The sequence below is a fragment of the Cervus elaphus genome, chromosome 10, assembly GCF_910594005.1.
Source record: "Cervus elaphus chromosome 10, mCerEla1.1, whole genome shotgun sequence".
Lineage (NCBI taxonomy): Eukaryota > Metazoa > Chordata > Mammalia > Artiodactyla > Cervidae > Cervus > Cervus elaphus.
This window is the reverse complement of record NC_057824.1, coordinates 46,874,911-46,926,329: the sequence shown is the minus strand read 5'-3', so window position 1 is coordinate 46,926,329 and position 51,419 is coordinate 46,874,911. Positions and strand designations below refer to the sequence as shown.

General features: G+C 49.7%; 2 protein-coding genes and 1 non-coding gene across 7 annotated transcripts; all 3 read left to right on the top strand.

The window, feature by feature from the left end:
- The first annotated feature begins 7,611 nt into the window (after positions 1-7,611).
- Positions 7,612-30,042, top strand: EIF4H (eukaryotic translation initiation factor 4H). Its single transcript, XM_043914949.1, has 6 exons — positions 7,612-7,774; positions 21,069-21,256; positions 23,340-23,404; positions 23,483-23,579; positions 27,909-28,046; positions 28,130-30,042. Exons 1-6 carry the CDS (start codon positions 7,716-7,718, stop codon positions 28,267-28,269), a joined length of 687 nt encoding a protein of 228 aa, XP_043770884.1. The 5' UTR covers positions 7,612-7,715; the 3' UTR covers positions 28,270-30,042.
- Positions 22,105-22,227, top strand: LOC122702359. The gene has a single exon (XR_006343227.1). It is a non-coding gene; the product is annotated as a small nucleolar RNA SNORA32 (small nucleolar RNA).
- A 5,386-nt stretch (positions 30,043-35,428) lies between the features above and the next one.
- LAT2 (linker for activation of T cells family member 2) lies at positions 35,429-50,901 on the top strand. Of its 5 annotated transcripts, none has more exons than XM_043914945.1 (14): positions 35,436-35,645; positions 37,981-38,054; positions 39,768-39,893; positions 40,379-40,418; positions 44,113-44,156; positions 44,339-44,390; positions 44,617-44,654; positions 44,927-44,962; positions 45,044-45,074; positions 45,645-45,700; positions 46,884-46,946; positions 47,186-47,257; positions 47,737-47,854; positions 50,158-50,901. In XM_043914945.1, the coding sequence occupies exons 3-13, from the start codon at positions 39,800-39,802 to the stop codon at positions 47,835-47,837; spliced, it is 627 nt and encodes a 208-aa protein (XP_043770880.1). In that variant the 5' UTR covers positions 35,436-35,645; positions 37,981-38,054; positions 39,768-39,799; the 3' UTR covers positions 47,838-47,854; positions 50,158-50,901. The 5 variants fall into 5 exon arrangements, with proteins under 5 accessions (XP_043770883.1, XP_043770880.1, XP_043770881.1 ...); XM_043914946.1 differs by having other exon boundaries at positions 35,438-35,645; positions 50,200-50,901; XM_043914944.1 differs by having other exon boundaries at positions 35,450-35,645; positions 50,128-50,901.
- Positions 50,902-51,419: the final 518 nt, after the last annotated feature.

The window sequence follows — 51,419 nt, the reverse complement described above, 5'->3', positions numbered from 1 at the left end:
ACAAAAGAGGTCACCCAGGCTCTTGACTATCACCTAAGTTGCCATGAAACTGAAAGTCACTCAGTCATGTCCAACTCTTTGCAACTCTATGGACTATACAGTCCATGGAATTCTCCAGGCCAGAATACTGGAGTGGGTAGCCTTTCCCCTTGTTAGGTAGTTAGAATAGGGAAAAAGGAGTCCAAAATGGCAGTGGCTAAAAGACAAGGAAGGGAAAAGCCCGCGAAAATAGAACATAGAAATAGATCAGAGGAAGGTCAAAGGAAGGTCTCTCTCTCTCTCTCTCTCTCTCTCTCTCTTTCCACCCCCCTGCAAGATGGGGTGCTCTTCTCTTTGAGTCTTTGGATCGACGTGCCCTCACACCTCGAAGATGGATTTTCCTGCTATCTTCTAAATAAAATAGAGCTGTAACACTGATTTCTCTAAGAGCTATAACATGGTCCATTCGAGACCTGAGAGCTATAACATGGTCTGTCCAAGACCTGAGAGCTGTGACCCGCCGAGGGGGCTTTAATGTCCGTCACTCCAAATCTTTGTTGTGACGAGACAAAGAACCGAGGAGCATACACTCTGCCTGACACCTCCTCCAGGGAAATCTTCCAACCCAGGGATTGAACCCAGGTCTCCCACATTGCAGGTGGATTCTTTACCACCTTGAGAAGGTGTCCTGATCCTTCTAAACACTCCAAATAGACATAAATAGGTGGGGCCTAATACAGATAATACAGACCCCTGAGGCACCGCCCAGGCCCTGTCCTCCAGGTGGACTGGCCCATTTCATCAAGCACACAGGGGTCCAAATCCACAGGATGGAATCCAGGCCAATCCAGGCCTGGTGCTTCCCAGGTGACCTTTATCAAGGTCCTCAGAGACCAGCATGGAGGCTGGAATGCGGGTTATCCATGCCCTGGGGTTAGTCTGACTTAAGATGCTCCTTCCTTTCAAAGGCTGCACTGTCCAGAATGGGAGCCACCAGCCACATGTGCTATTTAAACTTCAATGTTGTTTGGTTAAAATTAAACAGAATTTTAAAATGAGTTCCACAGTCCCATTAACTACCTTTCAAATGCTCAGTACCTCTTCAAGGTGGACAGAACAGAAATTATTTGAAATGCTCAGCTGAGGTCCCAGGAAAGAGAAATCCCAGATGCCAGAAACAAGAGGGGGCTGCCCTGCCCAACAAACAGAGGACAGCTTGCCCTGCTTCTGGGGTGAGGATGGGGGGAACAGCAGGGGCTTGTGCTCAAGTGCATGTGGGGAAAAAAAAATAATAATAAAAAAATAAATAAATAAAAAAATAAAAGAAATCAAGTGCATGTGGGGATAGGAGACAGCCTTGGGAGCATGCCTAAGCTCAGGGCAGGTCCTGAGAGCTCTGTCTAAAGCTGGACCTTTAAAAAAGGGTGAACTTGAGAAAAAAATGCCCATCTAGGGGGCTTCCCCGGTGGCTCAGTGGTAAAGAAATCTGCCTGCCAATGCAGGAAACATGGGTTCGATCCCTGGTCTGGGAAGATCCCACATGCCACGCAACAGCTAAGCTCATGCACCACAACTGCTAAGCCTGTGCTTCAGAGCCCATGCCCAGCAACAGAGAGAAGCCACCACCGTAAGAAGCCCACACACCACAACTAGTAGCCTTCTGCTCGCCAAAAATCTGAGAAAAAGCCCATGCAGCCACGAAGACCCAGCACACCCCCAAAATAAATAAATGAATAAAATTATTTTAACAAATGCTCACCTACAAGGAGGTGACAAACAAGCTTGTCTGTTGCAGCCTGAGAATCAGAACTCCTCCCAACCCAGCGCTGCACTAACCAGACAGGAATGGTTCAGAAAACTCCCAACTCGAAACAAAGACGTAAGTACTGAACAAAGCCTGAGGATACTTCTGGGGGTAAAACGAAAAGGGGGGAAAAAGAGCTTGGAAGTTGTGTTCCCAAGATCCAGGCTGCAACAGATTCTATTGCAGGGAAAAAAAAAGCAGCAGCCACTCTAAGGATGAGCTCACAGTGAGAAATGTCAAACCCCCCGGGGACACGATTCACTGGGGTGGAAACTCAGAAGACACAACAAACAGACCAGAGGCCCCAGGTCTCCAGAATACAGGACAACAATCTGAAAGAGAAGACAAAATAAGTCTGTTAAAGGTGATCACAGAGCAGCTGCCGGACTTCCCTGGAGGCCCAATGGTTAAGACTCTGCACCGCCACTGCCAGGGAGGGGGGCGTGGGTTTGATCCCAGGTCAGAGAACTAAGATCCCGAGTGCCAAAAAAGGGGGTAAAAAACAAAGAGTGGTTGCCTTTAGGGGTAAGGAGTGGACATGAGGGAGGCTTCTAGGGGTAATGGAATATTCTGTGTCCTGATCCAAGTGCCGGTTACCTGTTATTTGTTCAATTTTTGAATATTTAGTGACATGCATACATAGGATTTCTGTACTTTTTCAGATGTATAATTCAATGGCATCACTGACTCAATGGACATGAGTTTGAGCAAGCTAGGGGAGTTGGTGACGGACAGCGAAACCTGGCGTCCGTCCATGGGGTCGGAAAGAGTTGGACACGACTGAGTGACTGAACTGATGTTATAATTCAATACAATAATTTAACAAATGATTAAAGGAAAAATATTAGGAATTAGAAAGCTAAAGAATAAGACGTTATCGGGGTGGAAACAGAGGCAGGGTGGTTTTGTTTTGTTTTGTTTGGCTGCACCTTGCGGCTTATGGGAACTTAGCTTCTCAACAAGGGATTGAACCCATGTCCTCAGCAGTGAAAGCGTGGAGTCCTAACCACTGGGCCAAGGAGACAGGTTTTAAGAAGAATCAAACAGAGCTTTTAAAGATAAAAATGCACTCAACGAAACAAAATTTTAAAAGGGAAATTAGTAACGTAACAAGTTAAATGAATCCGAAATGAAGATGACTGACCTGGGAGACATATCTGACAAATAGATTGTGCTCAGCACACACAGGAAGGTAAAATGGTGGAAAACATGCAACAGACGTTAGGAGACAGAGAAGAAAGAATAACAAATTTGCACAAGTCTAAGAAGTTCTATAAGGAGAAACAAAAAATGGGGGAAAGACAATATTTAAAGAGAGAATGATCACTAATTTTCCAGAATTGGTAAAAGAGTCGATGTTAAAGATTCAAGCAGCAGAAACCCTACTCCTGCTCAAAACAGTAAGTCCACATTTATTTACTTCTTAGCAGCCTGTCCAGCATGTGGGTCTTAGCTCCCCGACCAGGATCCATCCTAGGCCCTGGCAGCGAAAGCGCCGAGTCTTAATCACTGGACCAGCAGCGAATTTCCAAAATTAAAATTTTTTTGTGCTTCAAACAGCACCATAAAGTGAAAAAAAGACCCATAAAACTATGAGATGGCTGTAATAAAAAAGACAGAGTTAAAAAAAAAAAAAGATAACAAGTTCTAAGGAGGATGGGGAGACACTGGGACCCTTAAGTACTGCTGGTGGGAATGTGAAATGGTGCAGTCACTTTGGAAAATAGTCCAAAGAAAGCTCCTCAAATCGTGAAACAGAGTTAACCACACCCAAGAGAAGGGAAAACATGTTTCTACACAAAAACTTGTACACAAATGTTCATGCGACCTTATTCATAATGGCCCAAAATGGAAAGAACCCAAATGTCCACCGACTGATGAATGGATAAATAACACACAGCATGCCCACACAATGGAATTTTATTTCACAATAAAAAGGAATGAAGTACTGCGCATGGATGTCCGACAATGGTACAGCATGGATGAAGCTTGAAAGTACTATGCTGAATGAAAGAAGCCAGTCACAAAGGACCAGATTTGATTCCATTTAAATGGAACGTCCAGGGGAGGGAGGCTCAAGAGGGAGGTGATACATGGATAATTACGGCTGACTTGCCTTGTTGTATGGCAGAAGCCAACACAACTCTGTAAAGCAATTCTCCTCCAATTAAAAGACAAGTTAAAAAAAAAACAGCAATAATAAGTGGAACTTCCAGAATGGACAAATATACAGACAGCAGATTAGCTGGTCTCTGACTCTGGGGTAAGATATGGGGAGTTAAGGCTAAGGAGAGCAGTGTTTCTTCTGGGGGTTGCAAACGTTCTGAAATTGATTGTGTTGATGGTTGCACAATTCTGTGATTGTACTACAAACCACCAAATCACACAGCTTAAGTGGGTGAACGGCAAGGTATACAAATGATATCTCAATAAAATTATTAAAAATAATACTAATAAAGCACATGAATGGTGCCATTATTGAATTACAGGGTCTTTTTGTCTACAGAGCACCAGCAGTGGCTGAGGAATCTCTCTACAAGGCTACCCCAGTGGAGGAAATGGGAGGATGAAGGGTCTTAGTCAAACTCCAAATATTTTCATCCGATACTCAGTTTTCATAGAAGCAACCAGTATTTATTGAACTTCCTCTGCGAGTCAGGCCCTGCTTTCAGGTGTTCTGCCAGCAAAACAAACTCCCCACCCTCAGGGAAGATGGACTTTAGATAAGAAAATGATAAACAGGTAAGAAGTCAGGTTTCTAGAAAGGCTGGGAAAAAGAACTAGCAGGGCAGTAAAGAGATAACTGGTATTGGGTTGGCCAGAAAGTTGGTTCAAGCTTTTCTGTACCATCTTATGGGAAAACCCAAATGAATGTTTTGGCCAAGCCAATATTTTACATACAACAAGTTAGGAAGCCTCCTATGAGCAGAGGCCTGAAGGAAGCAGTGGTGGGTGCTGTGTGGGTATCAGGGGGCAGGAAAAGCAAAGTCTTGAGTGGGAAGGTGATCAGGGTGTTAGAAGAACAAGAGAGAAAACAGGGTGGTTGGGTGGATGAGTGATGGGAGAGACAGGGAGGAGGGGTTGGGAGGGTGAGAAGACAGAAAGGCCTCTGGCTCCTTCCCAGAAGATGGAAGGGTCCAGAGTACCCTGACTTAGGTTTTAGAAGAAACACTATGACCGCTTTGTGGAAAATGGACCAAAGGGCCAGAGTCGAAGCATCCTTCTTCTCCAAATAGTTCCACCTCTTATTCAACAGATTTGAGATCTTTCTGAACAGTTTTTTTGTTTCTTTGCTGCAAAGTCTGCACATTTTTAGTGCCACTAAGCTATGGTTTTGGTTAAAAAGAAAACATATTCAGTATTTTTTATTTTCATCATGTATAGATGGTGGCATCATTTTTTCTCATGTTCAGATTCACTTGTTTGGAAAGTCTTTGACCTAAGAGTAACACTCAGGCTTGTAACAGAAGCTTGGCAGTAGCTCAATTCAGCCGCTTATTGAGATTCACATGGGTGGATCTGCATAGATTTATACAGTATCAATATGTCTTTTCACATCAATTGGCTCAGTCATTGATCTTAGTCTCAACATAAAAATGATTCACATTTGAGATTATTTGAGATAAGTTAACAGCATTTCACCAAGAAAACACCAAAGTTTCAGAACTTAAAAATAGCTGAATATTAAGACTATTGTTCTTTTACAGGCAAAGAATTGACAGATTAAAACCACTTCTGGAGATCACATAGCTAGTAGTTTAAATGGTGTGGCCAGGATTTAAACCCAGGCAGTTTAAAATGCAACCCACAAGGGACTTCCCTGGTGGTCCAGGGGTTAAGACTCGAGCTTCCAGTGCAGGGAGCACTGTTCAATCCCTGGTCGGGAAACTACGACCCCACACACACTGTGCAGCCAAAAAATAAATAAGTAAAATGCAACCCATTAACTTCACCACTACACTTCTCAGAAAGAGGCATCTGAATTGGGCCTGCTAGCAGGTTGCACCTCCCCACTCCCAGGATTAAAGGGAACTGGCAAAGGCTGGGATATCCATTCTGGGGAAGGAGTTAGGGAACAAATGAGGATCCCAGCTCATGAGGACAACCTCAGGAGAGGCTCGGCATCTTGTTTTACCATGAGGCAGTCCGTGCATTTACGGAAATTCCTAGGGTTGGCCTCAATCCTCCGGATCCTGTGTGGGGTGGAAGCTGTGTGGCTGGAGATCAAGGGAGGGGAAATGGCCTTGAGACAGTAAGGTCTTGGAAGATAGTGAGGATCAGGAGTGTGGCTAATCAGGAGATTAGCAGTGGGTGTTGGCTAAGAAGAGAAAGGGCGATTAAGCCTGGGGGGAGTGGGTGGCCCATGAATGGTCCTGGTGGTGGGAAAGCCCCAGCCATAGGCCTTCCTAGAAGTCCTCCCTCCTTTTACTTCATTCATGATGAATCACACCCTTCTCCCTCACACAGGGCCCTGTGGGAGATGACAACTCTTTCAAAAAAGGCTCCTGGCCTTTAGAATCTCACCTTGAGGTGGTTGTGGGTATAAAAAACTTTTCATTTAATCTTTCCAATCTGAGGAGGTGGCTGGTAAGATACCACCTTAGGATAAAATGATGATAAAACTGAGACCTTAAAGAAGCTAAGTGACTTGCTTGAGATCACACAGCTAGTAAGAGGCAGAGCCCGGGTTACTTGAGTTAAAAGCTGCTCTGTCAATGCTAGCACTGGGGAAAAGTAACAGAAAATGCTTAAATATATCAATAACGGACATGGAAGTGTTAATTGCTCAGTCTTTTCCCCACTCTTTGGGACCCCTGGAGACTAGTCCGCCAGGTTCCTCTGTGCATGGAATTCTCCAGGCAAAAATACTGGCGTAGGCAGCCATTCCCTTCTCCAGGGGATCGTCCCAGTCCAGGGATCCAACCCGGGTCTCCTGCATTGCAGGCAAATTCTTTACCATCAGAGCTATCACTGCAAAAACTCTATGAGGTTTTCAACTTTTCCTAGACGTGGAAGGGTTTAAGAGCATCCGCTATTACCTCAATCTCAATCACAAACCTGAGAAATTACCAGCATAATGAATTTCCATTGCCTCTCCATTCTGTGCTATTGCTAGAGGGAATTCACTCAGAATAGAATTCTTTTCCAAAAGCAAGATGCAACAACTCTCTGGTTCAAGGACAAGCTACACTTCAATCACAACCTTCCCCAAGACTGATACCTAGGTGGCAACTAGAGTCTCGGCGGCAGGACTCAAAAGGTCATCCCCATTGCCTCGCACCCTCAGATTCTGACCCCAATCTCCACCTTCCAGGCCCTTTGCCCCTGTGCGTTCTCAACAGAATGCTCAGTTCAGGGCGGGGGCTCCATCCTGGGGGAGGCAGCCCTTACTTTGGTGTTAGCGAGCGACACCCTGGCCGGGTAGATGTCGGAGTGGGGCCAAGAGGAGGAGAGCTCTGGGGTCCCTGCCAGGTCTGGAGTTCGGAAAGCTTAGACCACAGAGGGCACCGCCGGCCCGGCGCAGATTCCAAGGACAGCCCGGAGAGGAGCCCTCGCTGCGCGGCGCAGCAGCCACCAGAGAGGTTCGGGAGCTCAGGCCAGGCTCACGTCCACTGGCGGGGCGGGGCGGGGCGGGAGGCGGCCGCGGGTGAAGCCCCTGTGCGGGAGGCTAGCACACAATGGGCCGGAGCGCACTGTCGGGCGCGCAGTCAACGCGCGGCCGCACCACGTGGGCCGCAAAGCGCGCCGGGGCCACCAGAGGCCCGTCGGCCCAGGCCGGGCGCGGCGCGGCGTACGTGCGCGCACGCGCGCGTGCGTGCGTGCGATTTGCGATCAGGCGGCGCGGCGGACAGCCCCGGCGACGGGGCGGGGGGAGTTATATTGCGGGGTCCTTCCTCGCTCACCCTGGTTCCTCTCGGAGCGGAGACGGCAAATGGCGGACTTCGATACCTACGACGATCGGGCCTACAGCAGCTTCGGCGGCGGCAGAGGGTAAGGCGGGCGTGCGCGGGCCCCTGCCGAGCGCGGGAGGCGGGCGGGAGTCGGAGGTGGCGGGAGTGGGGGGTGGCCCCTGGGCGGCAGCCTTCCCGCGCTCACACCAGGGGCGGCGAGCCGTAGGGGCCAGCCTGGGCCGGCGGAGGCCTCGTAGAGGCGCCTAGAGGACCGGGGCCTGGAAATGGCGCGCTCCGGGAGGGTGCGGCGGCGGTTAGGCTCCCAGGGGCTTGCTCGCGGGACAGACTTCTCCTTGTGTCTTCGCCGCCGCCCGCGACGTGTCTTTCCTCTTAGTCGGCCGCGGGGCAGGGCTGCCGCGGCGCTGAGGGCCCGGGACGACGGGCTCCCGCTTCCAGCCCCATCCCCCAGGACGGCAGGACCAGCGCGGGGCTCTGCTGCAGAGCGGGGGTGGGGGCCCACTGCCTGCCCGGCTCCAGCCCCGGTCCCAGCCGCGGCTTCCTGTTGTCAGCCCGCGCTGCAAGTGTGCTGGGCCCATTTGGCCATGAGACCAGCGGGTTGGGTCGGGTCGGAAGGCCGAGAGAGAGGTGATTCCCTTCCGTTTTCGGGTGAGGCTGGGATTTGGCAGCTGGAGCCTAAGAAGACCAACCAAAACAAACACACACACCGTAGCGTTTTCCTTTTATCCTTCCTTAGATCAGAGTGACTTACTGACAAGTGCTACGTGCTTACTGGCAGATAAATGCTATGATCTGGAGAAGGAATCGAATTTAGCTTCGTTCTGATTCTGGCCATACACAGACTCTATGTGCACCTTGTTTAAAAGAAAAATCCTTGTCTAGTGAATTAAAAGCTTCTGGTGTTCAATTACACGGACCCGCTTTGCATTTTTTATTTTTTTTTACACGAGTAACCTCATACAGAATTTAGAAGATAGGCTATGAACATCTTGCTATTTGTCAAGGGCACACTTTGCCTTTGTGTGATTTGCAGAAAGGATTACTTTTCCCAGGAAAACACCACAATTGTACTTACTGAGGTGTCCAGTCTCCTGAGCTTCAATCCCAAAAGTATCTTTGTTTGGTGAAGAATGACCTTTTAATACCTCGGTTTGGGAATGGCTGAAATAAAAGCTTGTTTGGGTGCGTGAGTGCACCAAGTATCATTCATGAGTGTAGAACATGGAAGTTGGGGGAGGTGGAGCCACCTGTTATTTCAAAGAATACTTTATTTGCTAATAAAAAAGAAATAGATGTTGGATTACATGTACAATTACTGCCTTTGGGGTAGGTTTCTAGACATCAAATTTGTAGTTAAGTCATCTTGAAATTTTAATAACCAGTTTTTTTTTTCCTCCTAGTTTCAAAAAACATTTGGAAGTACCCGGGAAAACACTTAAACAGTAGTTCGGATTAAGACAGATCCAAGGAATTTTAGTTGGTTTGGGACTACAATGTTAGTTGTATTATAGAAAACCTGGGGTTGGTTTGTTTTGTTTTTTTAATTCTCGATTTGGACAAATTTACCAGATGTTCTGGTGACTTGAGGTGTTTCAGTTAGTCTTCCTGTGTGTATCAAGTTTTGACATTTGGACTGCCTTGAATAACAAGTTGATCAAAAGTAAAATTCTCATTTAAGATGCTATTTATCAGAATATCAGAAAAGACAAAAGACAGTGTTAGCCATTTGCCCAGATGCACTCCAAAAACTGATATGAGAGAGTAGTAGTTGGCACAATACATTTCTTAAGCTTTTTAACAAAAAGTCCTTTTGCTATTAAGCACCTTCTACAAATGACCTTGGAATTTTCTGCTTGACTTCATCTAAATATAAAAGACATACGAGATATACTGCTCAGGTAGCTAAGAAGTAGTTTTAAAAAACTTGTTGGTGAATTTGTGTGTTCTCTTAGGCCGTGTCTGGAGTGGGTCCAGAAACTTCACAGAGGACCAGACAGGTAGTGGTGTGATCTGTGCCAAAACTTTCTTGTTCCAAATGGTTAATGTTAATTTCATCAGGTCGGAAGTTGTCAGTTATTGGGATCTTTGAAATTTAACAAAATGATAGGATCAGATGATCTTCAGTGAACGAGTTATGTTCACATCAGTAGTTGTCTCAGGGCTTCCCAAGTGGCTTAGCGGTAAAGAATCCGCCTGCCAATGCAGGAGCCACAGGTTCCATCCCTAGGTTCAGAAGATCCCCTGGTGAAGAAAACGGCAACCCACTCCGATATTCTTGCCTGGAAAATTCCATGGACAGAGAGGAGCCTGACAGGCTACAGTCCTTGGGGTCGCAAAGAGTCAGACACGACTGAGCATGCATGCACAGTACACATCTCGGTGCTGTTTCTGTTGGGATACAGTGCTTAACCATTATAGATGATCACCACTGTGGAATGGTCCACACATCTCGGTGCTGTTTCTGTTGGGATACAGTGCTTAACCATTATAGATGATCACCACTGTGGAATGGTCCACACATCTCGGTGCTGTTTCTGTTGGGATACAGTGCTTAACCATTATAGATGATCACCACTGTGGAATGGTCCACACATCTCGGTGCTGTTTCTGTTGGGATACAGTGCTTAACCATTATAGATGATCACCACTGTGGAATGGTCCACACATCTCGGTGCTGTTTCTGTTGGGATACAGTGCTTAACCATTATAGATGATCACCACTGTGGAATGGTCCACACATCTCGGTGCTGTTTCTGTTGGGATACAGTGCTTAACCATTATAGATGATCACCACTGTGGAATGGTCCACACATCTCGGTGCTGTTTCTGTTGGGATACAGTGCTTAACCATTATAGATGATCACCACTGTGGAATGGTCCACACATCTCGGTGCTGTTTCTGTTGGGATACAGTGCTTAACCATTATAGATGATCACCACTGTGGAATGGTCCACACATCTCGGTGCTGTTTCTGTTGGGATACAGTGCTTAACCATTATAGATGATCACCACTGTGGAATGGTCCACACATCTCGGTGCTGTTTCTGTTGGGATACAGTGCTTAACCATTATAGATGATCACCACTGTGGAATGGTCCACACATCTCGGTGCTGTTTCTGTTGGGATACAGTGCTTAACCATTATAGATGATCACCACTGTGGAATGGTCCACACATCTCGGTGCTGTTTCTGTTGGGATACAGTTCTTAACCATTATCGATGATCACCACTGTGGAATGGTCCTGTGTTGTTTCATGCTTGTTTCTTTTTTTTTTTTTTTTTAATGCTCCACCTTTTTTTTTTTTTTTTTTTTTGGGCTTCACCCTGTGTCACGTGGATCTTTGTAGTTCCTCTACCAGGCATCAAACCCATGCTCCCTGCGGTGGGAGCACAGTCTTAACCACTGGACTGCCTGGGAAGTCTGTGTTTGGCACTTTTGTAAAGCACCTTGTCTCTAGTCTGGGCTTCCCTGATAGCTCAGTTGGTAAAGAATTCGCTTGCAATGCAGGAGACCCTGGTTCGATTCCTTGGTTGGAAAGATCCGCTGGAGAAGAGATAGGCTACCCACTCCAGGATTTTTGGGCTTCCTTTAATGGCTCAGCTGGTAAAGAATCTGCCTGCAGTGTGGGAGACCTGGGTTTGATCCCTGGGTTGGGAAGATCCCCTGGAGAAGGAAAATGCTACCCACTCCAGTATTCTGGCCTGGAGAATTCCATGGACTGTATAGTCTGTGGAGTCACAAAGAGTTGGACACAACTGAGCAACTTTCAGTCACTCACTTCTCTCTCATAAAACACCTTAGATAGGATGTCTTAACTCTATAATCAACTTGGGTCACAGGTAGAAGGGATGGCAGGTTTGTCAAAATCTAAAAACTTGGGTTTTAATAATTATTATACATTCCCTGTAAGTTTATTTTGTAGTTGTGTGTAACAACCAGTACAGTTGTCAGGAAGCAATGTTGAACAACTATTTTATTTCCCCAGCCTCTAAAGGCATGTTCCCAGCTGCAGAGGGGAGAACCAGAGACTGCATTGTTGCTCAGAAATCGAGTCAAAACAAAATTCCAAATTATCAGTTGATTGTACCAGATCTTGAGTGTGTTTTTGTTTTGCACTTTGTTAACTTATCTTTCTGAGATTATGATTTTTCATTTGCCTTTGGCAATAAAATGCCATTGACACTAATTTTACATTTCTAACTACAAAAGGCCTTTTGAGTGCTGAACCTAAAAAGAGCATCGATCCTGAGAATTAGATTGGAACTTAGAATTAGCAAGAATTGATATTGCTGGAATGGTACCTGCTAAAAATGAATTAAACTACAAAGTTAAATATTTATTAAGTTCCAGTGGGGGGAGGTTAGAATTCTGATCTTGGTGTCTTATAGAACTTAAGCTTGGCGTCTGTGTCTAAATGTCTAAGTTTATTTTAAGTTTTATAATGTAGAAGAAAGTGTATGAAAGCTAACTAGTTTCACTGACAACAGGATCTGTAAAGATGTTCAAAGGCATATTGTAAAAACTTATCAAATGGCAAATTGTTTAGGTTTATTGTCATCCTTCTGTCCCCTCCTTAGTCTCCCAATGCTTGATTCCAAATCATTGTTCTCTTCAAATACTTGGTTTTACCAAGAGGTCTTTGAGATGTCAGAGATGTTCAGGCAGAAGCCATGGCACTAGAATGAGTCAGACAAGAGCTTAAGTGTTCTTTCAGCTGTGTATTTAGCTGTGTGATCTAGACAAGTTCCTTAACCTCTCTAAGCCTCACTTTCCTCACATATAAGATAGAAACTCCTCTGTAGGGCTGTTGGAATATTAAGTGAGATGTTAAACTGCAGCACAATATCTGGATCATAAATGCTTGATAATCAGTAGCTGTTGACTTATAATTTTTTAATTCTTAAAATATTTCCTTTGGAGTTAGTAAGAATGGGGAAATTTCTATTGAGAGTTAGCTGGAGTGAGTTACTGTTTTCCTGGGTATATTTCTAAAGCCAATTAAGGGAATGCTGTTCATTTTATAGGCATAAAACATTTATAATAAGCATATATAATAAGTATCATAAATTAGTATCAAGTAATTCGTTCTCATACATTATTAGTTTGTAACAGTTCATGCTTGGACTATTAAAATGCTTCTGAGATTTCTTTAAAAAAAAATTCTTATGTACTTTTAAAATTTATATTTCTATTTGAAATCACCCTTAGTGTTCTAGAAAGACTTCACACAGAATCAAGACATCTTCCCAGAAACTTGGAACGTACAAAGCGGAATGTTTGGCTGAGGGAGGCGGGGCATGGGGGAGTCAGCCCTGGATCAGATCCAGCGTCCCCTGGTAACAGAAGAGTGTTGGGCAGGAGGCCATGCCTGCCTCTTTGCCTTTCCATCATTGGTACAGGTGGTTAGATTTGCACACTGAGGGCACAAGTGACCAGCTGACTTTGATTGCACTTAATAGCTGTAATGTCTAAGTTGTGTTTGTGAATCATTGAACATCCTTGGATTTTTTAAGTTTGCCAACCATATCATAGTTTTTTTTTAATGTTCTTGAAAGGACCCTCTGGATGTGTTCAAGTATACTGATACTCTGTTGAAAACATGGCACCTCTGTTGACTCCAGCATAGGGTAGATGGAGCTGGTGATCCCCTTTGCTCCACACACTGTTCTTATATAATTGAAACAATCAGTAGCATTTTTGGAGGGAGCCCCATAATTTTTTTTGGCCAAGCCCCAGAGCCTGTGGAATTGTAGTTCCCTGACCAGGAGTTGACCCTGGGCCCTCGGAAGTGAAGGCACAGAGTCATAACCAATGGACCACCAGGGAATTCCCTGGAACCTTTTTAATATCTAGCTTAGTAGAAGGCAGCTGGTTTCTCATAGCTGTTTCTGTATTCACTCTTAAGGTAGGTTGCTTGACATTCGTGAAGAAAGTCCATCCTTAAACAGATAAACAGTTGGGAGTGGGAGGATTGTTTTAATGGCCATTTTGGATAGTTGTAGGTACTCTTAATTTTTAACTACCAAAACTTGCCAGGTGGTAATTTCCATAAAGGTTAATTGTAACAATAAACATCTCTTATGTCAAAATCCATATAGATTTGTCTTATATTTTGAGTGTATCTTTTACCTGTGCATTTTTTTGGTAACGTGATATATTGGTCCTTTGGGAAATACCAGTTCACTGAGTTATGCAGAGCTTCCAAAAGTTGACATATTTCACTATACAGTAACAAAAATCATGTTCATTAATGTCACCATCAGTTTCATCAGAGAAATTTCAGGAATTGGGAGACTGTCAAGTGTATATTGATAGATACCGGTTTTCTAAAATTCTGGGTTTTGCTTGGAAGCCTGCATTTTGTCACTGGCAGCAAATAGTGCTGTTGGTTTCCTGAAAGGGACAAGACTCGCTTCATTTACATGAAAGTGTCTGCCTGACACCCAAGTCTGGACCACAGTTGGTTAGTTCTTTCAGGTAAAAGTGTTGTTCCATGAAATGAATAGCTGGTTCAGCTTGTAACTCACTCCCAGGAGTGCTTTTCCTCAGGCTAACCACATACTTCTGTAAGCAGCAGTGCTTCATTCCCATTTGGTAACAGGATATTTTAAAAGTGGGTCAGTATTTAATAAAGTTAATCATTTTGACCACTTTATCAAAAAACATTCTTTGCTAAAGATGGCTTTTTATTTTTTGTCTGCACCACTCCCTGTGGGATCTTAACTTAGTTCTCCTACCAGGGTTTGAACCCAGGCCCTTGTAAGTGAAAGCATGGAGTCCTAACCAACCATTGGGCTGCCAGGGAATTCCTCCCTCCCTCCCCCCCCCCCCATTTTTTAATTTAAATATTAAAAAGAAACTTTTACAATACTGTGTTGGTTTCCTCCATACAACAGTGCAAATCAGTGCATTTACACGTGCCCCTCCTCCCTCTCCCCTCCCACATCCCCTTCCTCCGCCGTCACAGAGCGCTGGACGGGGCTCCCTGGCTACACGGCGACCTCTCACCAGCTCTGTCCTACGTCTGACAGTGTGCCTGTGTTGATGCTTCTCCATTCGTCCCACACCCTCCCTTCCCTGTGTCTGTGTCAACAAGTTCCATTCTCTACATCCGAGTCTCTATTCCTTCCCTGCAAATAGGTTGTGGTACACACATACAGTGGAATAGTGTTCACCGGTTAAAAGAGAGCACATTTGAGTCAGTTCTAGTGAAGTGGATGAACCTAGAACCTGTTACACACAGTGAAGTCAGAAAGAGGAAAACAAATACAGTATATTAGTGCATATATATGGACTCTAGACAAACGGTATTTGATGAACTGATTTCTTAATTTAAATACTGCAAGTGCATGAGTAATGATGCAGTTTGGTGCCCCTGTCTATTACATGATGGCCAATGGCAAGATCAGTGGAGGTCTCTGCACTCTGACTTAACAGGACTACTACAGCCGGTTAGCTCACAGAACTAAACGGAAGAAAGGTTTGCCTCTGGGGAGACAGAGCCAGAACCAAATAAAGGATGCTTTAATGTTCTTTTAGAGGCCATCTGAAAATCTAAATGAGTGCCCATCTTGGTGAAAGAGGTTACTTGCAATCCTAAAGTAGTTGGCAGGCTTGTGGCTTCATTCCTTCTACCCTGATAAGTAGCAGATACTGTTGCAGTTTTGGAGATAAAGCAGTGAACAAGAGTTCCTGCCTCAGAAGGTTGCATTGCTTTTTGTATCTTTCAGATGTGACTGAATTAGGAAGCTCCCATTCACAGCTGAGAGAGCTCCTTGAAATAGGACTCGTTGAAGAGCTCACCCCAGACACTGCCCCCCACACCACCCCCAGTGTTCATCAGAAACCTGGAGAGGCTTTGGTGCACATGCTGTAGTAATGACAGTTGTCAGGCTAAACGGGTTTCGTTTTGAGTGCTAACTGAAGGCCTTGGGAAATCCACACACCTGGAGGATGGTCTACTTGGGAGTGCAGTGTCTTCAGTCGGCCCATGGGCTTGTTTTTTAAAACCTAAGCTAAAACTGAAATGTAATGTGACATCTTGGATGGGATCCTGGGACGTGAAAATGACAGACAGTAGGTGAAAGCTAAGAAAACCTGAATAAACTGAACTTTAGTTAGTAATGTGTTGATGTTGGTTCAGTGATTATAACCAGTGTGTCTTACTAATGTAAGATGTTAATAGGTGAGGGGGCTGGCAAGAAGTTAATGAAATAAGGGTCTGACTTTTGACAGACCCTTTTTTTCTGACTTTTTTGCTTATTGTCTCAAAAAGTAGTAAATTACACATTTTGACCTTTCTTTGCAGGCTCAGAGGATTTTGTCATTGTTGCTTCCTTGCATTTTATTCTCAGAAAGGCAGTCTTACTGGGATTTTATATAGGATCTAGGAAGAGTGCCTCATGCCACGTGATATATGCTAGTAAGTGTGTGTGGGTGGCACGTGAAAGACCCAAGCTATTGCTCAGCCCTCCTGGGGCTAACTCAGTTATCACCTGGAAGTGCTAGAGGCAGAGAGCACCTGATGTTCCAGTCACCCAAGAGGTTACTGCGCCGGGCCATGGCACCTTGTTACTGGTCTTTAAAAAATGACAGCAGCAATACCTAAATTCCGTGTAGTTGCTTTTTGTTTGTGTTTGGCTGTGCTGGGTCTTCACTGCTGCTCCTAGACTTTCTCTCGGGCGAGTGGGGGCTACTCTCCAGTTGCAGTCGTGAGCTTCTCGTTGCGGAGCGCAGGCTCTGGGACACGTGGACTCGGGGGTTGTGGCACATGGGCTTAGTTGCTCCACGGCATATGGAATCTTCACGGACCAGGGATCGGACCCGTGTCCCCTGCGTTGATTGACACGCAGATTCCTGTCCATGCCCCACCAGGGAAGTCCTGTATAGTTTCTGATTCACTTAGAAGTCTTTGTAAAATTCTTCCCCACAAATAACAGCATGTGTCCTTCATTATTTATTATCTTACATACTTCGGGAGCAAATCTTGAGTGCTTAGTTTTATTTCATCCACTTACTGATTGTAATCCCTGTCCTAATACTCTCTTTTCTTTTTTCTTACAGTCACCCTTCCTCCAGTCTCCTCTCACTCCTGTTTATCTTCGCTTATTCACATTATCATGTTGAGTTCAGTGTTTTATCTGCTGTCTGGAAAACAGAGTTCAAGTGCCTTTTGCTCCACCCCACAGAGATGGTGCTTATTACTGTCTCCTGAATTTTCTGTCATCTTTTACTTGGGATGTGATTTCTTTGTAGATACCTGGACCCCCTTAGCTGAATTATCAGCTCCTTGCGAGTAGGAACTGAGTCTTAGGTTTGTGCCCTTAATATGGTGCTCTGTATTTAAGACATTCAGATACTTTGTTGACTTGACTTGAGTAAAGAAATGTGATCTGTCTATAGGATTTTGGTCACACCTCGAGTTGAAAGTTGGCTTTCTGAAATGACTGAGGATGTAATGATTACTTTAAAACCTTTGCGCGCGCGCGCACACACACACACACACACATTTTTATCCATAGGCTGTCCCTGTCGGCAGCAGGCATGAGTGGGCAGGACCCTTGCTCCGTGGGGGCGGGTGACGGGGCCTGGGAGCGCAGCACGGACCCTCAGCTCTGTCTGGCTCTGAGTCGCAGCTTCGCCTGTCTGTTGCCTGTTTACAGCCACGGCTGCCAGTCAGCCTGCTTCTGCACGAGCAGCGCATGCTGCAGGGTGTTTAGTCTACCCACAGCACTTCAGAATTGTTATTCAGCTTTTATAAAGCAGTCAGTCTTGTGAAGTATTTTTACGGTCAGTCTCAAGCTCCTCTATAACATAGAAATTTGAATATTTATAAAATAGCAGATGCAAAAACGGAGGTACAGAGGTGATTTGGAAGAGGTCCTTCACCACACTAAGGTGCCACTTGAGTCTTCTGTGTTTTAACCTATTTTAGAAAGTGCTTTCGTGTAACACGGCTTATTTAGAATAATAGTCCCCTCTACACTTAAAGTGTCTCGTAAGAATTTTAGCTCAGAGGCTTTCTGACATTTGACTTTTTATTTGATTGGTTGATGACAGCGTGTATCGTTTTATTACTTGCCTGCGTTGCTCTGGGCTTTGTCTCAAGTTGCTGGCACGCTGTAGGCTGGTGGAGGGAGTAGGCTGACATCTGCCTGTGCGGCTCCAGCCCCATTGCGCCGTAGTGTCTTCACTGAACTACTCAGTGAGAAGCTGAGAACCACTCAAGGCCTCCAGAGCTGATGGCATCAGGTAGGCAGTATTTAGGACTGCCTCTGTGATTTCTTGAAAAAATCTAGTGTTAAACCACTGGCAGTTGTGTGAGGCTAGGGTGAAACGAGAGAATTCATGGGTCTGGGTTAGCTCTTTGCACAGCTCCTGCTCTTAAAGTCCTGCTTGCCTGAAGTGGGGCTCTTCAGTCTTCATCTTCCCAAAGCCAGAACTGGCTTCTGATCATCCTGCATTCTTGGCTAGCGCCCCACAACTTCCTAGCATTCACCTGGACACCAATACTTATCAAGGCTCAAGTGGCTTTCTGCACTCAGTCAGAGGTCGGTTCAGCCTGTCTTTTCAGTCCTCTATCCCGCACCCCACAGAAGTTCTCACATGCCCTTTAAGCAAGCCTTTCTCACTCCTGTTTTCTTGGTTCATTAAATGTGCACCTGCCAAATTTACCATTCCTTCATCCTCACCTTCTCGTTGGTTTTTTTTTTAAAAAGATCGTTTTAGCCCTTTGCCTTTTTTTACGTACCTATCTATATATATATATACACACAAGCATGTGTGTATGCATTTACAGTTATTTTTGTTTTATTTGTGCTACTCAGACATAAGCTACTTGAGGGCAAGGGGCTGTTTTCCACCAGGTATTATTTTAAGTGTTTTAAATTATAGTTGGTTCTCTGTTTTGACAGTTTTCCGAGTGTTTGTACCGTTTTTATACATTCAGTATCAAGTCCCAAGGAGTATCTTCCTGAAAATATTTTAGGTTTTATGGTTATTGGAATGCAAAATAAGCAACATTCACTTGTAAGTCTATTTTTCTCTTATCCTTAGGACAGAATGCAGGGTTTTCTATTAGGAGGTAGCAGTTCTGAGTTAATTAAACTTAAAAATACAGCCATCTAAGAGTTATATTATAGCCTGGTTCTTCTGCTTTAAAAAAAAAAGTGTTGTCTTAAAGATATTATCAAACATTTGAGGTATCTGGAATTCATGTCAGGCAAGTTGAGGAATTTCTTTCATGATATTTCTAGCACTGTGTGAATTTTAAGAGTCAAGTTACTTTCCAAGACCTGGTATTAACAATATACCCTGCAGAAAGAAGGGAAGGTTGACTTTGGGCAGACCTTTGACTCGTGAGGAGACTCATGTAAGTGTCTCTTAAAAGCAGCACCTCCCTCTTTTAATTTTTTTTCCTCTAAACATTTTATTTTGAAATCTTTCAGGTCTCCAATAAAGTTGAAAGAACATGATACAGTGGACAGCAGTAGATTCACAAGTTTCACAGTTGTTTTGTCTTTATATATTCATGCCCACACACATGACATTTGTGCCAAAACCCTTTGAAAATAAACGGCTGTCCTGACACTTCATTCTTAAGTAATTTGTCTTCCTGAGAACAGAGGCATCCTGCTAACTGTAGTACCAATTATCACTCCTAAGAGATTTAATGCTGACAATAATATTTATACACACCAGTTTCAAATTTCTCCATACGCTTTTTCTTTTACGGCTGTTTGTTATAGGATCCAAAGGTCACACGTAGCACTGGTTGTCATTTCATTAGTCTTCCTGCCTTAAAAAAGTCTTCCATAACTTTTATGCATTTGAAGAGTCTGTGCTCAAATAGAGGGCATGTCATTTAAATTTGTCCCATTACTGGAGATACTAAGTTCAGTTGCCTGTTCACTGTGGTAACTGAGCCTCGCCTGAATCAGTCACTGCTGTGTTGGTGTGGTTTTCTAATTACATGATTCTTCCTGCATTTTTTAGCTGACATCATTATTAATGTAAAGAAGAGCTCCCCATCCCTTCATTAATTTTAGTAGACCAGTGTAGGTTCAGAGCAAAATTGAGCATATCCCCCCTGCCCTCACGGGCACAGCGTCCCCCACTGTTAACATCTGCATCACAGTAGTACATTTGTTCTAGTCAGTGAGCCTGCGCGGACAAGGTCATCACCCAGTGTCCACAGTTTACATTAGGGTTCACTCCTGACATCGTGCATGCCGTTCTGTGGGTTTTGGCAAATGTATGATGGCCCCATTTATTTTTAAATTACCTGTAAAACATTGTAAGTCTCAGGCCGTGATGGTGGTCATTGTTGCTCTACACGTGTACACTGTGTCAGGCAGTGTATGCAGCACCATGTGTAATTTCTCAGTAACTCAGTGTCTTTTTTGGTGTTAATACAGTTTTCCAAATAAAGCTTAGAGAAACTGAGTAACTCCTCCAGGTTCTATGGTGGGGTAAATATTGGTAGAGCTGGGATTTTAACCACTACCTCTGCACATAAGCAATGATGTGATGGAGTCAGGGTCCTGCCACTTGTAAGCTCTGTGAAAGGGAAAGTCACTCAGTCGTGTCCAACTCTTTGCGACCCCATAGACTGTAGCCTGCCAGGCTCATCTGTCCATGAGATTTTGCAGGCCAGAATACCAGATGAGTAGCGGTTCCCTTCTCCGGGGGATCTTCCCAACCCAGGGATCAAACCCAGGTCTCCCGCATTGCAGGCGGATTCTTTACCGACTGAGCCACCATGGACAAGTAAACATCTCTTGTCTCAGTTGAGCAAATGGCATTGAGGCTTAATTGAATTAGACATATGCACATATATTTGAGGACCCAGTGAGGTAGTGCATGGTGGAGTGGAGAGTATGTATGTACATAGTACTTGCTGCACAAAAATCTGTATGAGGGCATATTATCCATCATCAGACAATAGCAAGAGACGGTTTTTTTTTTGTGAATGAGTTAAACTTCAGCTTCAGGACAGTAAGTTGGACAATTCATTTTTGTATGTGAGTAGTATTAGTGGGTGTGAGGGAGGGCAGTGGCTTAGGTTCTGTTCTCCTATACTTACTTAGGGAATAGGAGAACCCCTATTTCTCCTATCTCCTAGGAGGATGTTCTGTTTGGATTTGATTCTCTAGGGATATCTATGTTTACACATTCTATATTTCTGGACATTTTTGTCATCCAAAAATAGGCATGTTTTCCATAATGAATTTTGGAATACTCTGTCATTTCAGGATGATGTAGATGGGCTTATTTCACCAAGTTGGTGTGGCTGAGTGGGAGACATTTTCCTTGGCCCTCTGGGGCAAGAACGCACGGGCAGACTTGAATCCTGTCTTTTTTCCCCCTCCTAGGTCCCGTGGCAGTGCTGGTGGCCATGGTTCCCGCAGCCAGAAGGAGCTGCCCACAGAGCCCCCCTACACAGCATATGTAGGTAATCTACCTTTTAATACAGTTCAGGGCGACATAGACGCTATCTTTAAGGATCTCAGCATAAGGAGTGTACGGCTAGTCAGAGACAAAGACACAGACAAATTTAAAGGTGAGTTAAGGGGATTTTTACTGTGTTATTGTAAGGGGGAGAGGGTCTAATGCAGAGGGCTCTAGTTATGAAAGTGTTTGGAACATTTGCCTAGTCCAGATAGTTGAAATAAACAGCCCTTTAACTCAGAGGCCTTCAGTTCTACGTGGCAGGGAGGGGAGGTATATATAATCTAGTTTGTAGAAAATGTGGCATATGCCGAAGTAAATCTGGAGTGTGCCTAGCCTGTGTAGCAATTCTGTCTCTGCCAGAGGAGGAGTTCCCAGGAACAAAATGAACAAGTAGAACTCAGGACTTTTCAGGTGTACATCACCTTGGCTGACTCATGCATTTAGGGGGTAGTTTTCCTGTGATCTAGTTTATTATGAAGTCCAAAAAGTAACCTAGTACTTGTCACTGTACATTTGTGACTTCAGCACATGTGTTTGGGGAAATGGTGGGGTCAAATTTCAGATAAAGTTAGTGTCTGTGGATTAGTCTCTTTAGGGCTCTTGAGCAGAGAAGGACTAAGAATGGGGAATCAAATGGTATTGGCGTCTAGCTGAATGAAGGGAGGTGTGCCTGTGTTTAAGTGCATGATGCAGGGTACAGGGGCATTTGGTTTGCTTTATTGACCCAGAAGTGCATCCATGAGAAGCGCAGAGAGGCTGTGGGGGGTGGGGGCTGTGCAAGGCAGGGCGCTTCTGTATTTGTGTCGTTTGGAAAGCTTTCTCACCTAAGAGCCTGGACCCTTTTCATCATAAGTGATCAAATAATGAAAAACAGTGTATCCGTTAAGCTTGTAGAAGTAAGTCACACTGCGAGGAAGCGTTAAGAATTCAAGTTTAAGATACAAACATGTGGGTAAGTGGTCATTACCAAGGCATTTAGAATGCAGTTTCTCATTTGCTGTGGACATGACCATAAAACATGATACCCACTAGGTTTTCTTTCTGCGACTTTGTTAGCATTCAGCCTATTTGGGAACATTTTATCTGAGGGGAATGCAAATGTGGGGGTGAAGCCAGCCTCAGGGCCGAGCCAGTGGCAGCGGGTTTTAAGAGTTCGTCTCATGCAAGGGCATCTTCGGCAGCTCTGGTGTGAGGCAGGTGTGAGCTCTGGAGTGACCAGCTGGCTGTTGCCTGTCTGAGTTTGGAAGTGGTTTTCTCAGTTCCTCTAAACATTGAATCCACTTGGGAAAGGCATGGATACGGAGGTGCGGTCCAAGCTGGGGACGGGGGACTCTCCAGCCATTCTTCGTGTAAGCAGATGGTGAACAGAAGTTAGGACCCAGGCTTTAGAGACGCTTGCCGTCCTCGTGGGGTTTGAGGGTGAACTGTAATCCTGCGGGAGGGGAGGGGAGGGTGGTGCTGCAGGTGCAGTGTGAGCGTGGGGGCAGTCAGGAGGGGCGGGTCTTAACCCAGACTTAACCTGGGGCAAGGAGGGGGCATGGACCGGGCTGGGGCAAGTAGAAGGGAAGGCTGATTCAGGGGTTTAAGTGGGGGGAGGGGGCGTGTGGTTTCCTCTGCCGGGAGTCTCCCGTTTACAGGCCTATGTCAGAATCTAGCATCAAGGACCTAGACTAGCTGTCTTTAATTAATTAGCCTCCTGAAGAGGATACGCTTGTTGCTGAGGGTGTGTTTTTTAGCTTTGTAAAACAGATTTTATACCAACTACCTGAGCAGTAAGTAATAGGCACCTTCAGTGTAGTATTCCTCCGAAGTATGTTTAGTATCCAGTTTGAAATCTGTGTCTTAAAACCCCCGTTAGATGTATTCAAGTCATTCAGAAGTCAAAACTAACAGCTCTTCAATGATCCAAGCAAGGTTTTAATATTATGGTTAAAAGGTAAAGCTTTATAAAAGTAGCTACTATTTCATTACCTATTTGGTTAGCACTTTCTGATAGAATATAATTAAGAAGAAGGACTTCCAGGCAAATTCTATTTGTTAGAAAGTAAAATACGCGCTTTCAGGTTCTGCACGTCTGTGACCATCTAGGCAACAGAAGTGGTAGTTGTGATGTAGGGAAGTGGTACAGACAGGATCCCGCTGTACCTAACCTAGAATTCCTGGAGGAAGTCAGAGTTTGTTTTCTCTTCCAGGATTCTGCTATGTAGAATTTGATGAAGTGGATTCCCTTAAGGAAGCCTTGACATACGATGGTGCAGTAAGTATATTCCGGTTTTCTCTGTGGTGTTGGTCTGGATTTTTTCTTGCCAGTACTTACCGTATTTTCCCTTGTTAGCTCTTGGGTGACCGGTCACTCCGCGTGGACATTGCAGAAGGCAGAAAGCAAGACAAAGGCGGCTTCGGGTTCAGGAAAGGCGGACCAGACGACAGAGGTGATTGGCTCTTCTCCAGCCGGGCGTAAAAGTCGCTCTGTGCCCCTGGTTGCAAGTCTCTCAGGTCGTAGCAGACCGCTTACCTCGTGGGTCTGACTCGTGTTTGTGAGCTTGTGAAAACGTGTCAAACCTTAGAAAGAGTGCATGATGCTTCTGCAAGCCTGGGTTTTTTTTCTTCCTTTTGGCAGCAAAAACTTTTAAAATTTCATTGAGCTTCCCATTACATGAGTTGTATTGAATGATCAACTTCAACTTTACCTTTTTTGTGTATTCTCGGGAATGACTGGCTCTTGAGAATCTCGTGGTGGGTGGGATTCCCAGTATCAAATCCAGTATCAGTATTTGGAGTGTCACCACTTACTCTTCTTGGTGCCCTTGCTGTTGTTGGATGGTTCTTGTGAGGGGCTGCTGCTTTAGGTCCTCTCACAAAAGGCACCCAGGCACGCATTAAACTGTTAGAGCCTCAGTGTTTTGGAGTAGGACTTGAAAGCTTCTACGTTGAGGCCAGGTTGAACTGATCCACCTTGTTTTGTTACCATTTCTTCACCTGCTGCTCTTACACACGCCTGTGTCTCACGCTGAGTCTTTCTGCTTGGTGGGGTCTAGTGTGTACGGCACGGAGAGTGGTGTTATTTCTAGAAGTAGTGTGGAGGTTCTAGAAGCTTACAGAAAGCCTCATACTGATGGTTCCTGGTGGCTGCCTCCTAGGTAGTGAGAAGTAGTCCTATTGACCTCTTTGCTTCTTAAAGGTGGACATAGTCCACTTGATAATTGCTTTTGTTAACTCACCGAAGCAGACCTGTGGGTACCTCCTTGTGTCGATTCAAGAGATCAGTTTGCATGCCAGGCTTTGAAGAGTTGATGTCCTAAACATTTCTCATCTCTCTCTCTCTCTTTTTTTTAATGATGAAAGTAGTTAATATGTGGTCAAAATGTCCATTGTAACCATAAGGTAGAAGATGAAAAACAGGTCTGTTTTCTTTCCTATAAACTGGAGATTATCTCTGCACCGGCCACCTTGTAAGAGGAGATCATTAGTGCCTCCCCCAACCCTGTCATCCCCCCCAGAGCAAAACTCGGTAGAAGGTGACTGGTGAGTGTGGGAAGAATTGGTCTTGGGAGTCGAAATTTTCTTAAAGAATTTATTTCCAGTACTGCTTTAGCTAAACAGAGGGCTACTTATCTCTCTTATAAGTAATAATTTAATTACCCAAGTCCTATAGCCAATCAGAAATGAGCTTATTCATAAAAGTACAGTATAATCCAGTAAACCTGTAATTTTATGTATAAGCTAGTCTCTGACTGAAAAATGCAGCAAACGTCATCTCAGAGCCACGTCACGTGTAGTTAGTGACTCGGTGAGTGGTGGCCTCCCATCTGCCAGCTTTGCATTCCCTGGCACTGAAGAGGTGGCACAGTGAGCTCCCAGCTCTGGAGGTTACCAGAGGAACTGATACCTTGCTACTGCTCGCTGAGCTTGGGGTTTCGTAACTCTGAAGCAAGACGTATAGTGAGCATAGCCAGAGACGGCACCTTACCCACCAGTGTAAACGATTCTGTATTTTGGTGACAGTCTAAACCCAGCAGTGCCCGTGTGGGGAAGTGCGTCCTGTGTAGGTTATCTGTATAGGTAGACCTCTTTTACTCTTTAAACTAATGATGTCTGTTTTTGACATATGCTCCTTGTTAAAAAGAAGAAAAAAATTCAAGCAGTACAAAAAACGTGAAGAAGAAAGCAAATGAGGTCCCTGTCAACCAGAAATAGGCAGTATGTTAAACTAAACTTTGTAAAGAAAACTCAGAAGTTTCTCATGGATACTGTGCCTCCTAGAAATCTGTCCTCAGACCTGATGAAAAGATGGTGGTTAATGTCAGACCATCTTTTTCTCTCCCATTGCTCCTATCAGAAGAGGTTTTGAAACGAGCTTGTTCGCTGGGTTGTTTTCTTCCCCCTGCTGTACTTTGTCTCGTGATCCTGGACGAAGTATTGATAGCAGTCGTGGTTATGTGCCTCGTCAGTATGGGTGTGAGCTGATTTATTTTATGCTAAACCCTGAAGTAAAAATTAATCTCATTAAAGGGGAATTTACTTTCATACTTAGTGAGGAAAGGTACACTTCACAGTTTAGTTTGGGGAAAATCTCAATTGTTTGAGTACTGATTAAGCTTGTTTAATGAGTGGTGAATGCTCTGGTTGTTAAAAAAGATTTCCTAAAAGAACCTTACACTTGATTATATGCGCCCAAATGGGTTTTCCCGCAGAGCAGTGCTCCTGCCGGTCTAAGTCTTTTTACAGTTGTTTTCATTACTTGTATTGTTAAAAATGGAATTGTTCAAACAAGTAGTCTCTGAACTGAGTTTCAGATAGCTTGATCAACTTACAGATTCCTTGCTACCTTTAAAGACCAAAAAAATAAAAACCTTACCTACTATTCAAGGTAGTTGATTCTCCATCTTCACAATGTTGGGTTCTTGCAAACACCCAGTTAGCAGATCCTGAGCCATAGTTCCTAGGGGAAATACTCGCCACAGTGAGGCCCAGTCTTGGGAGCCTTTGGTCATATTCTTGTCAACCAGTCGATACATCACCTTGTTTAATATATATGTAGTCGGTTGGTTAACGGTGAGCTCACAGGCGCCAGCGCTGTAACTCCTGCCTGAGAAAGGTTTCTCTAACAACGCACACCCAGCCTTCTTGGTCTTCGGAGCACTAGACGGCACTGGGGTGCAGTGTTCAGGTGCCGTTCTGAACAGCAGAGTCACTCACAGAGAGCACAGAAAAGCAGAAAGCCCAGCGTTAAACAGGCTGTGAAAAGGGCACGCGTTTGTGTGAGCAGTCAAGGCAGAGTGTGGCTGGCTTGGTGGTAATTCGATGGGGAATGTGTGTGTCAGGCGACAAGTCTTTCCCTGCTCTGTGCATGTCAGAGCGACGGCAGAAGGCCCCAGGTACTGATTTCAGGATTACAGATCAGTTTTAGTGAGTAGACAGATTTGCAAACATGAAATCTGTGAATTAGGGGGACTGACTAATGTATCAGAACACTGTTTCTCAAGCTCAGGATCCTTCTTCAAAGGTAAGTTCCTACAAAGCTTTGAGCAGTGACACCATCCTTGGAGTGAATAAAAGTAGTCACCTTCAGGAGCTTAAACAGAGGGGGCAGGCGCATTTGTTTAATTACCATCTTAAATTTTCATTGAAAGCTAAAGATTGTACTGTTAAAAAATTACCTTAAAACAATTTGCCCCCCCTCCCCAATGACTTTACTACAAAACAAAGGCTTAACGTTCTTAAAAGTCCATTGAGAAGTGTTTCTCACACTGATGACAGTTGCAGCTTACTCTAATTTTTTTTTTTCTGTTTTTCAGATGATTTTTAATGACAAAGGCAACTACTAATTTGTGATGTAATTACTATCTTTTCTTTTTTTTTATTATTATTATTATTTTTTCTTTTTCTTTTTTATTATTTGGAGGCTAATTACTTCACAACATTTCAGTGGGTTTTGTCATACATTGATATGAATCTAATTTTAAATAAGATGCAGTTTACTTGTGTTGGTAATTACTTTAGCAGATGCATGAAGGATTGCGGGGGAAGCCCTTTGCAGCTGGAAGAGGTGTGGGTTGGGTGTGCCTTTCCTGCTCTCTGACTCCCTCTTTGGGAAGGGAGTGGGCCTGATGACAGCTCTGTTTACACACGGGTGCTTTACTTCTAGAATGATCCACCTGAAGGGCAGCAGAAACTGGAAAAAGGGGAGTGGTCACCCAGAGGTGACTTCGTGTATTTATTTTGTCTTCACATCTAGCTGTGTGTGTGTGTGTGTGTGTGTGTGTGTGTGTGTGTGTGTGTGTGTGTGTGTGTGTGTGTGTGTGTGTGTGTGTGTGTGTGTGTGTGTGTGTGTGTGTGTGTGTGTGTGTGTGATTTTGCATTCTAAATTGTAACTTCTAAATTTCAGGTTTAACCTTTTTTTTTTTTTAACAACTATAGATTATAATCAAAAACAATAAAATGTGCTTTGAGGAGTTTTGTTTTAAGCCTTTTTAGGATATAGTCTTACTGGCTTTTCCTGGAAACTTAAACAGCGTGTTTCATTTTTCTCTCCTAAGATTCTTTTTTTTTTTAATCTTCTAAGATTCAAAAAGTCTGTTAGTGTTGAAATTGCCCAGCAGATTCATGTTTGAACCTGTTTTGAGTGCACTTGATATCGGAAGAATTTCTGATGCTGGACAAACTAAATTTAAAATGGAGCGCAAACAGTTCACACAGCTGCATAACCAGCTTTGAGGCGGGAGTATGAAAAAGCCTCTGTGGTTCTCTTCCTTCCACAGGTTTCAGGGATGACTTCTTAGGAGGCCGGGGAGGGAGTCGCCCAGGTGACCGGCGAACAGGCCCCCCAATGGGAAGTCGTTTCAGAGATGGCCCTCCCCTTCGAGGGTCCAATATGGATTTCAGAGAGCCAACAGAAGGTATGAGGGTAAGGTGTAAACGGGCGGCAGGAGGGCGCCTTCTCACGACGCCTTTGTAAACCACGCTGCGCTTCCTTCCCCAGAGGAAAGAGCACAGAGACCACGGCTCCAGCTTAAACCTCGAACAGTCGCAACTCCCCTCAATCAAGTAGCCAACCCCAACTCTGCCATCTTCGGGGGAGCCAGGCCCAGAGAGGAAGTCGTTCACAAGGAGCAAGAATGAGCTTGCGGTGGGGAGGGAATGGTGTGGGGGGCGCGCGAGCGAGACCACAGCCTGGCTAGCCCCCCGGACCGGCAGTCCTGCAGTTACCATTCCTGCGCCTGACCTTTGTCCTCCTTTCTTACAACGGAAACACAGAGCTTGTGAGTGCATGTCAGCCGTTAACAAGTGGTTTTTAGTACACTCTTGGCTTCGCTGCATCTCCCTGGTGCCTGTTCTGTGCTTTTTTCCTGCCACTCCTCCCCTTTTCCTTCTGTCCCCCTCCTCCTCGCCCCTCGTCTCCTAGCACACGCGTTGCTCCAGAGGGACAGAGGCGGCCGCCGTGCGGGCGTCTCTGGGCTGAAGTGCTGCCTCGTTTCTCCCCATTGCTTCCTCCTTTTACTTCCGCCACACCGGCCTCTTCCTTTGCGTTTTCTCAGTGCTTCTCTTCTGACCTGCATGTCGAGTTCTGTATTGCTGTGGCTTCCAAGGAAGAAAGCAAGTCCCATGTTGGATAGCCCCTTGTTTTTAGTCAGCTGTGATCAGCAGACAGCGTTTGGGACACCTTGCTTTCAAAACAAGGATAAAGTATCTGTTGATCTCTGCAGATTCCTTCCTATAACTATTTATAGGTAGCCCTGAGTCCACTGCCCGCTTCCCAGAGGGCTGTTCACGCAGAAGAGGCTCACATGTCAAACAGCAAAATCTGAGAGAAGGCCGTGAACTGGCGGTGGGGAGCGCGCGTAGGAGACAGGCTGAGCGCCCTGCTGCACTCACGTGTTCTTATCACTCTGCCAGCACTGTCCACGCTGGTCTCCCTCGGGCACCAGCTGTGTTAGAGGCCCTCTGTGGCTGGATGCAGTGAACTGCTGTCTGGCTGCCTCTCCGCCGGGCACAGAGGTGCTTTGGGGACCGCAGGGGGTGGCGCTGTGCTGGGCTCGACTCTGTGGACGCGGCTTCTTCTCGGACCCCCAGTGTGTGTCCCGCCTCACCCCCTGCTTATCTGTCCCCCAGTGTTCAGTCACAGTGAGATCCTGTGCTTCCCACCGTCCCTTAATTTTGGAATGAAAATGGGCCTAGAATCTGGCACTTTACTCTCTGGCGTGGTGAATTGAGGATTTGACTATGCAGAGCCGTCAGGTAACAGGGAGGTGGCCCACGGCCGCCCGGCCTCAGCTTCAGGACGTTCGTTCCCACATGGAGTGTTCAGCGCTCACCCTGGGCCGGGCAGCTAGGCAGGAGCTTCTGAGCTCAGACACCTATGTGTGAACACATTTTTCAGCACCCGAGTCCCAGTTCATTCCACCGGGAGCAGTTCGGGCTTGGCTAGAGCCCCGGAAGAGAGAGACCCTCACCAGCAAGACTGGAGGGCCGGGGCCGCCGGGCCTGGGCGGCGTGCTTAGGAAACCGCTCCTCGTTAGCTGCCACCCTCGGCTTCTCTCTGTCCCCAGGTCTCAGCAATTCACAGAACTCTGCCTCCTGTCCTTCCTGCCACCTGTCATCTTTGCTTCTGAGATAAGAACCATTTGTGTAACACCAATACTTACCTAAAGAAAGACATGCATTATGTGGTTGTAATCAAACCTGATGCTTTCAGATGACCTACTTACATCTTCAATGTGGAAAAGAATAAGAACAAAAACAAATTCATCTAAACTTCTGGGCAATCTAGTTGACTTTTAAATGTAAGAATGGAATTCCAAACACTTAACACATTCAGCTATATGACAGAAAGTAAATCTATGGATATGGTATTTTGTGAATGATCTTTTAAATAAAAGAAAACCTTACGTAATATTTAATGCTTGTCTTTATTTTTTGAGTTGTTTTCTAGCTGCTCATAAAATTAACAGTTTTATACTTGGAAAGTCATGTCCAAATCCAGTAGGATGTCCTGTTCAGTGGGCAAAGCCTCTTGCTTTCAGAAGTTACAAGATTTGTGAGCTTATTTTAGAAGCTTGTAATGATTAGAAATGGGATGCCGATCTTTCTCTTTTTTCCCCATAAAAATAATTTTTCTAACAAATCTTGCGTGGTGTAGCCATAGGTTTTGGCTGGGTAATCCTAGGCGTGGCCCTCACGTGAGTGCTGGGTGCTGCTTCTCGGCAAGCAGATTGTATGTAGAGGAGGCACTGCTGTGTAGTTTGGTTTCTGTGACCCAGTGGGCAAGGTGCAGGGCTGCCGGCTGCGTTTGGGAGAGGCCCGGCTGCAGGGGAAGGTGCCGAACTGGCCTGCCTTGTGGTTAGAGCCTGACTGCAACTTAATCTGGAGAAATGAGCGGGGAGGTGGGTGTGTCCCAGCAAGTGCCTGAGCAACTGTTGGCTTCAGCTGCTCCCCAGCAAGAGGACTTGGTATCAGCTGGTGTTTTTGTTCAGAGGGAAGCAGAAGCATCCCTGAGGCTGAAAACCCTCTGCCCAGAGTTAAGCAAGTGGGACTTGGTCTCCTGAAGGGGTTTCCTGGGACTGGTGGCCAGAGGCTTGAAAACCAGCTCTCATGATGAGAAGCCTTCCCAAGGATTCTGTCTTGGCGAGTCTGTGGACCTCGGAAGGGTCCTCTAGGTCTCCCAGTCATTCAGAGGTTTCTTGTGATTGAAATGAGCCTGCAGCTGACTCTGCCTCCCCTAGATATGGCTGTAACTGCAGTGGTCGCTTCTCAAAAGCACCATTTTTAGAGGCCCTGGGGAAGCATTTTAGTACCTGTGTCAAAGGTATGTCTTTCCCCAAAATAAGCACCTGAATAAATAGGGTCAGTTTCACAAATATTTGTACTAACTGTGAATGTTCCACAGGTCGGTTTAGATGGATTGTTGACATCTGGTTTCTCTCTACTATTCTTGAACTGGCTTCAGAGAAACCGATTTTAGTAGTGCCAAGTGAGGCCCTTTTAATAAGGGGTTCAGGTTTCTAAGAATGGTCTTACCTCATTCCATTTTGTCAAGTGGCCGAATTGTTTCTCCAGGTCCCAGGAGAGGACAACTTTCCACAGCAGGCTTCCAGAAGCCCGAGTTTCCCATCCTGTCCCTAATGTTCCTTCAGGGAGGTCCCAGTGAGCTGGGAGCAGAAAGAGGGCAGTGGTCAGGAGGGCTGTATGTAGAAGGAAGGTGAAGTCTAGAAGAACTGATTTGCTTGAGTTTTGTAAAGCCACTTTGGCTTGAGACATGCTAGAAACAGCATTTCTTTGCTGTCAGGAGATGGTGCAATGCACCCTCTAGAGACTGTATGCCTGTTTTGTTTTGTTTATTTTTAAAACAACCCTACCGTAATTCATCTCTTTTCACAAGTTGCACTTTGAGTACACTTTTGCTTCTCTTCAGTCTTCAAATTCCAAATGGCTGTTGAGGTCATGCGGGGTCACTCACACCATGACAGGGTTCACTGTGCAGAATGACCACCTCCCTGGGACCTGACGGGGCCCCGGGAGGATGGAGCCCGTGAACTGCTTCCGCTTCAGCTGCCGCGCGCTGTCTGCAAAGCGGGACTCCTCACCAGCACTTCTGTAGGGACATCAGGGAGAGAGACCGACAGATCTTGTCCCAAGCTTTCTGATGGCGCTGACGGCTCTCCTGGTTCTCCCCACCCTCCCTACACAGTTTGCTCAGCCTGTGGGGCAGTCGATCACCCTAAAAGGTTCCCCTGAGGGGAGGCTGGGCGGACAGCGGGCTACTCTGGCCTGGCCAGAGTGGGCCAGGCCACTTTTGCCCTTACTGGTGAGGAGCTTTGCTCTGTCTTTTGCATTTTCTTGGCCAGTCTTTAACACCATTGAGATGTTTGAGTTACTTTTTTATTTGAGCAAGGTTAACAGGCTTAGAAACACATCTAGTATCTAAAGAGTTTTCCTTTTGCAGTTTTTGGTCATGAGAATGAGCCAGAATAATGAAGACTGTTTATTTTATTATAACCTACGACTAATCTCTTCCCACATCTGTAACCACACTCTTAACTGTAAAATATTAAAAATACAAACAAAAGCATGCTCCTTTGCAGTGGTGGGCTCTTTGGTTTTCAGTTCAGGAACTTAGAGAAAATGTTTCCTGTACCTGTTCACCATGGGACAGAAGGCAATAAAATCATTACTGGCCTGGAAACTTTTCTAAGCGGGATAGGGAGGCAGGGAGATCAGAGAAGCGTTCCAGGTCACCGAAGTGTTCTGTAAGTAGCACCAGGATTCCTCGGAATTGGTAGAAGTGTCTCACATGTATTATACTCTTGAAATAACAGAATATGGTCACCACATTTAAAAGTTTCAAAAATATAAATGACGTTACAAACTAAAAACACATGAGGTGTAAAGATTTGCTGCAAATCGGTAAGAGAAAAAGAACTCAATGGAAAACAGCAACAATGAACAGGCGTTTCACAGAAGAGGAAATAAAAAGTACTCAGCCTCATTAGCAGTCAAGGACCTGCAAATCAGGACTACAAAGAAAGTATAATTTTATACCCATCCAAACAGCAAAGATCGAGACGCCTTGACAGACCAGTTGCTGGCAAGTTTGTGGGTCTTCACGTGTTAACAAATGAGAGTCAGTGAGTACAGCCACTGTGGGAATTAATTTGAAATGAGCATTAGCCTGAAAATTGAATGGTCCCACACTCTAGGCCAGTGGTTCCTCCCCCAGAGATACACCCAAGAGAAATAACAGCCACAGAGCTGTGATAATTTTATACATTAAAAAAAAACCACTTTACAAACACCTATATACAGAATGGAAAAGAAAGTCTTAACTATATATAGCACAGGGAACTATATTTATCCTATGATGAACCATAATGGAAAAGGATTTTTTTTTTTTTTAAGAAATGTGTATGTAAAGCTGAATCACTTTGCTGTACAGCAGAAAGTTACACAACACGAAGTCAACTATACTTCAATTTTTAAAAAGTACTTTGAAGGTTGAAAAAAATACAGATAACAAAAACATCACTTAGTTGGGGGGCAGGCAGAAGAATGAAGGAATATTCCTGGTTCTGCTGGATAGTGAGCTCATGACCGAAGATAAATATCATAAATGCCTGGGCATGAGGGGGCAAGAGTGATTCTTGTTCGTATCATAAAGGTTGAGGGTGGCAGACAGCTTTATAGACAGACTCCAGGGGCTTCTAGAATGTTGTATATGCTGCTCAGTGTGCATATATCTGAAGAAAATCCATCACTTCCCATCAGCCTTTAAAGGATGTATGACCCCAGAAGATTCTCAGCATTAAAACTGCTAAGTTCTTAGAACTTAGCTTGCTTTTGTAACAAATGTGCAGACAGCTGACATTCAGCTCTGAGTTGAAAACCCAGACAGTCCTGTTTGGAGTGATGAAAACTCTGAAAACAAGACAGTGGTGATGGTCGTATGAAACTGTGAATAATTAATGTCTCTGAGTTGCCCACTTAGAAATGGTAAAAATGGTGAATTTTATGTTACATATATTTTGTCACAGCTTAAAAAAAAATACCAGAAACCATTGAATTGAAAGAAAAGGGGCGGGCACCTAGTACTTATACAACTGGACACAAAATGTCTAATGGTGAAGAGGGGTTGAAATGTCTAGTTTTTTAAAACTCATTTTCTAACTCACATCTGAATGATCTATAAATAAAATAGAACTTGGAGGAATTGGAGAATTGCCTAAAAGGGGGCAATGGATCCTCCCGGATTCAGGAGTGGATTCAGATTGAGTGGCTCCTCCTCCCACTCAATTTCAAAAAGGGTCTTTGGGTTGACAGACCCTTGTTTTTATAGACAGAAAATGGGCTCAGAGAGGATCCTGGGTGCTACTGTGGACGGACCCTAAGACTTTGCTGGCAGTCAGCAGTCGACTCCACATCCTCCATGAATAAGAAGGCCCTTGACAGAAGCCAGCATGTGGGTGGAACAGAGCTCCATTCCCACTGGACATGTTGGACCTTCTGTCCATCCCTGCAGATAGAGAAACCTGGGCAAGCACACAGCCCAAGGTTGGATGGAAACCAACACAGACTTGTCCCAGCGGGTGAGGAGGGGTCAGGCAGGCAGTCCCAGCGAGACCCTGAACTCATGAGTGGTGAAAAGACAACAGGCTTTGGGATCTGAGTTGAAATCCAGCTTAACCTCTCGGCCTCCAGTCAGCTTGCTTAAGAAAACGAAGGTCTTCCTGCAAGAGTCGCCAAGGGACTTACACACAGCGCTGCCCCCACATGGAACGAGGGAGGCAGCCGTGGTTCTCGGCCGCAGGTTTGCGAGTCAGGCGAGGTTGGCTTTAGCCCTGCTTTACCCCGACTTGCAGGGGAGTAAGGGCAACCGGGGCTGCGGGCCCACGAGGTCTCCCAAGAGCCAGGTCCCTGCACCACCCTTCTCCCCCACAGGGTGGCAGCAGTGAGCACCCAGCCCTGGCGGTTCTGTTCTGCTTCCCACTGGGCCTCCCGGCAGCACTCCCAGCATCACCTGGCTGGGCTGGACTGGGATCGGAAGAGAAAGCCCGTCCCAGCAGAGAGGGGCCCAGAGCTGGGGAGCTCAGGCTCTGAGATGCCAGACAGATGGGGGGTTGAGGTGCGGCCCCCAGGGCTTCCCTGGGGTCCCTAGCAGGTGGGGTGAGAGTTCAGTGGCCTTGGGCAGGTGGTTTGATGACCAGTAACAGGAGGTGCTGGGGGACACGGCCACCTGTCCAGCACCTCCTCGCCTCTTTGGCCGGATGCTGGGGCAGCAGGTGGAGGGAGTGGCCGGCTCTGCACCTCTATGAGCCTCATCTGGAAAATGGGAGTACGAGGGCGCCCGGGCCTGGAGGAGCGGCCGTGCATGTCCTTCCTTCTGCCCTTGCCCTGGGTCTCCCTTCGTCTGGTGTCGGTGTCTGTCGGCTCCATCTGTCTTTGCCTCTGGCCATCCTTATGTCTGCCCTGGCAGGCATCCGCCATGCGTCTCTGTGTATCTGTATTTCTTTCTCCTTCTTTACCTGCATGTGTATCTCTTTCTCTGTGTGAGTGTGACTGTCTCTCTGGTTTTCTTCGTGTGTGTGTGTATTTTAGTGTGGACGTGTACTTCTGTGTTTGTGCGTGTTCAGGGTGTCCGTGTCTTACTCTCTGGCCGCCTGTGTGTGTCTGTGCAAGCACCCCCATTTCATCCTCCATTCCCTCTCTCCCTGTCTCTCTCTGTGTCTCCTCCTCTCTGAGACGGGTTCACACGCGTGTGTTCAGCGTGCATGTTGCGTGCGTTTGTTTCCATGTCTCTCTGCCTCTCTGTCTGTCTCCCCGCCTCCGTCTATTGCAAGCGGGGCCTGTCCGGCAGAGCAGCGGATGTGTGAAGGCTGATTCAGTGGCTGACAGGAAACCCGCCGCCCTGCCGGCTGCCCGCCAGTATCTCTGGCGTTGGCATCGGCTCGGGCAGGTGTGTGGGCTCAGGATGAGGTGGCCGCAGTGAGGATCCCCCCCGCTCTCAGGTAAGGCTTTCCCAGGGGTGCCTGGAGCCCGGGCCTGAGCCCAGGGACCTGAGGCTGCCCTTCGACACCCGGAGGGGATGGGAGAGGCCCTGGTGGCCTGGCAGGAGCATCTGGTTGCCTCCCGGGTGGGTCGGGAAGAAACCAGGACGCCCCACACCTCCTTCCTCGGCCCCAGCTCTGTTCTGGTGCCCCCCGGCTAGGGGCCCCTGGCCCAGGCCCTGCGGCACCCCGGGGGCGGCTGTTTCTGGGGCTCCAGCCCGTCTCCTGCCCTCGCCTTCCCCGGCCCAGCCTGCACAGCCCTGGGAAGCGCCCAGGGAGGTCCCATCACTTCCAGAGACTGCTGAGGCGCCAGGACAGGGCTCCCAAGGCCTCATGAGCTTTGGTTTCTTCATCTGTAAAATGGGACTGTAACAACCCTGCCGCAGAGCTACGGGAGGATGGGAGAGGTGCTCCGGGCGAGCAGGCCGAGGTCCTGCCCCAGGCCCAGAGGAAGAGCTATCCCAGTCGCCCCCACAAAGCCCCCAGCCTGGCCACCAGGTCCCTGCTCGGGGTGAGGGGAGCAGGTTGAGAAACTACAGGCCCCGGGGTGCTCCCAGTGCCCTGCTCTGTCAACAGGAGGCCATGGCCTTCCCCACCCGCCTCCCCTGCCCAGAACAGGAGCTTCCCTGGGCCGAGCAGCAGCGCCATCCCTTAGAGACCTCTGGTCGGTCTCATCTGAAGGCCAAGGTTCTTTGGGGAAACAGAGCAGAGACCAGCAGATAAAGCCTTCCCAGGGCTGGGGTGGGGGCGTCTGAGTCGATCCCCACCCCACAGCCTGCCCCTTGGCCCCGGCGGGCCTCAGTTTCCCCATCCACAGCAAGAGGGGTGCTGGGGGGCTGGGCAGGAGGGTCGCCAAGGGCCTTTGGGGGCGGGAGGCTGGGTGCTGGGGCGGTTCAGCCCATCCCCAAGAGCTCTTCCGCCATGGGCTTGTTGCAAACCTTGTTCATCTGAAAACTGCCCACTTCCCTTTCTGCTATTTTGGCCTGCAGGCCTGAGGCTGCGGCGGCCTCCCCTCCCCTCCCCACTCCACCCAGCGCGGCCTGGCCCCTGGGGGCCCAGCCCCTCTCTTTCCCCGCCGCCGCCTGTTCTCAGACCTGGGTGGGAAAACAAGGACAGAGGACAAACTGAGTCAGTGTCGGTCTCGGGGAAGAGGCAGTCCTAGTTTCTTCCTCAAATGAATCTTTGTTTTTTTTTCTTTTCCAAATGAATCTTTTAAAAACCACATTGTGTGATTCTTTTTAAAAAATGTAATTTAAGACAGGATTTATGTGAAGGAGTGTAGGCGTCAGAGTCCACCTGCCCTGAGTACGGGTCTTGGCTCCGTGACTGCTTAGCTGTGTGACCTTGGGCCGAGTACTCACCTCTCTGGGCCGCCCTCTCCCTTGGAGAAGAAGGGAGCTGGCCTCTCCGAGGTGATGCTCTGTGGTTCTGTGACAACTGCGGGGCTGGGGGCAACAGCCACGCTCGCCTTCAGATCCCAGGGTCCCCCAGGGTCCCAGCACGATGCCCCGCCCGGGGCAGGCTCAGGCCTGCGTGTCTGGGGGAGCAGGCAGGGGGGGTTTCAGGCAGGGTCGCCCCACGCGCTCCAGCGCAGGCCATCCAGCCAGGATGCAGCTGCCCCTTCCCATCCCGCAGGCACCGTGATGATGACAAGTCGCGGCGGTCACAGCCCACTGTGCCCCACGCCAGCCATCAGCAGCACCTTCGGGGTGTCGTCTCAGTGCTGGGCCTCCTATGACGAGCCCGAGGGTTGAGTGTCAGATTTTCCCCTGTTTAACAGGGTGACCGGTGGCATCGGGACTCAGCCACTGGGGCAGAATTTGTGTTCTCATGCCCTGCCCCCTTCCCTCACACAGTGCCAGGCCGGGGGGAGACGGACCAGGGCTAGGGGGCACGCCTGACTGCGCGGCTCATCCCAGAACAGCAGAGCCGGGAAGCAAGAGGGCTTTCGGGTGGTTGGGGGTCCTCGCGGAGGGAGGGCAGCAGAGCTCAGAGCCCAGATCCTCGGGCCTCGAATGCCAAGTGGAGCGTGTGGACTTGCCCCTGGGCTCTCAAGCAGACGCCAGGGGTGGCCAGTGCCGGACCCTTGTCCCACGGGAGTAACCCCCCGTGGGTCTACCCCGAAACCTCCTTGGGGGCAGAAACAGCCTTTGTTTCGACCAAAAGATAAATGTGTCAGGGGCAGGCGCTCAAGGGAACTGTCCAAACCAGCCGGCCGGAAGTGCGACACTCAGCAAGTTTCTCTTCCTGAAACCCTGACTGTGGTCCAGGCTGGACGTGTGTGTCCTCCCCACAGCTGTTGGAGGAAGGCCCTGGTTGATCCCAGTTTTACAGATGAGAAAATTGAGGCCAAGAGACCCTGAGATACAGGTAGGGGTCCTCTGTGTCCAAAACCAGGGGCTTCCAACCTCACCAGCCCTGGATGGACTTGGGCCTTGGCTGGAGGGCTGAGAGGGAGGCGGCCCTGGACCAGAGGGAGGTCTGCGGAGGGTGGAGGGGATGTGGCCCAGGAAGACGGTGCCCCAGATCCTAGAGGATCCTCTCCTCATGCAGAGGCCACTGGGTCCCAAGGTCTGGGAATGGTGGTATTCCCGCTGACTCACTTGGCATTTGCAGGAAGGAGAGATGACTTCTGCATGACGGGCCGCTGACAGAGGCTGGGCCCTACACGGAGATTCCCTGTCATCTGTGAAACGGGGATTCGGGAAGCTCGGGGTGGTGAGCGGAGCCGCGGGGTGTGGTGCAGGCCTCTGAGGGAGCCGGAAAGAGGAGGCAGGCCCGCACAAAGCTTGGTCTCCCTCAGCCTCGCCTCCCGCAGCTGTGAGGCGGGGAGAGGCCTCCTCCCAGGCGGCTGAGGCCAGAGGCACAGGTGTTCACAGAGGGGATGCTCCGTAGTGTGGGCTCCATGTGCCCACCGTGGGGCACAGGCCCCGCAGGACCCCCGCTGCCCTCTGTCACTGGCCTTTGCGAGGGGGCTGAGTCTCTTTAGAGTTGCAACAAAGCTCCCTGGAGGGCCCCTCAAGAGGGCTGAACTTGCACTCAGCAGGCCTTGCTAGGTGGCTGCCTGCAGCTTCGCTGAGGCCCCAAGCCTGGGACCGGCCACTGACCACAGAGCAGCCTCTTGACCCCACCTCCCAGCACATTTCCTCCACCGGCCGCCAAGGTCCCTCTCTGCCCAGGCATCCTTCTCCCCGACCTGGTCTCAGGCCCACCTTCTCCAAGAAGCCTCCCTGACCTCCCTCCTCCCAGCACCCAGGACAGGAGGAGCCAGAGCATGTGGATAGACGGGCGTTTTAGGAATGGAAATCGCACCCCCAGCTTCCCCGGGTGGCCTTGGGTGGGAGCAGAGAATCACCCTAGGGTGGACGGGGGCTCCGGTGTAGAAGGGGCAGTGGACTCTGAGCTTGGGGAACAAAGCTGGGTTCGCAGGAGGTTTCGTCACAGGATGAAAGAGCAGAACCAGCATTAGCATCTGGAGCGCGGGCATGCGTGCTAGGGCACTTTAGTCATATCCGACTCCTTGCGAAACTGTGTGGACTGCAGCCCGCCAGGCTCCTCTGTCCATGGGATTCTCCAGGCAAGAATCCTGGAGTGGGTTGCCATGCCCTCCTCCAGGGGATCTTCCTGACCCAGCGATTGAACCCATATCTCTTAAGCCTCCTGCATTGGCAGGCAGGTTTTCTTTACCACTAACACCTCCTGGGAAGCCCCTAGGATCTGGAGCCTGGCATTCAAATCCTGCCTTTCCCCTTTGCAGCTGTGGAATTTGGGGCTTCTGTTTCTCTATTTGCGCGAGCCTCTCCCTCGAGGGGTGGCTGGGTGGACTAAGCGAAGGTGTGCGTGGGAGTGTGTGCTTACAGGCAGGTTTCCAGAACCTTCTAGCACTTGATGATGGCCCTGGGGGGGGGGCCCAAGGCATGGGTCTGCGGTCAGATGAGCGGACAGGGCTGGTTCTGTCCCCGTCTGGTCCCAGAGCAGGGAGGGCAGGGGATGCTAGGCTGTCAGGGGACAATGAGGGGAGGGTTCCTGGGGAGGGGGTGTCCCTGTGGCCCCCACCCTGGCTCACAGTGCCCCCTGTCACAGCCCTGCAGGAAGAAGAGCGGCCCGGAGTGGACATGAGCGCGGACACAGAGCTGCTGTGGCCGGGGGCGGCTCTGCTGCTGCTGCTGGGGGCAGCGGCCGGCCTGTGCGTGCGCTGCTCCCGCCCAGGTAAAGCCTGGGGGTCCTGGGCCTGTGGGAGGAGAGGGCGGTGTCCCCAGAGAGCCGCTCAGACCCAGACCCAGCTGCTCGGAAGGTGCAGTCAGATAAGCCTGGGAGCGCAGAAGTGAAACCCAGGGGCCTGGCCCCTGATTGTTCTCTGAAGACCACGGGTCTGACTGAATGGGAGTGTTGGTTCTCCGGGGTCAAAGGCATCTGTCTGCGCATGGATTGCGCCGGACAAGGGAGGGGAGAGGGGGCTGGGCTGCCTGCAATGTCTGCCTTCACGTTCCGCTCTCCTAAATAAATGGTGAGCAAACCTCGCAGGGTCAGGTGGCTCCCCAGTCATGAGTGGCTCAGCCCCCACGTCCGGTCTGAGGCCTGCCCAGGGCAACAGGGGAGATGGTTGGGCCTCAGATCTCAGCTCCCACCTGGCCCCGGCCGGTGGGGGTGGGGGCAGGGGGCGGGAACTGGCTAATCTGGTCCTGCTCTTGCAGGTGCAAAGAAGTCTGAGAAAATCTATGAGCAGAGGAGTCTGTGAGTGTCTCCCCAGCCCGGTGATGTTGTGTGTCCTGCCTGGGAGGGGGCCGTCCCTGTGGGCATCCCCTCGGGCATCCCCGCCCCCGCCCCTCACCCCTTCCCTCTCACCTCCTCCATGCCGGGCTCCAGTGGGTCCTCAGCACTTAGGAGAGGGTGAGGGGGTGCCCAAGGACCGCCCAAACCCTACCCCAGACTAGTCGGGGAGGGTGGGGAGCACGCTCCAGCGAGCCCAGGAGCATCTTCAGAAATCCCCGCCGTGACCCCAGCCCGGTGGGGTCTAGGCTGTGCTGCTGGGCATTGACAGAGGAATCCCACCCTCCCATTGCAGGGACAGGGACCAGGGACCAGGTGCTGGGTCCAAGACAGGATGTGGGCATAAAACTTGGGGGATCAGGGAAGGCCTCCTGGAGGAGGCGGGAAGAATCTGAAGAGAGACAGAAGGGGAAAGGGGGACATTCCAGAGAGAGAGGGAGCAGTGTGGGCAGTCACTGATTTAAGGCCGGGGTGGACCCCATCTTGGGGTTGATGCGGCCAGAGTGAACATGAGAGTAGTGAGCTGAATTTGGAGGAAGGAGAGTCTTGACTGTGGCCAGAGGCCTTGGCCTTTGTCCTAAGGGCCAAGGGGAGTCGCAGGAGAGCTGGAAGCAGGGCAGTGGTCGGAGAGATGAAACGCTGTCACTGACCCCAGAGTGTCAAGACCCCGGCAGGAGGGCTGCGGCCAGCGGTGTGCTGGTGGGGAGCTCCGAGACCTGCGTGCACACACGTGCACCGGCCTGCACGCCCACGCACACCCACCGGCTCCCCCAGCACTCATTCATGCATGCACTTCTCACACACACACAGGGCCTGCTTGCACGCCTGGGCAGGCACTCACATACAAACTCGCTCACACACCCTCTTCTCATTTCCTTTTGCAACTGAAAAACCACAGTGAGATTTGAAAATAGAATTTTCCCATCCATGCCTGCTCCTGGGGCTGGGGCTGGACCTTTCCAGCCCTGTGGGGTCCCTTGGTCCTCTGGCTCGCCAGCCCACAACCTGCACTGGGGGGGTGGACTGGACTCCCCTGGTGCCCTCCCCACTGCCCACACCCCTGCCCCAAGGCAAGTTCCTCAATATCTCCCTTCTCCCCTCCTCCCTTAATCCCTGCCCACTCCAGGCCCCTGATTAATCTTAGAACTGAAGATCCTCAGAGGCACAAGTTAAACCTCGCCGTGTGGGGGGTGGGGAAAGAAACCTGAGTGGGAGGAGATCAGAGAGGAGACTTGGGCTCTCCCCACCGCACTTGGGTTCAGTCCTACCAGCCTGTGCCAGGCCCAGCTCCTGCATCATTTCCTCTGGGAAGCCGTGCCAGACTCTCTTCTGTGGATTTAGGTCCTTGCTCCTAAATCAGATCACTTTCACCCCTCAGGAGCTCCTGGAAGACTGGACCAGGTCTCCATTCTGGTCCATGGAAGAAACTGAAAAGGCTTTTATAATTAGCTAATCTGCTCCACTATCCTTAGTGGTGGCATTCATTCCCAAAGGCACTTCACAGACCAAAATGGCAGCTAAAGCTCCAGCCCTCATCTCTGCATTCCATGCAGCAGTAAGAATGAAGAAGGAAGGCAAAAAGGGTGCATCCCACTTGGCAGTGCCTCCTTTAAGGTGCTTTCCTGAAAGCTTGCATTTCATTAACCAGAGTCTAATTACATGGTCACATTTAGGTGCAAGGGAGGCTGGGAAATAGTCTTTTTTAAAAAACAATTGAAGTAACATTGGTTTAGAACATTATTTAGGTTTCACATGTAGAATATTTTATTTCTATTTCTGTATACCCTATGTCAAGCTTACCAAGGAACATTTAGTTTCCACCTGTCATCACACAGTTCATCCCCTTTACCCATTTTGCCCGCTCAACTTTGGTAAACACTACTCTTCTCTCTGTATCTACAAGTTAGTTTTTGCTTGGTGTGTTCATTTATTTTGTTTTTTGTTTGTTTTTTATATTTCACATATGAGTGAAATCATACGGAATTTTTCTTTCTCTAACTTTTTTCACTTAGCATGATACCCTCAAGGTCCAACCACATTGTCACAAATAGCAAGATTTTATCTTTTTATGGGTAAATAGTATTCCATTGTGTATATATACCACATCCTCTTTACTCATTCATCTATCTGTTGATGGACACTTAGATTGTTTCCATGATACATGTTTACATGATAGCCATGTATTGGCTATCATAAATAGTGCTGTAACAAACATAGGGGCACATATTTTGTTTTTGTTCAGTTGCTAAGTCATGTCAGACTCTGCAACCCCATGGACTGCAGCATGCCAGGCTCCTCTGTCCTTCACAGAGTTTGCTCAAATTCAAGTCCATTGAGTCGGTGATGCCATCCAACCATCTCATCTTGTGCTTCCCCCTTCTCCTTTTGCCCTCAATCTTTCCCAGCATCAGGGGGTTTTCCAGTGAGTCAACTCTTCGCATCAGGTGGCCAGGGTATTGGTGCTTCAGCATAGTCCTTCCAATGAGTATTCAGGGTTGATTTCCTGTAGGATTGACTGGTTTGATCTCTTTGCTGTTCAAGGGACTCTCAAGAGTCTTCTGCAGTACTATATATAGCTTTTCAAATTAGTCATTTCATATTCTTTAGATAAATGCCCAGAAGTGGAATTGCTGGATTATATGGTAGTTTTATCCTTAGTATTTTGGGGCATCTCCATATTGAATTTATAGTGACTACACTAATTTATATTCCCCCAATAGCACACAAGGGTTTCCTTTCCTCCACATCCTTACTAACACTTTTTATTTCTTGCCTTTCTGATAATATTCTTGTTCTAACAGGTCTAAGGTGAAAACTTCACCATGGTTTTGATTTGCATTTATTTCCCTCATAATTAGTGATGTTGAATATCTTTTCATATCTGTTGGCCATTTATAAGTCTTCTTTAGAAAATGTCTATTCAGTCCTTTGCCCATTTTGTTAATCAGGTTGTTCTTTGGTTGTTGAGTTATGAGTTGTTTATATATTATATTATAAGAGACAATAACCCCTTATCAGATATATCATTTGCAAATAGCTTCTCCTGGTCAGTAGATGGTCTTTTGGTCTCGTCGATGACTTCCTTGGCTGAGCAGGTTTTTAGTTTGATGTCATTCATTTATTGGGAAATAAGAGTCTTATAGATGGTCATATGACTGTCTAAATACAAATCAGGTTCTGTTTGAAAGGAAGAAAGTGATAGTTAGATGCCTAGCTGTGTTTGCTAAGCCCTGAAGTTGCCTCATCAGTTACTGGGGAATAAATGGCACGTTTGAACATCTCCAGCAGGCCATGCTCTCAAAGGAATCTTAAACATTCCTGGGGTGGTAGGTGGTGGGGGCAGCCTCTTTGCTGCTCCTGGTTGAAGTCACCACCAGGTCCCTGAGCAGCTCTCCCAGCCCTGCCACAGGCCCTCCTGACTGTCTATGTGTCTGGCTGGCTCCAGCCCAGGCCTGTGTGAGAAGGGTGGGCATCCGGTGGGCAGGCGGGGGAGCTGTATAGACGAGGAGAACATCAGGAAGCCCCAGATCTGAGTCCTGGAGGGCTGGCAGCACCCCCTCACTCTCGCCGTGGTCTGTCCCTCCCTGTCCCTCTGTCCTCTCTGTCCCTGGGGCTGTGGGAGGCCAGGCCCTGACTCAGTGCAGCTCTGTGTTTCCAGGCAAGAGAATCAGCAGAGCTTTGCAGTGGCCCGGACCTACACCTGTGAGTCCCCTGGCAGACGGGTCCCAGGCTGGGCTCAGGGTTGGGGGTGTCAGCCTCAAAGTCCTTTTCGTCCTCATTGTTCTGAGGCTGTGGCCAGGCCTGATCGGGCGGGGTGATAGGGTGAAGGGACTACACCGACCAGCTGGTCTGGGTCCCAGCCAACACCCCCTCATCCTTTGCAGTGGTCAGGGAGGCCTGGCCCGGGGACACAGCCTCCAACATGGAGTTGACAAGGTAGGAATGAGCCCCCAAACCCAGACCCAAGGGAGGTGATGAGGAGGGCCCTGGGGGGTCCCCACCTGGAGGAGCCCAGGCCAAGATCCTGCTCCTTCCTCAGACCTCAGAGCCCCAGTTCTGATTCTGAGGGCCCCACCAAGGAAGGCTGTGGGCTCCAGACCCCCAGGAACCCAGGGGGCCTCCTCCCAGCCCCTTCTCAGCCCCGCCCCCCCCTCCCATGCAGGAAGGACAAGATGTTGCGGTTCTCCCCCAGCCTCGAGGGTGAGTGACCTGGGACACAGGGGTGGGGGCTGGGGCAAGGTGGGACGGAGACAGGTGAATACCTGGTGGGACAGGTGAATACCTGATGGGACAGGTAGTAAGCATGAGGCCTTCCCAGAGGAGAGACATGCAAGCTGGGCTGGGAGGCCTGATGGCTGGCCCAGTGGGGCGAGGGGACAGAGCAGGTGTGAAAGTGTGAAGACTGGGAAACACGTGGACGGGTCTGGGGTGGGGAACCAGCATTGAGCCAATGGGCCTGGACTTTCTTCCAGATTCTTCATCCCCCAGGTACCAGTACTTCAGCAAAGGTAGGTGGGTTCTGGGCAGGAGGGGGCTGCGGTGCGGGCCCACAGCCCCTACCACGGCCTAATTCTCGCCCCCTCCCGCAGGAAGCAGACCCAGATCAGAGGAAGCCTACATGTGAGCGGCCTTCTGCGGGCCCTGGCCACCTCCGTCCCGCCCCCGCCCGCCCCAGCCCGCCCCAGCCCGCCCGCGCCCTCCGCTTCCTTCCGTGAGAACGGCCTCCTGCCCTGGAAAGCCGCGGGCCCGGGCAGGCTCCCGCAGCACCGTGGCCCCTCAGAGGACCGTGGCTTCGTGGGGATGAGGCCGGGGCAGGGACGCAGCCCTGCTCGGGGGCGGGGCCGTCTGGGTGGGCGTGGCCGTTTGGGTGGGCGGGGCTCACCCTGCGTCTGCAGACCCTCTAGAGGAAGGGCACCCAGGACGTCTCCTGGACTCCCTGTTGGGCAAACTGAGGTTCCGGGGCTGGAGGCGGCTTGCCTGAAGTCACCCGGCGCGGTGGCTGGAGCCAGGCCACCACGCTCTCAGCCCCAGGGTGGCTCAGGGGTGAGACCCTGGCCGAGCCCCCCACGGGCTCCGGGGGGAGTGACGACGGCTGGGGCCGCCGTGGTCTCACCGCCCCCTACGTGAAGCCCCCGCCCTGCACCACGGGCCTGCCCCGCAGCTGGTGCTGTGTCTGTGTTTTCTTGTCAGAGACCCCACCTCCACGGACTATTACAATTACGATCCGTTCCAGAAGCCCGCGGAAGGTGAGGCAGAGGAGACGGCGAGGGCAGATCAGCTTCAGAAGCCAGCCACACCTCCGGGGCGGGGTCAGAGAGGGTTGGGGGGGCCAGAGAGGGTTGGGAGGACGGAGGAGGACGAGGCTGGTGCGGGGGGGGACGCAGCGGAGGACGAGGAGGACGTGGGAGGATGGGGAGGACCCGGGAGGACCGCGGAGGGTCGAGGAGGATGGGGAGGATCTAGGAGGACCTGGGAGGATGGGGAGGACTGGAGGAGGACCCGGGAGGATCGAGGAGGACTGGGGAGGACCTAGGAGGACCGAAGAGGCTGGCACTGCAGGCAGGAGCTGAGATGCAGAGGAGGGCAGGGATAGGAGGGAGCAGGAGTCCGGGAGCAGAAGGGGAGCTGAGGGCAGGGACCAGGGGCAGGCTGGTCCCCTTGTCGTTCAGGGCCCCCCTCAAGGCTGGGCATACATGGGTCCTTGGAGGAAGGCCCTGGAAGTGGCAGACTTGCTTGAAGGATGCCAAGCCCTGCCAGCCCTGAGGGTGCTGGAACCCTGGGCTCTTAACACCTTGGCTTTACAGAACAAGAGGGTGGGCAGTGCCTGCTGAAGGGGGCACAGGCCTGGGCCCCCTGCCTAGGCTGAGCTGGAGTGGGAGTGAGGGTCTTCTTCTCCCCCCCTGTGCTCCTATATTGGGGGGAAAGCCCTCACTTCTCAGAGCCTCTTCAACAAAGATGGAAGCTGGATAGGGTGGTGTTTACAGCTTAGCTTCCTCGTTGGGGGGTGGGGATGGGATGCAGAGCCAGGGTACCAGGCTCTGATATGCCACACCCAGCCTAGGCCCCCCGGCAGAGGATCCTCAGCCTGCCCCCACTGCCTGAAGGGTTAGGCAGGTTCCTGTCTCCTGCGCCCCCAGTGGATCTGCCTGCCCCTCTTTGCCCACATAGAGATGGGTCTCCCTTCTCTTAACTATCCTTGGTGGGCCTGCCCTTCCCCAGAGCATTTAGGGGTAGCTTTGAAAGATAGAAGGAGCCCAGGGTGGAACCCACTGGAGACAGGCCTCTGCCCATTAAGAAGCTTGTCCAGGAGAATGTTCAAGGCCCTGTGGGACCCAGAGAGGGCTTGATGAGACAGAGGGAGGGAGGAAGAGCCAGGCTTGTCGGGCAGGACCCACCAGCAGCCCCCACCCTCTCCCCTTTCCCTGGCAGATGACGATGACACCAATTCCTATGAGAACGTGCTCATCTGCAAGCCAAAGAGAATGGAGTCAGGTAAGGTTGCACTGCTGGGGTCTGGAGCCCCCGCTGCAGGGTTCACCAGTATTAGACCTTGTGTCCCGGGAGGAGGCCCTGTCAGTCCCTGGATCTCCCTCCCTCCCTCGAGGGTCTGCCAAGCACGTGAAGGATGCAGGCTGCCCCCCTAGAGGGGCGGCCACGGCACCTCGCTGGCCTGAGGAATGGCCACGGTGGCTGCCCCTTCCCCAGCCCCTGTCCGGGTGCTCTCCCTGCAGGGGACGAGGGGTCTGAGGATTATCAGAACTCGGCGTCCATCCAGCAGTGGCGGGAGTCCAAGAGAGTTGTGGGTATGTGGCCGGAGCCCAGGCATTCCCGAATGGTCGCCTTCAGCTGGCTTGCATTTGGCGGGGTGGGGCGGTGTCCTAGTCTGGGACACACAGTCAGGGGGAGCGGTAGAGACGGATGCTTAGGGGATCTGGGAGGCCGAGGCCAGGTGGGCTCCCCCGAGGCCCGTCCAGCTGATCCCACAGCGGAGCTTCTGCTGCATCAGTGGCTGCAGCAGCTTGACCGTGGCAGGACCTCCTTCGGGAGCACCGTGGCCTCTGAGGTCGGGTCCTCCTGGCCCACTGCCCATCCAGCGGCTTGGACGGAATTGCACCTGCCCTGCTCCGGGCAGGACGGACTGCTGGCAGATTGCAGAGGGGAAGGGACGGACACACCACCCAGTGCAGCCTTTCCTGTGGGCTGCGTGGTACCTCCTGCGGAGACAGGGCTGGGCTGAGCGTGTCCGTGTGAGCCCTCTGACCATCTGCCCGTGGATCCGCAGAGTCAGCCCTGCGGGAAGCACCGCTTTCCCTGGCAGGAAGCCCAGACGAGGACGGGGAGCCCGATTATGTGAACGGGGACGTGGCAGCCACCGAAACCTAGGGAAGACCCGGAGGAAGGTACAGTCCAGTCTGGTGGGCCGCGCGGGGGCGGGGGGACCACACCCCTGGGAGAAGCAGAGAGCCGGGGCTGGAGGAGCCACAGCGCGGGCCACGGACAGCACCAGTGGGTGCTGAAACGGGGTGGCCTGTTGGGGCACTGGACCTCCTGACAAGTCCCTGCCCACCCCCAACTCTTGTGGCTGGCATGGTGAGGTGACATATTTACAGCGGACACAAAGTCTCAGCCCCGGGGGCATTAGGCAGGGCAGGCTAGTGAGTCTGGGTGGGCCTCTGCAACCTTGGAGGGTGATTTAACCCCCCATGACCCATTTCCTCGCTTGCAACGTGGAGCTACTGGGACCTGCGTCTTAGATGGGACACGCAAGACCCACACAGAAAGCAGGGCCAGGGACTTCCCAGGCGGTCTGGTGGTTAGGACTCTGTGCTTCCGCTGCCAAGAGCATGGGTTTGATCCCTGGTCAAGGAACTAAGATCCTGCATGCCACGTGGTGCAGCCACAAAAAAAAAAGAAGCAGGACCGGGATGACTTGCCCATGTTGGACTCAGGGATGGGGCGGGATGGGGGGCCAGTGATGGTGCCAAGTGCTCACACACCATCCCTTGGTGCCCCCCCAAGGCCCTGAGAGGACAAGCCACCTGCCGAGGCCCCCACCTAGGGTGTGTGGAGGAGGGGATGGACACACAAGCCCGAGGATGTAGGAGCCCAGGCCCTGTCTCTGGGAGGGAGGGAGTCGACCCGAGGGCCCTGGAAAGGCTGCCTGAAGTCCCGATCTGGGGGACACGGGCAAGCCTGTCACTGGGGGCACGCCTGGGCTGTTTGAGAAACCAGCAATAGGATCAGCCATGGGCGTTTAAGCCTGAAGGGCAGAGCCCACAGTTCATTCATTCACCCAGCACCTGGGGGCACCTGCCCGGGGCAAGCCCTGCCTTAGGGGCAGGGGACACAGTGGTAAAGAGAAGATACACAAATCTCTGTCCACTTAGGATTTCCATTCCGGTGGGAGAGAGGAAACCAGAGAACTAGCTGGAAGAGGAGAGGCGAGACAAGGGAAGGGAGGAGAGGGGCGGGGAGAAAGGAAATTGAGCAGTGGATGCTAGGGGTGGCTAGAGGCAGGAGGAACATGGGGAGGGGGGAGGGTGCCGTCATTTAAGCTGGGAAGCAGAGAAGTCTTTCAGAGCGCCCCTCCTCACCCTTTTTGGGGAGGGAAGGACCCCGACCGGAGCCTGAGTCCAAAAACAGGAGGGGAACAGAACCGAGCGATGGGGGAGTGGCAGAGGTGGAGGGCAGGGCCAGCAGCTGGGTTTTTTCTGAGATGGGGGTTGTGCTCGGCAGGGGAAGAGTGACTTGATGTTTCTCAGGTATCACTGCCATGAATACAGGGGACAGGGGAGGCAGGGATGCCAGTGCGTTCGGGCAGGAAGCAGGGAGGCCGCGGTGGAGGCAGACCCTGTTTGTGGAGCTGGGGGGGCTCCCTGGTGTGCCACGAGTCAGCGGCCAGGTGAAGCAAGGATTGAGGGGGCCTGGGGGGTTTTCCCGAGTCAAAGGCAAGGGCATCATTATCAGCAACTGAGGTCAGGGAGGTGACAGGCAGCGCGGGTTTTGTGGGGAAGGCTGGTTTATGTCTGGGCCTGCTAAGTTGGAGGAGGTGTAGGAAGGTTGCAGGAGGTTGTACGAAGTGGGGAGTTAAGAGACCTGCGTCTGGATTCAGGGAGAGGGCAGGAGGAGAGAGGCTGTGCAGGTTCCTAAGAGGAAAGAAATTAGAGTACGTTGTCTGACAAATGATACGGGAAGCTTCAAGTTTGGAGTCGGGCTACGGCTGGCTGGAATTTACACCCTCCACCTCGCACACAAGGTCTGAACGCCACAAGCTGGTGTCCAGAGTGGCCCGACAAGGCTGGAGAGGCCTAACCCCGATGTTCAAGGTGGAAGGGCCGCCAGGCAAGGCTGGAGAGTGGAGTTAGGGCCTGGTACCCCTGGGCAAGTCCCTTCAGGAATTCAAACAGAAAGCAGGCACTTCCCGGTGGTCCAGTGGTTCAGACTCCGAGCTTCCATGGGGGTTTAATCCCTGACTGGGGAACTAAGATCCCCAGCCTTTCACCTAAAAAAGAGGCAGAAGCTCCTGGCTCCTGGAATAAGAAACATGCTCGTTTGATGGGCAGGTTCTCTGCTCACTGACCATCGCTGTGTATCCTCCCGGGGCTGAGGGGACAAAGCATCAGGCCAGGCAAACCTTTCCCTCTTTAACAAATACCTTTGCTCTTCATTGAAGGAGCCAGGGAACCATTTATCGCCTCCCCAGGATCCCTTCTCCAGAGCCACTCAACTTCTACACTCCCTACAGCTACTCCTGGGAGGGGCATCAACGTCTCCTGAGGACCAGCCGGCTGGCCACGGGGCACCCAGCCCGGGAAAGGACAGTTATGTGGAGCCAACCTCTGACCAGCTCCCACGGGCAAGGCAGGAGGAGCCTGGGGTCGGGCGGCTCTGGCGGTGGTCCCGTGACCAGAACTGAGGGCAGCCGCATCCCCCTACCCGCATTGAAAACATCATACTACATGGGTGTTCGTGTCCTTTTTTTTTTTTTTGCTTTAGATTTTGATCCCAAATTGCTTACTAACATTGGTTGCTGGGATTTCGTGATGGATAAGCTTGTACAGTTAATTTATGCAGGTGGAGTCGTATTTAATATTTTGCGTTTCAGGGTAGAAGTTGTGTAATAACTTGTCTCCTGTAAGCATTACGTGTACTTCAACAGTTGGGGGTGCCCCGGCGCTCCTTTCTCTGGGTCTCGGTTGACTGAAGCAGAGATGAAGCCGCAGCTAACTTTGCGAGCCTCTGGCGGGAGCGTCCGCTGCGGGCAGACTGCGGAAGGGGCAGGTGGGGAGGAGTAGCCTGGGGCCCCGGCCAACGGGGAAGGGACACGACCGTCTCATGGGACAGATGGGAGCCTGTGGGACCCTCTGCCTCAGAAAAGCCACAACCAGGGAGACAAAGCGCCTCCTCTGACCGAAACGTCTCAATAAACATTTCCAGTTTAAGAGCAGTGATTCTCCTGTCTGCTTTCCCCGCCTCACTAGAACCTTCTAAGGCGATGAAGGTCAGGCTTGTTTCATAGAATGGGACTTCCCTGGTGGTCCAGTGGCTTAGACTCTGTGCTCCCAATGCGGGGAGCCTGGGTTCCATCCCTGCCATCAAAGATCCCCCAGGCTGCAATTAAGAGTTCACATGTTGCAGCTAAAGATCCTGCATACTGTCACAATGAAGATGGATGATCCAGCATGCTGCAACCTCAGCAGCCAAATACTTAAAACAACCCCAAAACTCTGAGATCTGGAGAGGAGGCTGGGAACAAGAACCTCTTTCCAGATGTCTCATCAGTTCTTTCCATGAGAAGTTAATGCTGCAAGTTAGGAAATTAGAGGAAAAAAACATCTAGAACACAACTGTTGGCAGCCCCTTCACGCCCTGCAGCCCGGCCTCACCTGCGGGGAGGACAGCTTAGGCCTGAGCACAGGTGTGACGGGGCTGCGCTGAGGCTCCAGTGGGGGCTGGGAGTGTGGG

Bases quoted from the DNA above. Each gene is read 5' to 3' on its own strand.
- EIF4H (XM_043914949.1), top strand. From the start codon at position 7,716: ATGGCGGACTTCGATACCTACGACGATCGGGCCTACAGCAGCTTCGGC. The intron at 7,775-21,068 runs GTAAGGCGGGCG...TCCCCCTCCTAG, and splicing joins AGCTTCGGCGGCGGCAGAGG to GTCCCGTGGCAGTGCTGGTG. The intron at 28,047-28,129 runs GTATGAGGGTAA...TTCCTTCCCCAG, and splicing joins TTTCAGAGAGCCAACAGAAG to AGGAAAGAGCACAGAGACCA.
- LAT2 (XM_043914945.1), top strand. From the start codon at position 39,800: ATGAGCGCGGACACAGAGCTGCTGTGGCCGGGGGCGGCTCTGCTGCTG. The intron at 39,894-40,378 runs GTAAAGCCTGGG...CTGCTCTTGCAG, and splicing joins CGTGCGCTGCTCCCGCCCAG to GTGCAAAGAAGTCTGAGAAA. The intron at 44,391-44,616 runs GTAGGAATGAGC...CCTCCCATGCAG, and splicing joins TCCAACATGGAGTTGACAAG to GAAGGACAAGATGTTGCGGT.